The sequence below is a fragment of the Magallana gigas genome, chromosome 7 (assembly GCF_963853765.1).
Source record: "Magallana gigas chromosome 7, xbMagGiga1.1, whole genome shotgun sequence".
Lineage (NCBI taxonomy): Eukaryota > Metazoa > Mollusca > Bivalvia > Ostreida > Ostreidae > Magallana > Magallana gigas.
The window spans coordinates 9,888,678-9,960,766 of record NC_088859.1 but is presented as its reverse complement, the minus strand read 5'-3'; the positions used below and the strand labels follow the sequence as shown (position 1 = coordinate 9,960,766).

Below are 72,089 nucleotides of genomic sequence, written 5' to 3'. Positions count from 1 at the left end.
TATGTGACGACCGTCATAAACAGTCTTCAAGGGACAGCAATATTCGCAGCTTTTGTCTTAAACAAACGAGTTATAAGAATTCTGTGGAAAAGTTGTAAGTTATCAAGAAATGGAAACAGTGATACGGCCGTGGAAACAAATACAGATGATACAAAACTATAGTTTTCTTTCCTTATATTTGTTTTATTTTGATAAATTTTAATGCCTGATTATTTGTTTTTATTGAAAAAACAGTTTCAAATTTGCTTTAATTTTTTTATTTGAATTCATTACATGTACTTGAAGAATACAGGTGTGAAAATTTAAATAGATAGAAAAAGGGATTACATATATGTAAGGAATTGAAGTAATCTCTACCATGAATGTTAACTTATACAATTAAGAATTATCTAAATAATTCTTTATTCTTTCCTCAATTGCTGAAACATAATTTGGATATCTTTCTTTTGAATACTTGTTGTTGTTGTTGTTGATTCAACAAAAAGGTTGAAATTGTACGATACATTCTGTGGCTGTATACATGGATCATTCATGAGACAACTATTATATAATTGCATTGTATATTTGTACACATTAAACTGTTAGTTGATTTAAATCTCATGTATTATATACTTGCTTACTATAAAATTCCCTTAAACTGAAGATCAACTGATTGTTTTGATATTAAAAATGATCTGAGCATTTACCTTATTTTTTTGTATTGTTTTCTGTTTTTTTTTTATAAGGGTTTCTAGACTTTACTGTAGCATGTTGCAGTTTGATGTCAGTTGTTTCTGTTTTCATTTTTTTTAGTACTTATATATGATTTAGACATTCATTATTTTATCTTTGGTGTTTTAATTTGCTAAGATTTCTTTAAAAAGGTTCAGTAGTAGCTTTAAACTATATGCCAGGTACATGTATTAATTTTTTGTCTTTTGAAATCAATCTCTTTTCCACGTTTTTAATGGACCTTTAAATTATATAAATTGTTGATTTTGTTCGAAAGCAAGTATTTTTACAACCATGTTTTAAGCAGACATTTACAAACTAGTTTCTATTTCAATGCAAAGTTTCATAATCTTTGTCATAATCGGGGAAAAATAGGTATGGATTAAAATAACTATAAAACAGAAATCAATTTAAAAAGAGAAAATAGTATACAGTATCATTTATTTCCACAGTGTTGAATCCTAGGTTTTATATAACAGGGTATATTTATTTGCAAAACTGAATATTCGTTTCTTTTTAGGGTTGATAGTTTGGTTTTGGTCGTTATTTTTGCTGTCAAACATATTAAAAAGTTAAACAGTTCTCTTGATCATACATTTAATATGATACATGACAATTTGAAAGTAAAATTAGTATCGTATGGCCAGTGATTTTGGCAAATCCCTCGCATAAGATTTCTAAAATGTCAATATTTGTTTCTTGTCATTTAATTGATTTTAGACAAGGTGTACATTTTATATGAATACGCATATACGCATTTCAATTATTTGTTTAGCATCTTCCCAACTCCTTTATTCATCATTTTAGACAAAGGATTCGTGTTTCAACCTTCAATTTTGTTGATTAGGCAAGCGTTACATAATTATAGATACTTATACATGATAAAAAAAGATCACTCGCTGTGGCCTTCAACTCGACGTTTACGTATATCGACGACGAATTATCAATTAACAATTGTTACTTCCATTCTTACATCGACTCGATATATCCAAGTGAACTTGATACAAAAGATACCACAAAGTATAGGACATCTGTTTCCTATTTTGATATGTACTAGTAAAAGACATTAATGGTAACATACCAAGAAAACTTTATAATAAACGTTATGACTACAAATTTTCTATCGTCAACCTTTCTTAATTATGTAGCAATAAACCTTCATCACCAGCATTTGGAGGTTTTGTCTCCCAATTGATTCGATACATAAGCTAGGTTATGCTCTACGTTAAAGAACAATTTCTAAAACGAAGAAAGCTTAACTGACAAACAAGTTGTTAAAAAAAGATTATCAACAATCTCGATTGACTACATCATTTCGTAAGATTTATGGTCAATACAGCGACCTTATCAGCAAATATAATCTTCCGTTAAGGCGTATACTGACGTTTTTCATACTTATTGTGTGGTCATTACTAATCACCGCATTGTCTACGGATTTTCCCGTTTTCCCGATTACAACAAAGAGCATACGACGGTTGTGACCGATCAGCAGAGAATATCTACTCCTCCATGCCACCTGATCATACCCCTCATTCTGGTAGAGGCCCGTGTTTGCTTTGCTTTTGTTTTGTATTTTTACTGTGGACTTTTGATTAACACTGTTCGTTATCGCCTCATTTCATAGTTTATATCCTTTCAAAGTTGATCAAAAGACAACGCATTTAAAATGTATCTTTATGTATTTTTTCTGCTGCTGCAATTTAATTAAAATTAGATACTTAATTTCTTATTGATGTCAAAATTTGAATGAGAAATATCCGAGAGGTGCGCAGCTTATTATGTAACTAAGTGCCATTGTAGCTTTTGAATTTATATAGGAAACATCTGAAACGATGTATGGTGGCACTTTTTAAAAAAATGTTTCTTAAATTACGTAACCAAATATTCTTTTTGGATTTTTTCTTATGCAATGATCATTATTTATTAATATTAAATTATTGGGGTTTCTTGTGAAGAAACATTAACATAGCATAAAACAATAATATTTTAATGGTAATCGATCCTCAGTCACTTTGAACCTCAATTCATTGACTTAGTTTCTTCTATTGTTTCCCGGGATTAGCTATGTTACTTGATCATTCACAGTGTTTGAGAGCAAAAACAGATGAACTTAATAACGGAAATGCTTTTGAGAAATTATTATTTTATATTATAATCATGTAAATTATTCTTGTGAGATATTTCAATATCAGACAAGTAGCTAAATGGTTTATTAACTTGCCGAAGGAATAATCTATATTAGCATTTCAGAATTAAAAAACCCATCAAATTAGGGCAATGTAATTTAAAGGAAATTAATCCTATGTGTTCCCGTACTTTAGGATTGACTTTATAACCCAACAAGTAAAAATTGCAGTGTCATATTGATCGATGATTGGTTTTTAGCTTATTAAATTTGTCACTTTCATAAAGAGTTTTCATAGATTTTATTTTTCAATTAAGTAAACAATACATAATCATCTTGATTGGCACTGATCCATTAAGATAAAAAGCTTACTTTTTTATCATAAATCAAAGATAATTTTTTTTATCAGAAGAGAAAGGTATGTTACTTATTTATTATACAAAATTTCTTTTTCCTTATTTTCAAATTCTATTTGTCCCTTGGCATGTAATTAGCTTGTTTGAAAACCAACAATCAATTCATAGTGGTCCAAGTGATGTAGGCCTTTTTTCAAACAAAATATTTCGTTCCTAAAATAAACTTTTTTTTTGTTTTTAAATCTTCGATAATTTCAAAACAGTTTTATAACACTGTAATTGTTGACCAACTTTTATTCGCGTGCGACTCATTTTTGCGATGTTCACGAGAGCCTCGTCTTCGCAAAGAATTGTCGCAGCAATGGTGCATTTATCGTATGGTTGTTGTTAAAACACATTAATAGATAAGGTTTGGTCGCAAAAGTTAGTCGCCGTAAATCAAATTATCTTAAGTAAAACGCAAAGTAAAGTTGTCGCGATTAAAAGTTGGTTTACAGTAATTAGATATGTGTAGATATGTTGGTCCAATTTTTTTCTACCAACAGCAATATGTAGCCAACCTTACAACCATAAGCCAACGTTGGGCAAACGTAAGCTTGCTATCTGTACAACACCATATTATTATGTAGAATAACTAATAACGGTGTGATACATTCACTGTGACTTGAGAATTGATGGCATCTTTTTTGTTTTTTAATGTGTAATGATTTATTTTCATGTTAAATTTCATTAAGACACAAGTGATCACAGATGAAGCATAATAGTTGGATGTACGGTAGGTTTTTCTTGGTACTTACTGGTACATATGCATTTATAAACATGTGAAAATATATTTTTGATTGTGATAGTGGGTTTGCTTGAATTTTATAAAACACCCCTTAGAACACCCAAACTTATTAATGTTTACGCAGAAGAATAAAACGTTTTATAACCCAAGATGGGGGTATTAAGTAAAAGCAACTATATTTGAAAAAAGAAATTCCGAAGAAATTCCATATATTCTTGCACATTTGAATTAACCTATTTTGTTTATACAAATATAGCATACGAGGGGCGTTCAATTAATAATGTCACTAATCAGATTGCAAAAAATACAAGGTTCAATCGACCTTTGAATTTCTAGTCGCGCATGATTTGGTTCATATTTTATTTATGACCACTTTTCAACATCAATACTCTTTTGAGAAGCTAATGTATGACCCCTACTCGAGACACTCTATGAAAATATGACTGGTAAGTCATCATCCAATAAAGCTGATATTTGAGGCTACATAAAAGCATATATCAGACAGATTTTTTTAGAAGAATTGTGTGATTGTATAGAAACAAGTGTATGTCATTAAGACAATTCTACAGGTGGGTCAGGATATTTAAAAAATGGCCAAACAGACTTTAAGGATAATTTACGTCCGGGAGAACCTCGTGCGGCTTCTTTGTATGCAATACTTGCAAAAATAACAAATAAATGATGGTCGAATAACCATTAAACAAATAGCAAATTTAGTAGGCATTTCATCGATTTACAATTAAAAAAAACACTTTGGCCTTGGAAAAGTTAATGCAAGAGGGATACCTTATCTATTAATTGCGGGTTGAAATGTGTTAAAAACTACTTAAAATCTTAAAAAAGGCAATGGACAACGTTTATCGGAAATTGTTACAGGCGATGAAACATGGATATATTATTTTAAACCTCAAAGGAAAATTGATAACAAGATGTGATTGACTAAAAAGGCCCTGTTATAGCAAAACGATGCCAAAGTACAAAGAAAGTATTATACGCAATTTTCTTTCACAGTGATGGCCCTGTGTTCAAGTTACCAGTCCAAAAGGACGATCAAGTACCGGATATATTATGTGCTGAAGAAAATGAGGAAAAATACAAAAGGAAGAGTCCAAAGTCTTGAATTCGCAATATTTGACTACTCCATGACAATGCCCAAAATTGTGAGATCATTTTTGGAAAAAAGAAAACGTTCATGCTTTGCCTTTCCCATTATAACATTGTTAAATCAATTACTTAGATTAATTAAATACTTTGGATTCAAACCAACCTCTGGGGTTTACGTTTTCCGCTATTAACTCGGACATTAACGTTAATTGGTTTAATTAAATCAATCAGACGTGAAGTTGACAGTCGAATGAATACTCAAAACAATCGGCAACACTTTTAAAACTGTATGAAATACAGTTGCTGTTTCTTTTATGGTTTCATTTGAAGTGTTATTTGTAGTTCTAGATTTTGATTTCTTAGTTTTTGTTTAAGGTAATTATTTCTTGTGAAGAAGGGACCAATGAAAATATGGCAATTTGATACAATTTGATATTCAATTTGCTGGCATAATATTTATATATAAAATCCGACACTTTATTGATGATGATGATAATGAACTCTTTTTTATTTTTTATTTAGAATCAGTGCAGAAACTTGACCTTTCATCCTGGGAAGTATCTTCGTAATGGAACATGTCAAGCACTCTTCACAATTACTAAAAACTTGGGATATTTTCTGACATTAGACTTCAAAGGAAATGGTTCTTCGCTGTTACCCGTCCACAATCTTCTGCTTATCATATCAAAAGAATTCAAACAGGCAGTAATTTTCAAGCTTCAAATAAGTTCAAACTCGATCGAATATTTGGTAGTACAAATAAACCAGCCATGCTTAAAAAAGACTGAAATTCTATTTTCTCAAGAGTTTTCAGGATGCATTGCCGTAGGAATGTTTATCGAACAAGCTGTAGAAAGAGTCGATTTTGAAAAGCAGCTGATTGCTATTGCAACACAGTTGGTGATATCTAAAATAGACACTTATTATCTCCATGTGTCATTTTCTATGCGTTTAGAACGCTTTCATTTTAACCCGTATAAAATATATCAAGCCGAATATTTCTCCCGATGTACATTACAAGAACGCGTTAATAACAAGGTAGTAGAAAATAGACAAACATATAGAACTGTTCGAGTATCCAAACGTTTGACTTGCATTCAGGTTTTATTAAAGTTTGATGAATACCATATAGATAAACAGTCAGGGAAACTAGCTTTGTTTGGTCTGGACAATATATATCATAATGACTTGTTTGATATTCTTCCTGATGGACCAGCAAGGATTTGTGCTAAAGACTTTAACATTGGCACAAACACAATCACATTTTCGTCTTATAAACAAGAGCAAGTTACCCTTTGGAAAATAACGTTAATTCTTAATGTCATTTCCATTTTTTGTTTAATCATTTCATTCCTAATTTATGTATTAAAAAAAGAATTAAGAACAACGCTTTCATTGGCTTTTACATTAATTTTATTTATGTTGAGTAAATTTGGTTCATCACAAAAAGTGGCATGTGTTGGAATTGGTATAGCTCTACATTATTTTTGGTTAGTGTCGTTTTCATCAATGACGGCGAGTTCCTTTCATATGTTTAGGATTTTTAAATTTTCGCGGATATATACCAGCAATGGCTTTAATAATATATTCAGAGTATATATAGCGTTCATCACTATTTTCCCATTCGTTGCAGTCGTTTTTAACGTTGTAATATCATGCCGACTTTCTGGCAATGGTGAAATTTGGTATGGAAATACGATGTGCTTTATCGAGAAAACTTATTCTCGACTAGCGTCGTTCATTATACCTGTTGGTATTATGTGCCTCTGCAGTCTGTGTTTCTTTGTTAGTACTATTATTTCCATAAAACGTGTTCCAAAAGTTCCGGAAAACCAATCTGTTAGGAACGAATTTGTGATATCTTGTCGCTTATTCACAATAACTGGGATAACATGGGTTCTTCAGATTATCGACGGTTTTCTCCCGTTTACAACGTTCTCCTATATCTCCTCAATAATCAACAGTCTGCAAGGAACTGCTATATTTATAGTGTTTGTCTTAAACAAACGTATCATAAATTGTAACTGTTCAACCCGTAAAGATTCCTACAACAAAAATTCAGCTAAAAGAGAGTCAACAGAGAAATCTAATTCAAGTAATACTAGGTTATGATATTTTAAAATCTTCGCCTTCTCTGTGTAAGCATATAAAATGATTCTTCGTAAATAATGCATAAATTATTTTTTATACAAGATATGCTTTCTTGCGTAGGCATTTAAAAATAACAACATGCCAAATGAATAATTTCCAATGTGATTGTATTAATTTAAGCGCGAAATAAACAAGCACGTAAAATGCGAGGATAATCGCTCGTTTAAGATATTTCTTACTTTTAGGCTATGATTGCTAAAATAAGCCTAGAATTGTATGCTTTAATGAAAAAAATATAATGTAGTTTTATTCATTTATTTATTTTTTTGACATTTAATAAAAACTTGACTTACATGGGGATATGTATATTTTAAAAATATTCTTTGATTGAAGGAAGGATATCAATAATAATTGCATGTTTTAAACAGTATAATCGATAGGCTGCCACAGAAAAAGAGTTTTATATTAATAAGTATGTACCTGGGCAGTTCGACAACTGTTCTGAGTGATTAAAAAGGCATTGTCCTGTTCTTGTATACATACTTTTAAAACAAAATGACATGTAGGACTTCATATTTATTGCTTTTACATGTTTTGGCAAAAAATTTGGTCAATTTCGGAATCAAGCCAGTTCAAGAAATGTTTACATTCTTATCTTTAAAAGCACAAGATGACCGCACATCCCCCGTAAACACTGTGCACAACGTAAAGCTAAACACGCGACAACAACGCGAATTGAATTGCTGTAGAATAACGATAAGACTGAAAATTACCGAGTCGTATCGAATACAACAAACACTTTCAAAAACAATTGAAAGATAAATATTTCTATTAAATAGGAAATTAGTATAATTTGCAATTAGAAATTCGATTCTTCTTTTATGAAAATTGATAAATGAGAAATACACTACATGTATAACCTCAATGTGAATGTCCACGGAAAGTCAGGTTGTTGTTTATATTTGCTAAAAAACATTCGTCAAGATTATGTTTATCGTTTGTTAATGTGAAAAATAGTCATTTGTGATATATGTAATACGTTTGTCATTCACACAATACCCTCTCTTTTGTCTGATTTAAATAGAATAATAGCCGCACGAACTAATAATAGTCGTTTGGGGAAAACATTAACGCTGACAGTAGTTACAGTGAAGAAGATATGTTTCTGATTGCTTACATACTTTGTTTATGTTCGTTTGACCCCTCCTATAAAATCATAACAGTAACTCGTAAGTAACAGGAATAGGAATGGTCATTTATTCAAGACATATCAGAATTAATGACAGACAATGAAAATATACACAATCAATAAAAAGACTGGAAACAGAAATATTATGCAATGAAAACACAAGGTAGGTGCCAACCTTAGACTAGAAGACATACATTTTACAAAAGAAGACCCAGAGTAAACAAAGTACATTTAACTAACAAATGTCCCCGAGTCTGGGTTGTAAAATTGTATAATCAAAAAACATATTGTAGATGTAAACTTATGTACAGTTACAACCAAAAATGACAATATGGGGCGTTATCTGCCACCGTAACAAGGGAGCATGATGGCATCAGTGTAAAAAGACAAAACCACCCATGCTGGCTTGTTACCGCCCCAATACAGCACCACCGGTACCAAAACAAAGAAAAAACAGACGAGGACGAGATATACAATGACCGTATCAAAAACAAGTACCATTGAAAAAATGGTGAACATATAAATTATGCAAAAGAAAAATATCAAATACATGTAAATCGCTAAGTGCAAAGAGGTTAAATATGAAAAATGTTATACATTTATCACATTTTAAAATTGTTCAAAGTAACACATAAACTGCCATGAGGTATGGCATATTCAAACCTATTTTCTTAAGCCCATGACTCAAGAAAAAACTACACAGTTTGTTTGTGTTACAATATAATGCAAACTTAGAGCCCCTGCTTCTACGCAACCATATTATTGAAGAGGTTCATCTTAAGCCACTGTCTTAAGGTAAATTTGTTTAATCTTCCAGTAATTTTGGCAAAAACTAATGTAGGTTAACAGATGGAATGCGGATGTACTTCTTAAAAGCCCTGGACTTCCATCGGCCCATATTTTGAATTTGGATTTCCGTGTAGCCTGTTGCAGCTGCTGACGTTGCTGCGCCTATTCTGAAGCTGTGCGCCGGATAGTTTGAAAGGTTCAAATTGCTAAATTTGAGAGCTAATTAAAGTGGTGAAGTAAAATATTGGCGTAGAACCGGTGTGTTATTCCAAAGGAAAATAGGGGGGGGGGACTCTGGGGAGTGATGTTTTCTAAGGTTAAGGAAATCAGTTAGTGCTTGCTATGGACATAGTAAAGGATTTTTGATGTTTTGGGTTAGATGAATTGTTGTAAAGTTTGATTTAGAATGTTTGAAATGGGGAATTGCAATGTCCACAAATCCTAAACCATTTGCATCAATGCCCTTAGAAACATGTTTTGCTAAAAGATAATGGTGGGTCTTGCTGTTACACTTAAACGAACAAATTATCTCGTAAAGGCGTTCTTAAGATGTCAATCCTTAATACGAATGAAAATCTAAAGGGTCAGTTCTTATCAAATGGTGGCTATAGACACTTTTTATCTCACCTTTTAATAGAATAACGGTGTAACGAAGAATTTTGACCCCGGTTGAAAATTGACCCGGGGGTCATTTTTCCACGTTGAATAATGAGACGAAAGGTGTTGAATAAAGACCCTAATCCGTTGAAAATTGACCCGCATCGTGGAATTTTGATTATGAAACCGGTTCAAAATTCAACAGCAATGAAGCACAAAATAACGAATCAATATTATAACTTGAGTTTATTAAATTAAAAATTATCAGTTCAGTTTATACATATTTATTCTATATTTTTATATGTTGCAACGGGGGGGGGGGGGGGGGGGGTTAAAATGAGACTTTATTAATGAATATTTTTTAATTTACATATTATCCCTTTAAATATGTTATAACTATTTTTTTCATAATATACTTTTCGCGTATAATTGCTGTTTTGTGTGATATCTATATATTTCTTAAAAAATATATGTTTTTTAAGAATATTTGTATATGTCACAGGAATATTATTTTAGTTAATTAGTATTCATATTTGCGTTCACTTATTTCAACATTTCATGTTTTCATTTCCCATTGTTCATTTGTTTACATTAACACCGCTTCATTCATTCATACAATCATTCATAGTATGATAGTAGTACGAGAGGTCACGTGGGTACGTTTGGCGGGTGGATCAGTGAATGAATGGGTGTGTTAGACTGGTTTTTCGGGTTTAAGTGAGTGAGTGTGCATGTCCGTTTGCATTATCGAATTTTAAGCACGAACTTTGATTTAAGGAGGCCGATTTGGGTTTTTTGCGGAAAAACTACAATAGCATAACTCTTTGTTTTTTAACCATATGTAATTTAAACCAACTTTAGTTTATTTGCGAAGGTTCATGAAAATCGACTGTCTGGTTCTTTTTAGGGACCATCTCAAAATAGAGGTACATTTACTATAGGAATATATAGGAAACTGTCATTTCCGCACATCAAAGCAGTTTTAAAAAATACTACAATAGCTTTTTTCTCAAATTGTTATATATGATTAGCAATATCATTTCCTACCTTATATGTAAAAAACACAAAATTCTACCGTCTGGTTTTTAGTGGGGGCCATCTCAAAATATTAAAATGCACCAAATTTTGCTATATATTTGGATCATCACGAATGATGATTGGTACAATGGATTCATTCCAAAAATGAGGAAAATGTCCTCGAGGATAGCATCATTCTGTAGATAAAATTTCAACAGCGTACAATATTTCCTTTTCCTTTAAGTTATTTCTTATTATGTACTCCTACAAAGCTTCATTTTATCATAACGTCATAAAAGCGCAATGGCAATGCTCCCCTACCGCACAACGTAAAAATCGTGTTAAAAATAAAAATTTCCTTTAAAAATCTAAATATTTTTATCTGTATTTTGTTTATTGTGTTCAATTTGATAAATGATATCGAAAATAAATCATAAGAAGTATAAATTAACTGTATTATATTAGAATGCGCAAAAACATGCGCAATGCAAACTAAAGTCGGCCTCCTTAATATCACGACGCCACAAAAGACGTTATTTTAATCGAATATGTGTAATTTAAATATTATTTAACTAAAGATAAATTTAATGAGTGAATGTAGAGAATGAGAGTGTTTTAGTAATATTATAATTGTATATGATTATAGATCACCTAGCTGTACTTGAGGAAACCATTTATGCGATATACAAATACAACAATAAATATTCAGCTCATTTCCACAAAAGGCCTTGGAGATCCTAATTGTTCCCAAATGTAGCCCAGAAGATTATATATCAGCTACCCCTTGACATATACATAATTACACGTTAAAATATTCAATGTAGTTAAACTCCTTTTTTTGAATTCGCTGGAGAAGTGTACAAATGTAAATATTTTAAAAATTACAATACATCATATTGTTTAATTTTGGTTTTAGTTCACTCAGTAAATTGAAACTTTGTATTGTTCATTGTAGATTTTCTGGGTGTGTGCAAAATTTAGAGTATGTCATATTGAGATTTTTGTGTTTGCACCCACTCAGTTTGTTAAAGCTATACACGCTATAATTTACGTCAATTTTGAATGACAGTGAAAACGCATGTGTTTGTCTACTTATAAAAGTTATCCTTAATCTGTAAATTACAATGGTGAATTCCATCTCGTTACAAAGATATAGATTTTTAATTGTTTATTTTCCTGCCAGGAAAATATACCTTTTCATGAATATTGATGAAGGAAGAGCGAAACCGACCTCATTGCGCATGTCCGCGGAGAACTAGGTGATCGTTATTGTTTGCCTAATTAAATATCCAACTTGATTTTTAATATGCTTAACAGTAGTTAATTTGAAATACATACATGTATAATGAGTAAAATACGTTTTGTCATTCACGATACCCTTACTTCTGCATTAACACTTATAGGATCTATAAATAGCACATAGGGGAAAAACACAGGTCTACGTCATTTTTTTAAAGGAAGTATTCATATCTACTCACAGGCTTGTATTTTTTTCTTTTGTTTGTACTCGTATATCGGACAAATTTATGCTTTACTGAAAATATCCTTTCCTTTGTGATACTATCACAATTATGAAGATGTTGACCCTTCACCAGTTGTGGTATGATAGACTAAATTTAGCTGTCGATATCACGTGATAGATTGATATTCACAAGGAGGCATTACTTTCCTGGCAGGAAAATAAATATTTTTTATTGTTTAATATTTGATATATTTGTTACGTGATCGAATTGAGCATTATAATTAACAGCATAAAGGTAACTTTTATTAGTAATCAAACACATAGATTTTCCCCTTTATTCAAAATTGACGCAAATTATAGCGTGTATAGCTTTAAAACTGTGATTATCTGAATTTTGTATTCACACCTATCCAGCCAATAACAGTGTACAAAATGAAGATATGCTAACATGTACTCTTTCATGAACAATGCTGTAGTAACTATATCTTGAAAGCCATTTTTTTTTTAATTTTATTTGTTACGTAGTTACCAGGGTAACTAAATATCATCAAATCGCTGATTTTTTTAGGCATGGAATCTGTAGCAAGTTAGCAATCCAATTTTTGTACAGGATGACAATAAAATAATTTTGCTTTAATAGTTTCTAAATTGCTTTGATTACAAAAATTTATCATAAATACTAACAGTAATTGTTTTCGTCAATAAATAGGTAAATTGCATTTTTTGAATAGAAATATGTAGTAGTAGATCATACAGTAGCGTTGGAGTAGATGGTTGACCATCCTATCACAGCCACCTACATTATTTATTCAATTTAAACGTGTTTTATTGAACGGAATGTTCAAATTATTGAATGGATTGGATAAGAGTCATAGCCTAAGTAAACTCTTTCAAACATATAAAGTCAAAAAGAAATTATCTATAGTCATAAGAATAGGGGGTACTTGTATATTAAATAATTATCTGAATATTTATCCTATATGATTGTATGACATATTGTTGGTAGACATGTTGACTCACACCTACATTAATAAACCTATCACCTTCATTTATACTTGCAGGGATACAAACATAAGAATGACATTTTCATGATCCAGCCCATTTGAAAAGAACAGTTAATAAAAGGGGACTATATATTAAGTAAATACACATGTATAATACTTAAATAGGTTTAAACCGTGTAACCTAAGAGAATCAAAAACGCTTTGGAGCTCTAATATAAATATAAACATGGGAAACAATTTTACAATTTCATCTATATGAAAAATCAGAACTACCATAAAGTATATAGTTCATATAAAAAGGAACACTAATGTCAATAAGCTGTTTAAAAAGTTCGTCTCTTTGTTGAGTATATCTTGGATATCCAGGGGGGAAAAAGTCACATTTCCTTCAGATTCAGACCTACACTATAAACATCGACCCCCATCAGTTTAAAAAATCCTTAAAGTAAGCTTTACTAGCTTTATTCCGTAATTGACGTAAAATAATATTTCCTATTGCCTTAACTGAAATTTTTGTTAGCTTTAGGTATATTTTGTTTTTTAAGCTTTGACTTAAAGAAAGATAAAGTTGATGAAATTTTCTTTCCTGCATGAAGATTATTCCATAATTTACATGTAGACGGTGCCAAGCTATTGTAATAAGTATATAGTGGTAGATAGTAAAAAAGCTCATTCGACCTAAGATTATATGTATGTTCAGCTAGAAAATATGATTGAATTCAATCTAACATATCTTGTGGGGCTAAACCATTTATAATCTTGGATAATATAATTTGTTTATGTTTATCCCTTCGAGATTGTAAGGTTTCCAATTTATGCTCACAATATAAAATGATTTTAGAAGAATTAACTCTGATCCCTGTCACTGTCCTTGTTGCTTCAATTTGTACATGTTTAAGCAATTCGGATTTTCCTTGATACAGCTACATCACCATATTCCAGTCTAGGTCTGATAAAAGCCGAATTTTAACAAGTGTTTATATATCAATTGTATGCTTGAGTAATCTTAATATATTCAACTGTTTGCATGCCTTTTCATCTATACCATTAATATAATTAGATCAACAATCCTCCGACTGAATATTTAGAATCAAACCTACATTTTAAAAAAAATTGAAAACATTTTTGCTGTATGCTATGTTTTTAATTTTGAGGAAATATATTACGTCAGTTGCCTGTGTTTCTAATTTACTGGTAATTAATTGAATTGGAAACTCAAAATGATAGAAATTAATTGCATTTTATAAAAAGAACAATGACTCTGCATATGCAGTAAATTGGATGGTGCTTCAATAAAGTTAATCCGACAAGTTTATGAAAAATTATTGTTAAGTTTATATGTATAATACAGTATACATAAAAAGGGTAAAAATATGACAACCATTCATTAATTTTTTTGTCAGAGATGCTGACTTCTTCAAATTAAGCATAGGTATCTGACATTATATCCTTTTGTCTTGATATAAATATATTTACCCTTTACTCAATAAAACAGTATTGAGGTTATATTTTCAATTATTAGAAAATAAAACGCCAGGTGCCTGTCGAATAGAGCTCTGTTGAATTGCCTTAAAAGTGACAATAGCGGGCAATACATTTGTTAGATATATTTATCAGAGATTATGACAAGTTGAAACTTAAAATTCTGTCACATGAGGGAATAAAAACCATGTCATCTATGTCAAAAAGTATTCTAGCCCTACTCGCCTGTTCCATTCCGAAGCAAACGGTCATCTTCTTAGCTTTATTTACATAGTATAGTAATAATAAATGGATATCATATTTTCAGTCTCAAAATTAAATAATTAATTGGACCTATCAACCTAAAAGAAATTAGCCCGTCCGCATATGTATCGGACAGTATGAACATCTTAAAACTAAAACTTTCAAATATGTGCATGATGGTACATTTAAACCGTATAGAGTAAGTTCCAGTTCAGATAAAAACTCTGAGGTTGGGGTCAATTCTCAACAGGATCAATTTTCAACGTGTCGATGTCATCAGAGTTTAGAAAAAATCTTTCTCATACCGTTGAAAAATGACCCCGGGTATAAATTTCACGATTTTGGTCTCAATTTTCAACGTTGAAAAATGACCCCCCTGGGTCAATATTCAACGTTGAAAAATGACCCCGGGTCAATTTTCAACCCGGGTCAATATTCTTCGTTACAACGGCAATCAATGTTTACAAAATAAGGAATGATCAATGCGCATGCGCATGGGAAAATACCCTAAGACACGTATTGACATCTAAAAATAAACGCACTACAAACACCATACACCATTTATATACGTACATATAAATGTGTTTTTTGTCGTGTGTTGTTCCTATTTGTATGCATAATAAATTTATTACGAAAGAAATTGTATCATTTTCCGTTTGACAAAATATAGCAATTATGAAGGTTTTGGTCATCCATCCATTTGTCCATACTTAATTGTCTAAAAGTTGCTGTCAATGTCACATGATAGGTTGATAGGTTTGTAGAAGGTATTACTTTCCTGTCATGAAAATGATTCTTTGTAGTAATTTATATCTTGGAAACCCTGTCCAATTCAGCATTGTAATTTACAACAAAAAGGAATCCTTTGTACATAGATAAAAAATAAATGTTTGAACTTTGAAGCGTCATTCATAATTGACGCAAATTATAGCGTGCATTGTTTTTATGTTACAAAATTATAGTTTTCGTCGTGTAGTCGGTATTTTATGTTTTTGATAATTGATATAAACGAATGTATTAACATTTTTAAATTCATATTTATTTCATATATCTAAAACGTAAGATTTGTTGTATATGTTTAACCTGAAAAACAGTTATTGCATTCATTGTACATGTATCTATATTTTGAATCCGCGTAACTCTCATATCTGATATGTTTTATAATCATTTTTGTGTTTGTAATAATATACATAGGAAAGCATTTTGGACAAAGACTGACTTATTCATACCTATAATTATAATATATCCTCTGGCCCCTTTATCATGAACATTCTAATTCAGTCAAAATAAAAATTCTTACGTGTTGATATATAAAGTGTTAATTGTTAATCTGCAGAATCGGGGTATATTTTAGCTTATGATTTGCGCAGCATTGTTAAGGCGCCCCGATGCTAAAATACGGCTGGAAAACGATATTATTTGAATCATGGCAAAAATAATTTTACCGGGAGTATTTCTTTAAATCTATGTTACATTTATTGACATCGATGTTAAACATTATATTTGATGCATTTTTGTGACGTCATATGTACTTCGTAATCACGTGACAGGCGAATCCTAATATTGCAAATGATCTAGTTAAAACGCATCGGCGCAGGTGATTAATGACATTAAATCATACATATTTTTAAGAAAAATCCTTTGTTAAGTCATAAACTTTGAAGTTCTTGCTTGGGAAAGAAATAGATATTTCGTTTATAGAAGATATTGTTGAAACATTCCACAAAATCATCAAAATAATGCACATTTTTACTAATCAAATGCGATTTACAAAAAATTGGGGTAAATCCGTAGGTTTCCGCAGCACGATTCACATTGGTACTTATATTCTCTACCAATTTTACGTAAAATATTCTAAAATTGTGTTGATCTTTCACCTGCGCCAAGCTGGTTTTACATGCATTAAAATTTCTTCATTCAGTTGTTTACACGTAGCAGGGAGAGTCTCCAAATCACAAGTTTATAAATAGTCTTTTACCTAAAACGAAGCTTTAAAACTGCCGATTATTTGATACTGGTTTTTAATATGAATGAATTCTGTACGTCTAGAATTAACTGCAGCATCTATATAAAGGAAACATGCGGTATTATACTGGTTTGATATAATCCACTTTTAACGTTAAGATACATTCCCTGAGAACTATCGACAGGAATGCAGATCGTGACGTCAAAGTTAATTATGACGTCATATCGTATGAAGTACAGACAAGTGACTTTCTACATATCGCATCGGGATTTTGTCGATGTCATTTAAAAGAGAAAGGTAGTTCTAAGATTGATAACTGTCAAATTCTTGCCACATTGGTTTCCTTGTTTGTCTGTCTGTCTGTCCATCCGTCCGTCTGTCTGTCTGAAAAGTCGTTATATTAATATACTCGTTACTTAGAAAAAAACACTTTTCAGTGTTATAGGATTTAACTAACAGAATATACAAAAATTCAATTCCAAATATAATCTTTATATAATAAAATTGGTTATGCATTACTAAGGCTGACCCGATATTCTACAAAATGAGCGTTATTTATTGATTAGATGAGTAAATGCTTTAATAGCAATGTAAGGGCAGGAGTTCTTAAATTCTTTATTGTGTTGGCTGAATAACACTACTAACAACTTGTTATCACAGGACATAAAATAATCACGGTATTGCAAATGAAGTTATTGTCCGATGATAGTACACCGAATTAGTTGACATGTACAGTAACTTGTTTAGGCCTAGTCTATAGGGTTTTGTATAATTTTCATGTTATTATGAATGAATGCATTTCAAAAAGGTGAAATATGTTGTATCAATTTGAAACTTAGATCATCTCACGGTATTGTGCTCTCTTCTTTAAAAAAATCTCTCTTTAAATTAGTTTGTCTTGTTGAACTCACTAACTGTTGTACTGTAATATATTCACCCCGCATAGTTTATTTTAGAGAGAGAGAGAGAGAGAGAGAGAGAGAGAGAGAGAGAGAGAGAGAGAGAGAGAGAGAGGGGGGTGTTTGTATCTTAATTGTGCGGCTTTGTTATGTTTTCCTTGACAATTACTATGAATTATGTATTTGACGCAAACGTCTATGTACTTTATTGGTTGGTATAAACTAAAGGTTAGAGCAGTGTTAGTTGGGCATATTGTATGCACGTCCGTCTCCTGCTGTTGTTTGTCTTCAACAAAAAAGAAACAGTGAATAAGTTATTGGATCACTTTTGTTATTTCCTGTTTGTCGATTTATTTTGTCTAGACGATGAAATAAATACTATAGTCAACACTTCCGTAATCTAGTCAGCGAAATGTTTTTAAACATCAAAATTATTTAAAGGTATATGTCTTTGCACACATATTGGTTGGCAATAAATTGTTGTAATATTATCTCTCTCATAAAAATAAGTCGTCAATCATGCGGTTCGTATAAACCAATTTAACATCCAATCCAATGTAACGAAGAATAAAAAAACTACTTAGAGTATTTACTAGTACCTACATGTTTTATAACGATCAATGAGTATTTTTGTGCGAGAAATGAACAATTGAAATTTCTGATAATACATTGTCTGTTTGTTTAGTTACTGCCATATATTGGTTTTAACAGTTAGATGAGAACTTTTTTGGTCATCATCGGTCAGTAAATTTTAAATAAGAGTCATTACATGTATTTGTAACTGTATCACTTAGGTTCCATAATGTCCAAGTGTTGATTTAAATTGATTTGTAATGTGCTTGCATTTCTTTTGCCAACACAGTCTTGATATTCTCTTTGTTAAAAGACCAAAACAGCAATGTCCCTGTATTGCGTAGGCCATGCAAATGCAATCTGTCGCTAAAACACCAATCAAAAACTGGAAATCTTGAATAACTTAACTGCATGTACTGCGTAATGTATTTGTTTACAAATGATTTATCACCCTGATTTTAAGTTTTACTTTGATTACCCCCTCCCCAGCCTCAACCCCCCCCCCTAAAAAAAAACCCACCTAAAAACAACAACAAACAAGGCATGAGCTTTTTAATCATTGCCTGTAATTGGACAACTTAAAGTCAATATTACTTATTAGGTTTGGTACTGACTGTTTAAAGAAATTTGTGGGGTCGGTAAAGTCCATAGAAGGCGAGGCGGAGCCGAGCCTTCTATGGACTTTACCGACCCCACAAATTTCTTTAAACAGTCAGTAACAAACCTAATAAGTGTTTTGTTTTGTCGAGGACCTAAAGTTTGATATGTAAACAAACGTTTGTGTAGAAAATCAGTTCAAATAACGTTACGTCCGCCATGTTGCGCTATAAATTTTGACGCTTGCCTTTTAAAGAAATTTGTAAGGCAGCCACGTGACGCGTTTCGTCCAATGACGTCGTGACATTCTAGTCCGAGGCAAAACAAATATTGATTAACCAGTCGAACTACTTTGATAAAGCCCTGTCAGTGTAACTTAAAAAATGGAAATGTAATTTGAAAATATTTCAACTGCAACTGCTTTAATAATAGATGTAGAACATTCCATGGTTTCATAATAATGATTCTTATTGGTTTAAAAATTTGCAATTTATCTTTTCCTGGTAAGTTTATAACCTCATAGCACATGATGAGATAATCATCTAAATTTTTCTTCGAGGTGACGGATTTTGCGATCTAGGAAAAAGGTATGCAATTTAAGAATATAAGCAATGTATCTCACTGAACAAAAATAAGAAGACTGAAATATTTTTACAAGTTTCAAAAGAAAATTGTTATTCAAGTTTTTTTTGCATTTGTTAATTTTATAGTTTAGGATAATAAGGAATTATCTTTTAATTTCTTATATTTTACAATGAATTTCTTGCAAATAAAAACATTCTGATTGTATAAAGATCGATAATACGTAAAGGTTAAAACAAAAAATGGTGACATACTTGTCACACTATAAAGTATGAAAGCCTTCATAAAAGTCAAACAGTAAAACTCATAATCGTTAACATTGATATGAAGGCCCATCGTCATGGTAACCAAGGTTCAAGATAGAAAAATAATAAATAAATGCTTTGTTAATAATTGGCGAAACAGACTAGGCATGCTCGTATCGTTCATAGTGGCTGAGTTAAAAATTTGCTGTGTTTTTTTAGTTCTCAAAAACTAACTACAATACCTAATAATAGTTACTTACAATACAATTTAGGCTGTTTTTAAAACTTACGTCTACATAATAAACATTAATATCTCAATTAAGACTGGTAACCAAACAAAATTGATTTTTCAGTTTTCCTTTGTTTTTACTTTGATAAGCAACGAGTGCCAGTTTCAATATATGATATGTTATAAAGATTTCATACGAAGTAATACAATTTTAAGTAAATCGCTTTCAATTAGTAAAAATGTGCTTTATTTTGATGATTTGGCGAAGTCTTTTTACAATATCTTTAATAAACGAAATATATTTTTCAAGCCCAGCCAAGAACTTCAAAGTATATGACATAACAATGGATTTTTCTTAAAAATATTTTTAATTTAATGTCATTAATCACCTGCACCGATGCGATTTAATTGATTAATGTGCAATGTTAGGATACGCACGTCACGTGACAACGAAGTATATATGACGTCACAAAAAGCATAAAAAATAATGATTATTAATGTCAATATATATTATTAAGATTTAAAGAAATACTCCCGGTCAAAATATATTTTCGTTGATTAAAAAATATCTTTTTTCAGTCGTATTTTAGCTCCGGGACACCTTAACATTGCTGCAAAGTGCAGATATCACAAAGAATCGGTGTTTAAAAAATCACACCATTGCCAGCAGGGAAGTTCTCTAGGCCTCTTGTTTTTTTTTTCATCATTATTCATCACAAAACATACATATTTTGATACTCGTATCGTATAAATATATCTTCTGTGAAATAAGCATAGTTTTATATACATGAAAAAAAAATACTATTGTATATAAATCTATTATACAATGATTATAATAATAAGTATTCATCATGTTCATGTACACTTCATGTACTGTTTTGAAATTATAGAAAGTTTCCAACATTTTTATAAAAATCGTTTTTAGCCGGGCTCTGCTGTAAGCAGAGTCCTGGCTCTAGGCAGGCAAATCGCCAATGTTACTATAAATAGCACAACTTCAAAAGTAAACAAAAAACCAAACAGCGTCAAAGTAAAAGCTTCCGCTATACAAAATAGTTACACAAAGAGCCACGCTTTGTCAAATGTGCTGGCATTTTGTTTTTATTTTTTAAAATTCGAGAGAATTGTCTATCGTTTTTAGTTTTCTTATTAATAACGTGCTTTAAAAACAAGACTATGCATATTGGACACATATAATGCGCATGAATTGTTATGAACTACTTTGCTGCGCGTTGAAGAAATAGGGATTGAATATATAACGCTTGTTGCAAAATTCAAGGCAGCAACTGTTAAACTTTTTTTCTACTAGACAGACATACTTTTGTTTATAGCCGCTTACAAAATTTGGTCGCTCTCTGACGCTTTGCCGACATTAAAAGCATGAGAGAGAGAGAGAGAGAGAGAGAGAGAGAGAGAGAGAGATTTTCAGCTTTAGTACACAATATGCATAAAGACACACCAAAAGAGCCCGGCTTTCAGTACTTCAGTACTTTGATTACTTTTACCAATACTGGTGATAATTACATTCTGGAGAAAAAAGAGTATTTTTAAGCTTGTGCCTTAGGTCTTGCTCACACAGGCCTTTTGATAATTTGTTTTATATCATGATTTTTTTAAAGACCATGAGACATCCATAAAAAACAATACCTAAACTGTAATCATTTATTGGTATTTTTTCAGACTTACCAAGGGAAAAATGAAGCATCCTACCTTTGTGATTTTCATCTATTTTTCTATCATTACACGATGTTTAAATTCATTGTCACCACCAATAAATTTTACAAACCTAATGATGCATCAGCTGACCATGTGTGGACCGGCGGGCTTTTGCAATACTTTTTTAGGAAACCTAGATTTGAATATTTCAAAGAGTCACAAACTATGTCCTGATTGCTTTTGTGACAATTTGTGTTTGGGGAGAGGAGATTGCTGTCCAGACAAATACTTTGCTTTAAGTGGCTTAGTCTGTAATAACGTGACCTTTGTAAATGCCACGCGAGATGAAAGTCGAGATCAGAGATCATTCTTTCTCATGATTAAGGAATGTCCTCACGAAACTGAACGAGTAATAGCAGAAAAGTGTGAACAGTCATATGACAGTCTTAGTAAACTTAAGTATCCACCAGTGACAAGCAGCATAACTAATCTAACATATGCTAATAGATTTTGTGCACAGTGCAATAATGAAACATCCTACCAGTCCTGGAATATAGATATTCATTGTCAAGAATTTCTAGATATCAATTTTTTGTCTTCATTCAAAGAAATTGTTGATAATGGAATCAAAAATAAATGTGTCATGCAGTTTGCATCACTTAAGAATAAAAATGCATTTGGCTGCTACTACCTACAGGGGCATCATTTTGATTCGTGTAACAAGACCGGATTCTGGAAAACAGGAGATACCGATGTTTTGCATGCGTGCGAATCACTCTATTTTAATAACGATACTTTATTCAAAAACTCATTTTGTAGGATGTGCAATCCAACTTTTTACAAAGGAAACGTAATATCACAATGTAATGTTACCGGACGGTGGAATTTGTTTGATAAAAAAATCAAAGATGCCTGCTCCCATTTTGAATTGAATGAGGGAACTTTACCATTTAAAAATATTTTTTGCAGAATTTGCAATACACCTGAAACCCTTGAGAATACCTTTATGGATGCATCTGCAGAAATTAGCACGAAAGTTCTTTATAATTCATATAACACCACCGTTTACTATTTATTTATAAAAATGAACAAATTCTTTAAAGAACATTACAATTTTGTAAAAAATACTATTCCTAAATTCAAACACAGGTTGAAAAGAAAATCCTTTAGTTATTTAAAAATGAATATAACAGACTTAATATATAAGTCGCTTTCTCTAAAAAAGTATGTCAGAGTATGCAAAAATTATAGGATTCCACAAAGATTTTTTTACCTTTTCCTTCCTTGCACCTGTGAACCTTCGTGTTTTCAGCATGGAGATTGTTGTGAAGATTTTGCATTAAAATACCCAACAAAATGCATACATTCAAAACAATTGGCGGGGAATAAGTTTAAGGATAGTATCCCTGATGTTGAATACCTTGTGACTAACGGATGTTACATGCAATTCAGATACCCAATGTTTATGGAGAAATTATGTCAACAAGGAGGAAATAACATACTTTCTTCTCATCCCGTATATGATGTGAATACAGGTATATCGTACTTCAATATGTTTTGCTATCTGTGTAATAAATCGCCCGGTCGACGTAGCTTTGAATCATTCAAACCATGGGACATTGAAGTGTATTGTGAACAATTCATTGACTATAGAAACTTTTTAACGGTAAAACAGTTACTCAAAACGATCATTGAAACCCGCTGCAATGTGACGTATTTGCCACGTTCATTTACGGATGGTACTAATAAGCATCATACAGCCTTATGTAATAACAGAAACGTTGGATACACAGAAAGATGTAATTCTACCGGGAAATGGCTGGTGAAAGATCCTGGAATTCAATATGCTTGTGAAAACGTTTCAGCAGGGGCATTAATGAGATTCTATCCAGAGTCTGATAAGTTCAGATGTTATAAAAACCATTTTTGTGCCTTATGCAATCCAGAAATAACTAATGAAAGCGACATTATTTCTTCATGTAGGGACGCTATAAATTTGTCTTTGCTTGAAAGACGTGACGTTTCTGGTTGTCAGTTTTTCCCTCAAATCAACTTTTATTCGCCGTACAAGAATTTATTTTGTAAACATTGCAATCATCAATTTGACCGGCGACCTAATTGTAATTATTCATTTCTTAAAGCCATAGAAACGTTTGTTCCAAAGAGTCAGGAATTTTATCCGATCTACAGGAATTTATTTACGTATTCAGAATATGATGATAAAATACCCCAAAGCAAATCACCAGAATGTAAATCAACACAAGCATACATCTCAAAAGTGGTAAGTTTGATATCATATATTCGTCCAGCATTAAATCAATGCTACTGAATGTGCATAAATCTTTATATTTTTGTTCTCATTTAGAATCAGTGCAGAAATTTGACCTGTTATCCAGGGAAGTATCTCCGTAATGGAACATGTCAAGCACTCTTCACAGTTACAAAAAACTTGGGATATTTTATGACAACAGACTTCCAAGGATATGTTTCCTCTCTGTTACCTGTTTACGATCTGTTGGTTATCATATCAGAAGAAATCAAACGAGCAATACTGTCTACGCATCAGATCGATTCAGATTCGATAGAATATTTGTTTGTTCAAATAGACCAGCCTTGCTTTAAGAGGAATCAAATCTTATATTCTCCACAGTTTTCAGGGAGCATTGCTGTAGGTATTTTTATAAAACACGCTGTAAAGAGAATTGATATTGAGATGCTGTTGATCGCTTTTACAACTAAGATGGCGATTTCGGGAAATGGAACTTTTAATCTTCATCTTTCGCTCAAAATGCGTATGAATCAATTACCTTATAACCCATTTAAGATATATCTATCCGAATATTTTTCTCGATGTACTTTACCAGAATTTCCGAAATATCAAATAGTACAAAATAGGCAGAAATATAAAACTGTTCGAATATCCAAACTGTTAACTTGCGTTCAAGTCCCACTTGAATTTGGCGAATATCGTTTAGATAATCAATCGAGAAAACTTTTGGTAATTGGGGAAAATATGCTTTTCAGTTATGACTTGTTCGAAATTCTACCCGATGGATCAGCAAGAATTTGCATTGAAGACTTCAACGTTGGAAATGAAACAGGTGCATCTTCTTCAGATGAACAAAATCAAGATGCCATTCTTTCAGAAATTACGCTTATCCTAAACGTTACTTCAATTATGTGTTTATTGATTTCGTTTCTAATTTATGTTTTTAAAAAAGATTTGAGAACAATACCCGGAAAAATAAACATGATCCTGATACTCTCGCTGATTCTAACTCTTACAATTTTTCAGTTGAGTAAATTTGGTTCATCACAAAAGGTGGCATGTGTTGGGATTGGTATAGCTCTACATTATTTTTGGTTAATGTCGTTTTCATCAATGACGGTGAGTTCGTTTCATATGTACAGAATTTTTCAATTTTCTAACATAAATACAAACGCTGGCTCAAATGATATTTTTAGAGTATATATAGCTTTTATCACTCTTTTACCGTGCGTGGTAGTTGTTCTAAACATTATTATATCGTGGCAGGTGTCTGACACTGGTATTATAGGGTACGGAAATAAGATGTGCTTCATCGACAATACTTACTCACGATTAGCCTCATTCATTATACCTGTTGGTATTATGTGCCTCTCAAGTTTATTTTTCTTTGTTAGAACCATTATTTCCATAAAACGTGTTCCCAATGTTCCGGGAAATCAATCTGTTAGAAATGAGTTTGGAATATTTTGTCGATTATTCACAATAACTGGGATAACATGGGTTCTTCAGATTATCGACGGTTTCCTCCCATTTACAACGTTCTCCTATATCTCCTCAATAATCAACAGTCTGCAAGGAACTGCTATATTTATAGCGTTTTTCTTAAACAAACGAATCATAAATTGTAAATTCACAGTCTCAAAAGACTCGCACAACACACCACCAGCTAAAAGAGAATCAACAGAAGAATCTACTACAAATGATACCAGGTTATGATATTTCAAAATGTTCTCTGAGGAAGCATATAAAATGATTCTTCAAAGATGATAAATAAATATTTTTTTTTACAATATCTGCTTTCATGCGTAGGCGTTTAAAAATGATAAAACAACATGCCAGGTGACTCTGAAAATTGTTCAATATATTTAATGATTAAGGAATCATTATTTGAGTATTATGAGGGAATAATTTGGTCGGGCGTGGTCAAATCCAATAAAGCCCGAAGGGCTTTATAATAGATTGCACGGCATGGACGTCCTATGTCTTTCCCCTAGACCTCCAAAGAGTTTGGTCACCATGGTACATATGTTACCCTCACATTCATAGAAAATTGGCTGTCCCTTATGAATAACATTCTAATCGACTAATTTACGAAATGTTGTCACTTTTTTACAGATTATTGATGAAATAAATAAAAGATTGAGATAAATGTCAACAATAAAATGCTTTCTTTGTTGCCACATTTTGGCAATGATGAGAGCTAGAATACCTGTATAAAGTACCAAAAAACATACCTGTGGAAAAGGATAATTTTGAAATATTATCTTGATAAAGAGAGGATATTAGGGTTTTTTGAAGATAGTAATTCGAAGTATTTTAATGTAGTTTTTGTTTTAATTCTTTTGTACGTTGTTTTCATCATTCATTTATGTGACGTATTCTGTGTAGACTCTGTATTTGTGATTGGCTAATAAAAAGAATAAAATCGAAGGCTGATTCATTCATAGTTGTTACTTATTAATATAGTTCACTCATATATTTATATGATGAAATAACTATGATCTTTCTTGTCCTTAACAAAAGAGGTGAAAAAACGTTTTAAATTATTTAAAGTACTTGTAAAATAAATTAGAAACACCCATTTATTTTTCTTTACTTTCACAAATCAAGGGAGAAATGACAAATTATTCAAAATAGTATATACCCATCAATGTTTCTTTCTTGGTACTATTAATTTTACAGAACTTGATCTGACTTTACAAATCACTCTGGTGTTAATCCATAATGCTCCTTTCCGAAACTGATGACGTATTTCACAATAAAGTTCTGTTATTTTTGCTTTTTGACAGAATGGTATAACATACACATCATCATAACAGTAACTTGATTCAAAAGCCAGATCATTATATATATATATATATATTTGTTATATTCAGTAGTATATTCTCACTATATAACTCTATATAGACGAATAGTCAATAATTGTAATATTAGCTCGTCCGAAAAATATTGACCGGTCAATATTTTTTTCATATTGACCGGCTAGGAATAATATCTAGAGAACATTCCCTCTATTTCAAATAATCGCCTCTGATTTGTTGATTTGTAAACGATGAAGTAAATAATTCTTCGCTACACCAAAACAAGGTGACGTCATAATAGACAGTCAGTCAAGGCAAGTAAACAACAGACGCGCAATGCGACGGTTTGCTATCATAACGGATGTAAGGATTTGCGAATAACTGTGAAGTAAAATCAGGTAGAACATCTGTATATTAATTCTTTCAGTCGGGAAAATTATGGCGATCTTTTTTCAATTGCTTTCTTAATTTTGGTTTGTTTCTTCATATAACAAAAAAAATGTTGACTGTGTTTTCGGGCAACATTGATAATATTAGCCCCCTTGGGACTAAAATATTGCCCTCCGCTTCGCGTCGGGCAATATTTCGTCCCTCGGGGGCTAATATAATCAATGTTGCCCTCAACCCCAGTCAATATTTGTATAATATTAGTAGGATCTATTTATTGGACTTGTCATTTACTATGTATTATTACTTTTTTATATTTTACCTTTTAATGGGACTTTGACAAAATCAGAGATGAAAATTATATGTTCTATGTTTGAAGTAGTTTACTTGTGCATTCTGAATGAATGATCAAATTTTGAATGTTAGAAATCAAGTTACAAGTGAGATACAAAGGTAATTACTCCTTGTAATGCAAACAAATTCCCAAGTCTTATATTTGTTTACAAACAGTGTAGGGAACTACACATGATTTTGTTCGACATAATGACTCATGGCAAGCAAGAAAAACTGATTCATTTTGTTCACAATAAGTTTATCAACAACAAAAAACACCATTTTTAAAACTTAAACATGTACCATTACAACACATAACAGCAATAACAAAACATGACCTTTTCTAACGATACAAAGACTTTCAAATTGTGCAACAGCTTGTAACTCGATATTTAACTTTCAAATTTTGAGGAAGCATTTACGATACCCACATTTAACATTTTAGACATTAAAATGGAAAATTATAGAATTTGAAATTTTTTAAATTAAATAATGTCTAATTACCTTTTTAAAAAATGTGGAAAATGAAAAACTAGATGAAATGAACTAGACCATTTTTCAGAATCAAATTCCTGCAAGAAATATTTAAAAAAAGAAATATGGTACACATTTGTATAGCGTAAAACATACTTACGTGTATTTTTTTGATTTTTGAATGAAAATGGAAAATAAATTTTAACGCAATTAAACCAACTACGTGTAAAACCAAAACTTTACTGCATTTTGAGAAAATTCTACTTACCTTTACGTTCTATTCAAAAATAATAAAATTTAGATAAATATTATAAAAGGGTATATAACCTATACGTTATATTTTAATATATGATCAAAGGTCCCGCCATGTTTTTATTTGATGGGGGTACCAATCAGCCTGCTAAGCTAGAAATAGAATGGGCCAATAGTTATATAGCTACTCTTTTATTCTGGTGTGGGGGGGGGGGAGTACATCAGGCACCGTGAATTATATACAACACAGGCATATATTGCAAAGATAATGTGCACATTTTTTAATAGCTAAAGACACGTTTTTGTGTAGATTGCAACAGGCATTGCAAGCATTTGAGGGATTCAAGTGTCAACGTGTCACTTACACTTGGACTTACATCTATTATTACAAAATATTTATGTAAATTTCTCTAATCATTGTGTAATTTTTATATATCTTAAATGATACAGCATAGTAAATGACACTTTGTAGACAACACTTAGTGTGCTCACCTGAATGGACAGTCACGTGATATGTGTTGATAATTCTCCCGAATGGAGGTTTTAAACAACTTTTAATACGTACGGGCATACCCATTTTTTTTTTACTAAATTATACTTATTTAGTACATTCTACAAAGTGCTGCTGCTTTGTATTGAGTTTATTTTTTATTAGAATAAAAAGAAATGAGCTCCCTTTCAAATTGATATGAGTTTTGCTTTTTACGTATATATCAATTCATTCTATAGATTTCATCAAAGCAGCAGTACGTTTTAATAGATTAGACATTCTCTTAACTTATTTTTAAAAAAATTAAAATTATCTGTTGAGTGTAGACCCTTGTAAAATGCGGATTAAGATAGGGATCCCTATGTTAAACACATTAAACTTGTACATGAAACACTGTAGAAAAAAGTAATACACTCTCTAAATAAAAGGACATGCTGTATCAAAACAAGAATAATAAATATGATATTTACATCAATATGAGCTGCATTTTTTTAGAATTTTATTTTGCTAAAACAAAACCTGCTAGTATAAGTCTGTATATAACTTAAACTTTTATGATAAATAAGATTTTACTTACGTACATACTTACATACTTACGTCGACTCGATAAATCCCAGTGAACATGAAATAAAAGATACCACAGAGCCTGCGTCATCTGTTTCATATTTGGATAGTCTTGTTTTGTCAACTTGTTTGTCAGTAGCTTGCTTCGTCTTGGAAACTTTTTATACGAAGAGCATGCCCTTGCGTATCGAATCAAATTCAACATAAACGTTGCAGCTCTCAATGCTTTATTGGTATGATAATAGTTTAAAGATTGTGCTATATTTATGAAATGCATTTTTCCATGTTAAAAAATTGATTGATCCGCCTCCCTCTCAACGTAAAATGCGTCAAAATTTAGAGTATGACGTCACATCGACAAGTATTTTTAATGTAGTTAAAAATGTTTGTATCAATGGCAATCCAAAATTAGTTCATGTTTAGCATTTTTGATAAATTGTGGTTTGTGTGAAATTACAGTTAATTTTTCCCGTACTTTCTGATTGGCGCAACCACAAATTCGACCTTAGCAGTGCTGCGTAAGTGTTGGGTCTTAGATTAGTTGCTCATAGACTTTTGAAGGTATTCGCTATTTTATTTTCACACCTAGTATAGTTTTTTGGTATTTGGTATGCTGTTGGTCACATTTTATTATAACGTATTTGATTTCCTTCTATTTCATTTCTATTGTGGCAAGATTTTCTAAGTAACAAAATTTCCATATCTTATGTTCACACTTAATTGGGCCCACTGTTTGGAGATTGCCCTTGTGATGGCACAGCCAATGATTTGGCATAGTCTCATTGTGTTTATTTGCCTCACCAGTAGTGCACAACCGTTTCCTATTTGACTTTGTATTTGCATTTTAATCTGTATTATTTGATCTTGCAGGTCCATGTTAGCATCCCTTCGCAGGGCGCATCATTCTTGCTTGTATTGAATGGGTATGACCAACAAGGCAATTAATTGATTCATGACTCTCTTATTGTAAGAAGCCGTTGCCTATATCGACAATAGAATCAGTATAAGCTTATGTTTGTATTGTTGTTTTCATTACTCCTATGCTAATCGTCTTTGGTAAATGAAATGTCGAATAAAGCAATTATGTTTAATGGGTAATTATCTTCCGTGTCAGTTCTGCATCAGAGTGTTATAGATTGACTACAAATTTTTGAAACATTTTCTTCACGACATATCTACGTGTCAATTCAGACATGTTTTTAAATTGTTTATTTATACGCTTAAAGTATATCCAACATTATCATTTCATTATGATCAAAAAATGAACTATCAAATTTGGGCAAGTCAGTTCAGAGGCAATCAATCCTTATTTGTTTAATCGTCCTCTTGTAAATTGACTTTCAAATAATGCAAATATTGGATAATTAAACTCATTGGTGATGAGGTGACCTGTTTTTCAGACTTTTCACTTTCATGAAAAATGTAAATACTTAACTTCATTTTGCAAAAATAAACAGTGCATAATTACCCTAGTTTGTACAGGTATATTTAGTTCAAGAAAATGTTTTGAGTCACAGAGTGAAATTGAACGCCTGTCACCTGTAAAAAAGGGTAGGTTTTTTTATTATCCTTATCCCTACTTGTTATTTATATATTTTTATATTTTTATTAGGTGTTAAGTTAGTTTCCACATTTGCACTGGATCTTTATTAATCATTCAAGTTCAATATCAGTTTTAAATAAATCTAGTTCATTTTTGTGTTATTCAATAAAGTACACGTTTTATAACCAAGATATCTCTCTTTCAAGGTACGAATTGAACATGTTCACGTTAGTGACTGTGTTAAATGAAATGATATATTATCAAATCATTAAAGATCTCTATAGTTATATACCTTAGCTGATACTTAAAAAAAAGTTACCTAGGTTTTTATAAATAGTATTTGGAATATCCACCATTGGAACACTAAAATCAGAATATCTACCATTAAACAAAGTCCACAATTATCGTATTGCTTGCTCACAACTTTCTTATATCACCTTTACGTAGTATTGAAGAATATGTAATTCTGGAAAACAGCATGTTGGGAATTTGGAATATGGTGATTTGTTGTTAAGAAAAAAAAACAAAAAAAAACCCACTATTCTGTTTACTGAAAATGAATAAATTAACGCGGTTATATCAATCTAAACATTTTCTTTTAGTCGATGTGTTTTAGAAATCGCTTCACAACCGCTCTAAAACATAAAATTTTCATCCATACCCTCATTATAGAGTTTTGAAAAGGTTATATTGATTATACTTTTTTACAGCTTAGACATATTTAATGAGTAACGTAAATGTCCGTTAATCATTAATGAACCATACAAAACTCATTGGTTTATTATGTTTTAATGACCTCGGAGAATTATTTCAAACACAATAATCAACCAAAAGAAAAAAACGCCCTAACTGCTAGTTAATGGAGAACATGTGGTGTTGACGATGGCATCCCTCACCTTCCGCGGAAAAATGACTATTTAGTAGATCTGCCCCCACGGAAAGCCGGCTATATAGTGGTTTTCCCCCTTTTTATAGCCAGATTACCCCCACGGAAAACCTACTATATAGTAGATTTTCCCCTGTTAAATACATTCCGGTCATAATTATTGCGGACCATTCGTGGCAATAGTTTGCAATATCTGAGATGATATTCATTTGATCAGCCAAAATTTAGAGTAATAAATGCATTTATTAATACATATTAGCATAAAACAAAGGTTTTTTTTCCAGAAAGCACGTTTTATCACGTTTCTGTATCATCACACTTTATTTCACCCTTTGGAACACCTTTGCTTCTTTTATTCTGATTTCGAAATACCACGGATATTTTTGTTTTCATCGATGCCTATACACAGTGATGACTATGACGTTATAACAAGGACATATTCTTATAGAAGACATCACAGTGCGTTTAAGCGACAAAATGCGTCTGTTTTGATATCGGAGAATTAAGATAAAGCTGAATTAAGTTTTTCATATGAAAAATATAAATGAGTTTAATAAAACTATTATGATCACAACAATACTTGGCAAAATCTGTATCAAACTTGAATCAACTCTCAACCAATATCAGCCGCTGGTCATTGTTCCTCATGCTAATTTTCGAGTCCCGGGTAGATATTTTAAATAGATTTTTTCTCGTAATAACGAGATAATTAACTCGTAATTACGGGAAAAGATCTCGTTATTACGAATTAATTATCTCGTTATTACGAAAAAAAATCTCGTTTTTACGGGATAAAAATATTGTGGCCCTCTTCGTCTTTCGTACAAACGGGAGACCGGGTGCAATGATTTGACGAGAAACTAATTCTTTTACTTCTCTTGATGGGGTTCTAAATCAAATGAAATTACAGATTAATTGTGAAATGCATTTCAAACTAGAAAACTCATTACATTTCATATACTGAGAAAGGTATTTTGTTTTAATTTTTTCAACATAAAAAATTTCAGATATAAAGCATCACTTGAAACTAAATGTGCGCATGTGCGGAGGTTCGGTTTGGTTTGGTTGAAGCTCTTCGAAAAAAAATGTAAATTTTCACAAATTTCACCAAGGTGTGATAAAAGGTGATGGTAAAAAAGACACAAACTTCATATGTATAAGTAAGTTGAACCAAAAATTCTCTAAAAAATTAGCAAATATTTAAAGAAATGAGATAGTGTACTTGAAAGAGACCATGTCTTTGTCTACGGACTGACCACTACTCATTGTTCAGTCGTCGGTCATTGGAATCGTACATTACCAAATTTATACTATATGTGTAATAAAAATATTTCAGACATTCACATAGAGGTTTAGAAGTTTTTGACATTATATCAATCTTGGATGTTAATAAGGCTATTGGCCCTGATAATATAAGTCATAGAATGTTGAAATATGCAAAAATTTCCATTTCAGAACCATTATTTATGCTTTTTAACAAATCGCTTGTAGAAAACTCATTTCCGAATGATTAAATAATAGCCCATGTATTACCGCTCTTTAAAAAAAGTATCCATCTGTTGCAAATAACTACAAACTGGTGTCCCTGCTAAGCTGCGTTAGCAAAATTATAGAATTTTTTTTTTTTATAAACATGTTCACAATTTTGTTCACGAAAAATAATTTATTCTATAAATACCAGGCAGGTTTTTTGCCTGGCCATTCAACGGTGTTTCAGCTATAAGAAACATATCATACCATTATCAAAAGTAAAGAAGATTGGAAAATGTGTTGTATATCTTTTGTGATTTGTCGAAAGCTTGTGACAGGGTGTGACACGAAGCTTTACTTTTAAACTTCAAACGTATGGTATAAGTGGACATCTTTTAAAATGGTTTAACAGCTATTTAAGTAATAGAACACAAAAAGTCGTGTACAAAAACAAGTTGTCAACAGCCTTATGTATCAATGCTGGTGCTCCTCAAGGGTCAGTATTAGGACCACTATTGTTTCTTATTTACATTATTGATGTAGCAAGGAATATGATATCATTCTGTAGACTTTATGCTGATGATAATATTCATTACAGCATTGTGATTATATATTAAAAAACATTGAAATTGTATTAAACCATGATCTGAAAATTCTCAGCGACTGGTCTGACCAGTGGTTACTGAAATTTAATACGTCCAAAACAAAAGCTGGTTTTTTTTTTTTACAAAGAAAGAAACATGTAGAAGAATTTCCAATGCTATTTTTTCAAGGGTGTCAACTGGAGTATGTTTCAACCCACACACATCTTGGATTACTTTTTTCTAACGTATTAAGTTGGTCTCAATACAGTTGCCTCCGGGTATAACTAGATGCTGGGGACATATAACCGATACTCGTTTTATCCGAGGTTGGCATTTCCCAAGGTGACACGTGATCGTTGTTCTTTACATTTCAAATGACTTTTATAAACAAGTGATAATTAAATAAATACGTATAATTTATTCCAACTTTGTTGAAAAGTACCATACTTACAGAGTATTCATGTAAATGACCATGAATAATTACATGTACAATCTTAAACACGTGTTACTTTCACTTCAAGAGAGACAAAAACTGTGTGATTGTCCGTTCCTTTTTTTTTTAAATTCTCTGGTAAGTTTCAATAACGTCAATCGGTTTTAATTTTGTAAAAACACGTATGTGGAATCTTCGATGTCTGTTTTTTTTTTGCATGAAAAAGGTTTCAAAATCGTTAGCGCATTTAATGTTTTTTTTGTAAAAACTCTCGAGTTTTTGCCGACACACCGATATCATCGCCACCTTTGTCGGTGTCTGTCTCGTCTTCATCTTTAATTTCACTCCGAATTTAACTAACTTAGTATCTCTGTCGAAATTTAATACCATAACCAGGTAATCAACACTTGCATGGAAGTCCCAATGTCAGTATCGGTATTTTTAGAGTCACGCGCTTTTCTCTACAAATCCGCTAACTCTTCCAAGCTTCCTAAATCTTTTTTTTTAAATTGTACTAAATGTACTCGAAGTTTATCCATAGTCCTTTGCAATTTCACTTTTAATTTTTCATTCATTGTTAACTATTTCTAAATAAGTCCTATTGTTTCTAGCGAAATCACTTTCCTTTGCCGGGAGTACTTTGTTATATCCGATAGCGTTTACAACTAACGGGCAAAAATTATATCTAAATAAGTCCTATTGTTTCTAGCGAAATTGTTTCCTTTTCTTTTACTTCGAAGCCATGACTGTGAACATTGCAATAAAAACAACTCATTGTTATTTCTGGATACCTATAATCTATTGTCCTGTGTATAGATACCTACATGGCCATACCGTTAGTTACCTGGAACCAACGTGTGTAATCAAGCGTGCAGCGAGTACCTCGTTATATCCGATAGCGCGTACAACTAACGTGCAGAATTTTTTACCTCGTAATATACGGAGTCTCGTTATAAACGATCTCGTTGTATCCAGTATTTTTAAAAAGGAAATAATAAAGAAATAATTTTGGACCACACAATCATCTCGTTGTAAGCGGTACCTCGTTATATCCGAGCTCGTTATACCTGGAGGCCACTGTATATTGATAATATAGTAAATAGTGCATATAAAAAATTAGGACTTTTGAAAAAAAACTAAAGTTTACTCTAGGTAGAACAAATTTATCAAAAATGTTTATCACATTTATGAGACCAATTCTTGAATATGCTTTCTAAGTATGGGACGGTTGTAATATGTTTGACATGGAGAGATAAAAAAAAGTTCAAATAAGTGCTGCAAGGATAGTTAGTGGGTTACCCATTTTAGAATCTACAAAATCTCTACTAAGAAACTGGCTAGGAACACATCGTTGTATTTGTATGCTACCTCCAGAACTGGTCCTGAATATCCCCTGCAGATCTCCATTGTCTACCTGCTATTTGGAAAGTAGACAGTGGAGATCTACCGGAGATCGCTAGATCTCCATACTGCAAACGAGCAAATTAGGATTACTTTTGCAGCTCTCCAATCGACCAAACGAATGGACGTAATAATGCTAAATTAATAACCATGTTTACAATTCATACAAATCAAGAACCTAAGTACTTGAGCAACATAATTCCTCCTGTAACAAAAAATGTTTCAAAATATCACACGAGAAATAGCGAAAATTATATTGTTCCAATCAGCAGACTAGAACTTTATAAGAAAAAATCTGTACCTGACACTATTCGGAAATGGAATTTTCTCTATTTAGAAGTTAGGGAAGGAACGTCTCTTAATATATTTAAGAAAAATCTTGGTGAAAGTATTCCTCAACTTCCAAAATAGTTTCATTCGGTAAACGCACTATTAATATTTTGCATACCAAACTGAGACACTGTTGTATTTTGAATTATGATCTGTACAGAAGAAACATTATTGAATCACCTAATTGTGGTCAAAAGGAGGATGTTTTTCTTTTTTTCCTGTTTGCAAGAATTATGTAAATGCTAGAGACAATTTATTTGAACTACTTTTGAATAGGATTGATGAAACAATCTTTATTAATTCACATTTGCTTCTTTGGGGTAGTGACAATTTGTCTCATAAAACAAACTGCTTTATTTTTTCAAAACTTTTTCAAAAAGTCTGGAAGATTTCTTGTTTTTGCTCTTTTATACTGTATATAAACACTATTTATTATTTATTTGCAAATAGTTTGTAAATGCATATTTATGAATATTACTATTATAAAGTCAATAACAATAAGTAACATGTAATATCAAAATCATAATTGTGTATAATGTACATATTATCATTAGGAGAGAAAGACAAACAATGTAAGGACTTGTTTCGAATCCTCTTGTGTAATTACACAATAAAATATGTTCAAATCATCACTTGAAAGTATATGTACATGTATTACAAGGTATATAAAGACAAGAATACATTCTGTGGTTTCATTAATATTCAAGGGTATCAATTTTCATGGATAAAGTGAAAATCACAGTTTCAGGGATACGTAAATTCGTGACCAATGACCCTATCAATACAAAATATTAAAATAAATCATAGTTCAATGAACATTTTATTTTGTGGATCAACTTAATAACGAAATACACGAAAATTGGTATTTAATGAATATTGATGAAACCACAGTACATGACAATGTCCTAAAAAACATATACTGCATAAAGGTCCTTTTTACGTTGAATTTGAATTTTAAGTTTTGTGGAAAACACGACAGTCCAACAGTGGTTAAAATTAAATCTTTCTTTTAAATATAAATTTTAAATACTGTTTTAAATAGAGTATACAGGTTTTTTTTCGAATGAACAATCTCCGAGAAACATTTGAACGTGCGCATTATTTTTGTTTACTTATTTCCTTTTACAGAAATAAAAAAAAATGCAATTCGTACATTTTAAGAAAATTGGAAGAAAAAGAGACTCTTTTTATTTCGAGGATTAAACCTGTGTCACTTAATGAGTAACAATTAATCAAGTCAGCCGGATCGTCACTTGTTAGCATATGAGTGTATATCTTGTCAAATTATGTTATTTATCAGATAATTGCCTAAAGAAGTTCCAACAATCTGTTGAAATTCCCATGGGTACCAATTATGCCCTATTGTAAGCAGATCTATTTTTGTATTCTTATGAAGCAGAATTTATTCAAAAACTTGTACGTGAAAAAATAAATCACTCGCAGTAAAACTTGTACGTGAAAAAATAAATAACTCGCCTTCAACTCAACATTTATATTTAGGTATGTCGACGACGTATTTTCAATTAACAATTGTTATTTCCATACTTACATCGACTCGATATATCCCAGTGAACTTGAAATAAAAGATACCGCAGAGTCTGCGTTATCTGTTTCACATTTGGATACTTTACTGGAAATGAACATTGATGGTAGCCTAACAACAAAACTTTATGATAAACGCGAAGACTTCAATTTTTCTATGGTCAACTTTCCTTACTTATGTAGCAATATACCTTCATCACCTGCATATGGTGTATTTGTCTCTCAGTTGATTCGATACGCAAGGGCATGTTCTTCGGCTGAACAGTTTCTAAGGCGAAGCAAGCTACTGAGTACTAAGTTCTATGGTCGATACAACAACCATGTCAGCAAATACAATCTTCCACTGCGTCGCATGCTGACTGACGTTTTCCATACTAATTGTTAGACCATAATTAATCACCTAATTGTCAACGGACTTTTCTGGTCCCCCCCCCCGATTACGACAAAGAGCGCACGGCAGATGTGACCGGTTATCAGAGGATGCTCATTCCTCCTAGGCACCTAATCCTACCTCTATCTATTTGGAGGTCCGTGTTGCTCTGCTTTGAATTTGTATTTCGTTCAATAAATATTAATGATAAAATTTGAATCAAAAACGTGAGGGAGAAAACCCTACTATGGGGAAACCTACTATATAGTTGCATTCCCCAAGGGGGAAAGGCTAGTATATTGCAGGTTTTCCGGGGGGAAGCTACTGCGGGGGAAAAGCTCCTATACAGCACCGGTTATGTATTAAACAAAAACCTTATGACATTTGTGAGTGTTGAAAGAAAAGTTTAAATAATATGGTGCATATTTTTTAATCTTGTGCAAAAATTACTTTCCTCGGAGTGAGCTATGTGCAAAAAAACTGCTGCAATTTTGAGATTTCACTTGATCAATTCTTCATTTGCCAAAATTGTCTTCTTTCCTGACTCGTAATAACAAAATCGTTTTGATATTTCTTGCGTGTTGTCTATACATAAATAAATATTTCCGAACTGAAACAAAATGAACGAAATTTGATATATTTCTGGTCAACTTAAGGTCATTTCGAAGATACAATTGAACAAGTTTGATAAAGATTGAAACAGTTTCGAAAATATATTAAGCCTTTTATAATTGCTTCTGTATCATTATTTTATCTACATGTATACATGTATCTGTTTTCTTTTAGTTACATAATTCATTAGAGGCAAGTAATCTGTGAAATAGCACTATAGTTGGATGCCTTAACATGTTCAGTCACGTGGGTGGGTGGGTGGTTAAGTGTGTTTGCTTGCATTTGCAAACTGACATTTTAACAAAGTATTATCGATACAGTAAATTGAAATCAGACAAATCTTGAAAATTCGATCTATTTATTATTATAGGCTTTTGTGAATAACCTTCTAAATCAAGTGGTAATTTTTTTGCAAGTGTAGTCGTCACCCTGATTGAACAACATACTAATTTGCATTGACACTAAAAAACTGTTAATACTAAGTAAAGACATCCCTCTAAAACCTTATAATCAAACAATGTTTTGTGCGTAAATTATACATCTGTCGATAACTTAATTAGCATTTAATCATTCATAATAGATAAATTATCGAACTATAGCAATCACTTTTGATTAAAAACTATTTCCTTTTATGACCGTTTGAATTGATTTCATTATACAAATTAATAAAAAGAAATAATATGATACAAATCGTAAGTGAAGCATTATTCAGTAGGGAAAGTCAGTTTTATTGAATTTTTAAGCTAGCTCATGTTTTCAAACAGGCTTTTAGGATTTCAATGAACGGAATTAAACAATCGTGATGCATATTAAATGCAGATACTAATTATCAGTTGTGTGCAATGCTTGCGATATATTTCAGCAATCAATCCATGTGCTTTAAAAATGAATAATTGTAACTGTAACTTTAGTTAGTTTATCACTTTCATTGGCATTGTTATGTTCATAAAAATATTTCATTGTCGTTTACATTGATAATTGATAATTGTCAGACGACTGGTATTTGATAATACGAGTTGAGTATTTTTGTTGTTGCTTTGTTTAAGAACACTAGACTTTGACCCGTGCGTGCATGGGTTAACACTGTACATGATATAGGACATTTACGAAATAGATACAGCGACACACCGTATTGTTGACATTTACATAACCAAGCTTTATAAAAGCCTACAATAATGCTATTAATTAATATTAAATTAATTGCTTAGTTAGAATAATCGAAGTGTGTCGCGGGACAAGCCCTCGCCAGATTTAAAATATCGCCCATGTACTAGTATTGTAGCAGAAAATTCCAGAATTGCTCCGAAACGATTTTGGAGAAAATTAATAAAGTTGAATTAAAAATAACTGTCAAATTATTCATAAACCATTTTAAGACTGTAAATACTTTTCATCTGAACATTTTTTTCTATTATTGAAGAATTCAACACTTTTCAACGTTTTTAAATCGCTTCAATTAACACACGATGTTGACATTCAAAACTCTCGAGATTTCTCGTAGTAAATGCACTGTGTTAGAGTTATCTCCCGTATTTTCTTTGATGAACAGATTAGATCGTAAATTTCCAATGAAAATTTACACATATTTGTATTATCGTTTCTGAGCTTATCCATGCAAATGTGATATTTGTGAAACATAAACTAACAAGCCTCCCGGGATTAAGCGTGAGTGTAATGCGCATGATTGTAAAATCCAAAATATCTGGATGGTTTCCGGAATTTTTTGACTTTTTTAATTATTATTATTAATTAGCGAGGCTTGATTGAAAAAAATAAAAACAAATTGGTAATCTTCAAGTACAATAATGCTTAAAATATGTAAAACAAACGACAGTACTCTTTTTTAAAATACATATGTATTGGTATTAAAGGCAAAAAATTCAAGTGTATTATTTAATATAGTAGAATAGATAATTTCAAACTTACATGTGTTAACATTAAATAATTGAAACATGTCTTTAATCAAAATATCTTATTTACGTTTCAGACCATTTAATGCAGAAGATGAATCGCCATATGATAGTATTTTGCATATACTTTTTTACCAATATTAGACTTGTTAACTCACAGTCTATCAATTTTACAAATCTACTGTTGCATCATCTCACGATGTGTGGACCAGAAAATGTTTGTAACATTACTCAGTTCAGTTATAGAACACCAGAGTTTAAGATATCAAAAAGTCACAAATTGTGTCCCAATTGCTTCTGTGACAATTCGTGTTTTGGTAGAGGAGATTGCTGTCCAGACAAATACTTTGCACACAGTGATCTAGTATGTAATAATGTTACCTTCGTTAACGCCACGCAAGATGAAAGTCGAGAACAGAGATCGTCATTTCTCTTGATTAAAAAATGTCCTGATGGAACAGAACAACCCATCAAAGAAAAGTGTGAAAAAGAGGCAAATAGTATTGATAAACTAAAGTATCCTCCAGTGACTAGCATTTTAACAAATCTAACGTATGCTAATAGAATATGTGCTCAATGCAATCACGAACCATCGTATCAGTTCTGGAATCTGGACATTTATTGCCGAGTGTTTTTAGATATCAACTTTTTATCTTCATTCAAAGAAGTTGTTGATCATGGAATAGAACACGCATGTGTCATGCAGTTTGCACCACACGATGACAAGCCTGCATATAACTGCTATCATCTACAGGGGTTTCATTTTGATTCGTGTAACAAGACCGGATTCTGGAAGAAAAAAGACAATGACGTGTTATATGCTTGCGAATCAATGTATGTCAATAATGATACCTTGTTTAAAAACCCGTTTTGTAGAATGTGTAATCCCACATTCTTCGAAGGAGACATAATAACACAATGCAATGTTACCGGAATGTGGAACGTCTTTGATAAAAATATCAAGCAAGCTTGCTCTCGTTTTGGATTCAATGAAGGTACTTTCCCATTCAAAAATATATTTTGTCGAATTTGCAATGCTCCTGATAACTTTAAGTACAACTATGTTGACGCATCTGCAAAAATCAGCACAAAGGTTTTTTTAACATTTAATAAAAAGGATTTATACCATATGTCGATAATAATTAACAATTTTAGTAAAGAGTATTTCAAATTAGTGACTAACAAAATTCCTAAATCCGAACACCGAATGAAGCAGAAAACGCCTGGTATTATTCTTAACAATAACCAAACACTCAATGTCACAGAATTGATATATAAATCTTTCTCATTCAAGAAATATGTCAAAGTATGCAACAGCCATGGTATTCCAAAAAACCTTTCAAATCTATTCATTTCCTGTACTTGTAACCCTTCGTGCTTTCATCATAATGATTGTTGTGAAGATTTTGCATTACAATATCCAGCAGAATGTATTCATTCAAAACAACTGGCTGGAGAGCATTTTAAAAGGACCAAACCAGATGTGGAATACACGGTCACGAATGGTTGTTACATGCAATTTCAGTATCCAATGTATATGGAGAAATTATGTCAAGACGGAGCAGAGGGAAGTGACATATTTTCTTCTTATCCAATACGTGATATTACCACTGGTATATCATACCTCAACATGTATTGTTATTTATGTAATACATCGCCTCAAAGACCTGTGTTTGATTTGGGTAAACCATGGAACATCGAATTGTACTGTAAAAAATACATTGACCACAGGAACTTTATTACGATAAAGCAATTAGTCGTAACACTCAAAGATACTAACTGCAATATTACATATTTACCAATTTCATCTCCAAAGGGTAAAGGTCACCAAAGTGTCCCTCTATGTCACAGAGAACAAGTACGTTATAATAAGTGCAATTTAACTGGGAAATGGCTAATTAAGGATCCCCAAATAATATATGCTTGTGAAAATGTTTCGTCTAGGGCTTTTAGGATGATCTATGCCATGCACAGGCCATGTAAACTTCATAAAAATCAGTTCTGTGCATTATGCAACCCAGAAATGATAGAAAATATCACGATAAGTAAGTGCAATGCCTCTGGAAAACTGTCTTTCTACGATCATCGAGATGAAATTGGTTGCCAGTTTTTCCCTCAAATTGCATTCTATTCGCCGTATAAGAATATATTTTGCAAACATTGCAATAACAGGACGGATAGAGTGGATTGTTCGGGTGGGCTAAGCGACGGTTATTACTCAATAACGTCAAAACGATTTAAGTGGACTCCAATCTTTAGGAATTTGTTCTTGTATTCTGAACTTCGTGATGATTTTCTGGAGAATGAATCTCATAAATGTAAATCAACGGAATCATACATGAGGAATTTGGTGAGCTTTTCTTGTTATTAAAATAATTCATCAGACCAATAAACGTTAAGTCCAATAGTCTTGCGACATTTTATATGTATACATTTTTCTGGGGTTTTTTTGTAGGAAGACTGTAGGAACTTGACCTGTTTTCCTGGAAAGTTTCTCCGTAATGGATCATGCCCAGCACTTTTTACAGTAACCAAAAACCTAGGATATGTTCTGACATCAGATTTTCAAGGAAACTTGTCTTCTCTATTACCTGTTCAGGATCTACTGGGCATCATATCGGCAGATATTAAACAAACAATACTGTCAAGGCTTCAGATAGAATCAAATTCGATAGAGTATTTGTTTGTTCAAATAGACCATCCTTGCTTTAAAACAAATCAAATGTTATCTTCTGAAAAATTTTCAGGGAACATAGCTGTAGGTATATTTATCAAACAGGCTGTAGAACGAGTTGATATTGAGAGGCGGTTATTTGCAATTACAACTAAGATGGTGATATCTAGAAGAGAAGTACATTCTAAATTTGATCTCTACTTGTCTCTCACTATGAGCACAAAACAATTATATTTTAACCCATATAAAATATATCTAGCCGACTATTTCTTACGTTGTACTCTACCGCCGTTTGTGAAATATCAGGTAGTGGCAAATAGACAAAAATATAGAACTGTTCGAACATCTAAACTATTGACTTGCGTTCAAGTTCCACTTTATTTTGACGAATATCGTGTAGATCAACAGTTAGGAAAATTAGTGGTGTATGGCATGAACAAAATATTTGATTCCAATTTGTTTGAACTTTTACCTGATGGATCAGCAAGGGTTTGCGCTGAAGACTTCAACGCTGGAACTGACACAGTCACGTATTTTTTAGAAGAACGTAAACGAGATTTTCTTTTGTCAACAATAACGCTTATCCTTGATGCGATTTCCATTCTGTGTTTAATGATTTCATTTCTAATTTATGTGTTTAAAAAAGATTTGAGAACAATACCCGGAAAAATTAACATGATACTGATACTCTCGCTGGCTCTTACACTTATTATTTTTCAGCTAAGTGAATTTGGTTCTTTACAAAAAAGGGCATGTGTTGGGTTTGGTATAGTTCTTCATTATTTTTGGTTAGTGTCATTTTTAACAATGTCGGTAAGTTCGTTTCACATGTACAGAAGTTTTCAATTTTCCAACACAAATTCAAGATATCATTTGAATAACATCCAAGCATATATAGTTTTTATCACATTTTTACCATGCATGATAATAGCATTAAATATTCTTATATCATGGATAGTCTCAGGCAATGGCGATGTTGGATATGGAAATAGGATGTGCTTTATCGACAATCCTTATTCACGATTAGCCTCATTCATTATACCTCTTGGTGTTATGTGTATCTGCAGTTTATCTTTCTTTGTCAAAACAATTATTTCCATAAGAAATGTTCCAAAAGTTCCGGGAAATCAATCTGTTAGGAATGAATTTGTAATATTTTGTCGCTTATTCACAATAACGGGGATAACATGGTCTCTTCAGATCATCGACGGTTTTCTCCCTTTTTCAACGTTCTCGTATATCTCCTCAATAATCAACAGTATGCAAGGAATTGCAATATTTGTAGCTTTTTTCTTAAACAAACGAGTCATTGATTGCAAATGCATGGCCCAGAATGACTCGCACAACAAACCGCTGTCAAAAGGAGAGTCAACAGTGGACTCGAATACGGATGTTACAAGATTATGAAATTATGTTTAAAAGTGTTGATCTCTTGTGTAGACTTATTATATGGTTTTACGTGCATTCTGAATGGATTACTGTTAAACAATTTTTGCTTTTTCAAAATGATATTATACATGTTGTATAAATATTCTGATTAATTTTCTAATATATTCTTCTATAAAAGTGAGCAATTAATAAACACGTTATGTGCGAAACAATCAGTAGCTAACTAAAGCCCTCGCTTATTTTTAATTTAATTTTTCTATAATGTTTACAATTAGCAAGGATAAACAATAAATGTTACAATGAAACCTCTGTCTTAAGTTTTATTCTCATTAGGGAAGCAAAAATGACCATTAGATCTACCATAATTTATAACATATGATTTGTTAAGCTATAAAATATTATTTAATAAAGAAATTATCCATGTATTTTATCTTTGAAATGTTGGGTTTTTCCCTTAGTGTTCATAAAGAGTTCTTCTCTTCTAAAGGAGACAAACATAGTCTTAAAATGGCTACGACAATCGAGCCTTCTTAATAGTTTTTGATAGGCTTTAGGTTGAATGTTTAAATAAAAATATATATTATCACAAGATTAATGTAAACTAAAATTATTCACAAGCCGTTACATTGTAACGAACACCCAGTAAAGCTGAAAAAAAAGAAATAAATTAAAAAAAAAAGATATCATTAAACACTCTTCTGACCCTGGCACAATTGTAGTTGTCCTCAAGTTCTGTAGTCGGGATTTTAAATTCTAGCAATTTGGAGCAAAGCTGTTTTAAATAATTAGGACAATTTATCTTAATTTGAAATGGACATTAGGTTTAACTTAGAATAAATTAATGTATTTTTGTGTGGATGCTTTTGTATAATGTTGTCAACTTTCCTTTTTGTGATTATGTCTGTATGGATTTTGTAGCTGATAATTTTTTTTTAAAAATTGCTAATAAATAAAAGAATAAAATCAAATGCTATTTTTTTTCCTCTTACTTATCCATATTTTTACCAATAAAGTTATTTTAAAAATAAGGGATGTCAATAGATTCTAGACTCTGATATGTCATGGCAATAATTGATTAGAGGTTTCTTAGTCGTTTTTTTTATTGAAAATTCAAATTTAAAATTGACAATTAAAATATTGTCAGGAAGCCCATGGGCCACATCGCTCCCCTGAGCAACAATAGGCATTATAAAACCAGCTTAATGGAGTCATAATACAAATATCTGGACAAGGAAGTATAACACGATCCTGTATGAATAAAAATTCATATTTTCCCCTTGGATATTCTTATGTTTGTAACCAAGTCCGATCCCTTTTTAACAGGATAATTTTAAAGTTATATCACATGCTAAGCATTCAGTTTGCAACAAGACATTAAACAATTGTTTATATATGGGATATAAACCTACTTCAAACGCTGAACCCCTTGCAAGGCCAAAGAATCGTTCAGGGACCCAAGTATAAGCAATTTTAAAGAATCAGCAATTTGTTATAATGCTTGCATATACTAGTATGTAAAACTATATATTATAACATTTCAGTTTTTGTTAGATAAAATCCTTCGTAACAAATGTGGCCCCACTCTACTCCCTCAGGTTTTGATTTTAACGATTTTGAATCAACACTACCTAAGGTTGCTTTCACGAGAGTTACAGCTTTTCTATGCAAATGGATTTTAGAAGATTTTTTACAGTTTTTTCTCTCTATATTCCTCTGTAAAATTTGCCCCCCCCCCCGTGACTTAATCCTTCCCCCAAAATCACGATTAAAACAAACATTAATCTACCCAGTCTTTACCAGAGGATGCCTCCACACAAGTTTAAGCTTGTTTTACCACTCTGTTTTGATGGGAAAATGTCAAAGTCTTTTCTCTATATTTTTCAATGTAACCCCCCCACACACACCACCACCTTGTGGTTCCATACAGATTTTCTTGCTGATTTGTTTCTGAGAAGATTTTTGAAAATTTTTCAAAATCTTCCAATAATTCCTAATTATCTCCACTTGAAAAAGGGGCATGGTCCTTTGATTTTACATTTGAACCCCCTTTGCCTAAGGTGGTATCTGTCAGGCTTGTGAAAAGTTTACAGAGAGACAGGCAGAAAGAGGGACGGACGAAAGACAAAATGGGATCAGAAAAAGTTTTCAGCTCGGGTGAGCTAAAAACATTTTCCTTAACTCAGCAGCTTTTGGAATCTAAATGAGATACTGTTATATTAAAATATAAAAATATCAATTTTTTTTCATTTTATCAAATAAAAAAAATGCTGATAGCTATTAATTATACACCAACAAAAAAAAAACAAAACAAAACATTCATATTCTTCTTGCTTCATCGTTAATGCGTTGATAAAGCACAGGTAAAATCCAGGTCAAGTCTTGGATTATTAGCAAACTATAATTGCTATCACGTCACAAATCAAACCTATTGTTCTAAATCCAATGTCAAATGCGCTCTTAACGGGAACACAAGAAATATCTCAAGATGAATGTTTTTATAATTATTAGATTCTGATCGTTTGTTAGGCATGGGACAATGACTTAATAACATGAAACAGTCTACGTTTGTTTTGCCTTTAATGATATTTAGCTCGATTATTTGTAAGCTTCACTAGAAAAAGAAAAACCCTGGACATTTGCTACCGGATATATGAACTACATAAGGTACATATAATTTTATTATTTTTTTGTTTTACCTTTTTTTCTTCAAGTATAAGGTATATGTGACAAAATCTTTAGTATTTTATTTGTAAAAGACACATAGTTTTAAATACATGTAACTTTAGTTCTATATTATTGCTTGATTAATGTTCGTCTTCTCAGAAAAAAATGAAATCTCTTATAATAAATATTTTTTTTCGATTATTTGGTAGATGGAGTTAAAGAAAATCAATTGTATTTAATTAATATAAAATACAAAAAAAAATTAGAAAAATGGTTGTATATTTTCTTTAATTGTAAAGGAGGATTCTAGTGATGTTCCTTTCTATCATCACCGAGCAACAAAAAAGAATTACATTCATTGAATGAATAATTATTATAAAATATCAATCATTATCGAACTCCCTGTAAATCAATATCGCCCCTCTCTGAAACTGATGAACAAATGGTAAGAAACCAACAGAAGAATAGATCCTAATTATTATAAAACAATTTAATTAATAGTGTAATTATTTTGTGCGTAAATGTCAAAAATGCATACAAGTAATCAATGGAATATTTTTAACATATTGCCACTCAACTGCAAAGGGATTAATTCCTTTGAAATTAAAAAGAAGAAATTATACATATGGTTAAATGATATTGATGCAGATATGATATTATTACACGAAACGCGTTTTCTATCTTTATGTTTTTAGAGGTCCGTGTTGCTCTGCTTTGAGTTTGTATTTCGTTTTATGGATTTTTGAGATGGTTGACAGTTTGTTATTGTCATTTTCCATTTTATTGTAAAGCATTAATTTAAGTATAATACACGATGGTTTGGAAACTCGGTGCACATTTTTTCTGATTCGCCATTTAGTAGAGGCACCTCTATTTTGTTTAAGAAAAATAGGGGAACAAAAATTCTTGATACTCATAGATCATGTGATGTGATGGAAGGATTTTTTTTTTTTACCAATTTTCATGTTAAAAGCAATATGAACTGTATTTTTTTTAGAATTTTATTTTGCTGCAAAAACCTGCTAGTATGATAAGTTTGCATATAATTTCAACTTTTATGATAAATAAGATTTGAAAAAATCATTACTTTTTGTCAAAGGAAATATTTCTCTTCCAAGGAATATATTGCAACTCAATTTTTGTACAGGACGACAATAATTTGATTTCACTCCAAAGAAGGCTTCATAACGGCCTTTTCCACAAAAATATGGCTAACAGAAAATTAAAAATCATGATATTTTTGTCATCTTAGTACAAAAGAACATTTTCTTAGAAAAATGCAGCTCATATTGTTTTAAATACAAAACACGATGTTTTCAAAACTGGTTTAAGAAATATGAAAAGATATTGTTGACGAAAATGGGTTAAAACCACTGGAATTTGTATCGAATATATTAACCCAAAAGAACTATTTTATTTGTGAATATTTTTTAATGAAAAACGTATATCATAAATTAAAAAAAACCCAGTTTGACCTAAGTCTGGCTTAACACACAATTGTCATTCATGGACCGCAGTTCCTATTTCATGGGAAAATATATAAATCAATAGGTGATAAAAAATGTAAATTTAACCATAAAATTTTTAGAGATCAAAAATTTGAAAAGCCATACTACATCAAGAAAATACTGAAGGAATTTAATTTTGAAGAATTAGAATGGATAAAAGCATTAATTTTATTCAAACAAAGTTTAAATATGTTTGTGGGGTAAAATAAATAATGATATTGAAAAACCAGGAGACATAATTTTGAACGTGAATATGTCCACAAATATGTTTTACTTAGCCCTGAAAAATTCAAAATTCAGTAATTTTAACATAGATAATTATGTTTAGGCTTTTATTTGAGAAGCTGTAATGTTATTTTTAACATATGATTCATAAAGTATCACAATCTTGATATGAAGTATTTTATGTTGAATATGCATAGATCTACTGGATGTCTAGTCTTTATGTATCTTCTTTTTTCACGTGTATTTTCAAATTATCAATTAATTTCATATTCCATGATACTTGGGGGTTTCTGACCCTCCAGTGAATCTGCTATAGGGAAAACCAAGGACTCTGTAGGATCTGTTATGATATCCCCTGTGACAGCAAAGGAATTAGGCAAATATATGTATATTAGATTATATGTACGTCATTATCAAATACAAAAGTTCAATGATAAAAATGTCCATCATGTTATATCTGTTTAAATAAGATAGTCTTTTTGGTTACATATGTGTACTTATATATTTTCTATATTATGTATTTCAAATATACTTAGACTGTGATACATCATACATACATTATATATCTTTCTTTTTGTACTATTGCTATTATTATAAATACATTGAATGTTTCATCCTGGGAAATGATGTAGAAAAACTTTTACTTCTCAGTATTAGGTTGGAGCTTAGTCAGGGCCCCATCCCTGACAGCTACCATTAAGATTAGAGTAGGGTAAACTATTTGTTATAGTTATAGGTCTGGGAAAATAAAATTGAAAAAAAAATTCTATGTTCTGTCTCTGGAAATGTTCTTCTCGTTTTGTTGATGGTTCTTATGTTTGTCTCAATATATGTTTGATTCACAGATGAAGGGGAGGTGATCTTTACATTCTATTTCTTTCCAGAGGTAGTCTTCATTTAAATAGACAGATAAACACTTGTCGGGTTTGGAGTGTTGCGGCTCTCCCGACTTCCAGTTACCGACGCACGGCCCGCCTGTACTATAGTGGTAACCTGTTCCAATGAATTGACCATTCACCCAAGCTTTAAATCTACCTATATTTGATTAAAGAAAGAATGAAATCTAAGATTGCACAGGATTTCAATTGGACAAAAAATATATATAAAGAATATTTAGTTAAGGCTTAGATAAAAAGAAAGTACAATTAAAGTAAGGGTTAATTTCTGATAGTGAGAAATTGTAAAATGTTTGTCATTTGTTTCATTTCATCGGTTAATACATGAATTAGGAATTCTTAGTTTAAAAAACTTTCAAGCCATTTAATATATGTGTATGACTTCTGAAATTTAGATATATGAAATAGTCTTCAAATAATATTTCAATATTTTATATTTAAAAAAAAAGGTTAGACCTTTATATGTGCATCATAAAATTAATAATACGTATTCTTATTGGGTATCACCAAAATGGAAAATAAAATTATTTTAAAAAGTTTATTTAGACCCATCTTTAGTTTTTGACAGCTTCTGTAGAGAAGTTATTTAGATGTACCTATTTTTTCTCTAAAATCTAACATTAATATATCCATACATTTTAACTCACCTGACATGGACATTTGCATCAGAGCCGATCGCACCCTATGTCTCTTCAAGGCCGTTTCAAGCACCAACAACTGCCCATTCCGTGATCTTGACTGACAGGTGGCCGTGGCTTCAGCATACGTCAATTCCCCGCCGGGAAAGATTTGCCAACATAAGCCTATTGGTCTTCCTGATCCGTCAACTTCTTCAATGAATCCCGCTTTGCAAGATTCTACAAGCAAGACCATCGTAACTAAGGTATGTCGATCAAACTGCGTTATAGAAGCCGAGCGTTACGCCCGAACAGGTAAGGTGCCCGGATCCCATAATTATATAAAATTATAAATTATAAGCATTATAACATACACATGTATGAATGGAGCAAAGCTTTATTTATTCATTCGTTTAAAACTTAGCATATTTCAAAGAAATTTCTTGTCTGGTTTTAGTTTTAAGAAATTGTTAATATGAAAAAAGAACCTATATGCTGATTTACCTTTACAATACCCTGTGATGGGAGACCACGTTCCGTCGACCCTACATTCGGTAGAAATATTACCAACTGGCTCAAAATTAGATTTACAAGAGTGTGTAAAGACGGTTCCATAAGCTTGGCTAATACCACTTGTGGATATGGCATTCAGCAATGGCGGAGCCGGACTACATTCTAAAATACAAAACAACAGCAGTAAAAAATTGTATGAAGTTCTCTTATTTATTAGCATTTCAAGTTTTGAAACCATTTCCTCTTGTTCGTGTCTTAATGCACTCACGTAGGCATTGTCCAACATCCGTCCACACCCTAGTCATTAAACAGGTTGACGTGGTGGGGCCGTATTCACCGTAATTGTTGTCACACGAGTAGACTGCTACTGAACCAAACAACCTCCCTCTTGAGAAGTTTTTCACTTTACCGTTTCCAAGGTTTGGTGGTTCTCCACAATCTGGCAGAGTAGTTAATTTAATCAAAGTACTGACGGGAGTTGATTTTATCGATTATCATTTATTTTAAAATCAACTTATCTTGCATGGCAATTAGTTTCTAGTCTGTATTTGAATTACGGTTTTTTTTAATATGAATGTTTAGACTTTTCTGACAAGAATTTCGAGAAACCCCATATGAATCATATTGTGTTATATTTAAAGATAGATTTTAAAATATGTATTAGTAATCGAAACAATTCTAAAAATTTTATGGATCCAAGCACTATTGATATCGAATTCTCGTCTCGTTCAGCCAGACGTTCGGCTGTCTCCGTTAATCTTCGACAAGCAAGAGAGCCTCATTGCTTAATTGTCGGAGATTTACGAAGACAGCCGAACGTTTGGTTGATCGAACGAGACTATATTAAACTCTGGCGTAGGAATACATGAGACTACAAAAATATCTAACTTGTTCGTAATATATAAATTCTTACTATTTCTAAAGTGTTCATAGATAAGTTTCCTTGAAAAATAATGCTTCAGCATACATTACATCGAATTTTTCTATTATTTTTAAGAACTAAGTCTTGTCAGCGGTGGTGATTTGTGCTTAGGTCCAAACACTGTTTCACTTTCGGTTTGCCAGAGTAACTGCATAGGAGAGTTGATTAAAATCAACTCCCAAAAATCAACAACAAAAAAAGTTTTAATCGCACTTAAAGTTACATGTAATGCCGGTTAAAGATATAATTCATCCTTTTAAAATAACGTCTTACTGGTATGTATACAGGTAGCCTTTCCTTTTGTAAAATTAACACATTTGTGGTTGGAAGGACAGGCCACATCGCAGTAATTCACACAGTCCTGTGAAAGTAAAGAAAAATTATCGAATTAATGAGTTTACGTCAAGGCTCATATGTTACCGGCATCAGAGTCGATTTTTTTTTTTACTTCCTCGATAGCCAAAAGTTTTCGGTCCACTCCGCTCCTCAGAAACGTTTGTGAGGAGAGGAGCGGATCAAAAACCTTTGAATTGGTGAGATGTTTATTTTTAATCCGTTCTACTTTGTTTTCATGCGAAGAATTTACTATCCGACAGAAAATGTTGAGCGTAGTGCATTTAACCAGGAAAAAAAAATTCTGCTTGACACATGTCCAAAAAAAAAAAAATAAAAAAAAATTGAAGTTTTGAAATCAATCAAGTTTTACTTTTGAATTAACATTCAGAACGCTGTGTCCGATAATTATGCGATTGCGAAGGTGGCATTTTTGCACCCGCTTGCCTTTAGACACAGTTTCGTAAAAATCCATATTTACTAACAGATACTAGTAGATCATTGTCTACAGAGTATATAACCAATTTTGTTGTGCCTCACCTGACAGGTGAGATATATTTGTATATTTACCTTTAAAAATAATATCTCATAGGAAAACATTAATTCCCATTGGAGTAAATAACTTTTCTACAGAAAATATTGAAAATCATCTAGGATTTTCTAAAAATCCTAAAAATTAAATTTCAATTTCAATTCTTTATTCACTCAAGACCAGTTCACTGATAGTTGAGGTTCAAAATCAGTATACAAATGTACACAAACACAGTCAACTTCCTATAGGAGAAACATTTTCCCGCAGAAATTTGATTCAAACGGGTAGTCTTCCTATACCTATCGGATTTTAAAATCCTGGAGGAGTTTTTGTTCAAATCCTATCTTAATTTATTTTCCTTTCATATATTTCCAAATATTCTGTAGAAAAATTGTTTCTTCTATGAGAAAAAATTATTTTCCTAGAGGAATCCATTTCTACATTAATAACAAAGGTGGTTATATATTCCTTAAGCATTTGTCGATCATATAGTACATATATTTGAATGTTTCGATACATGCAGTTTAGACGGGTGCAAAAATGAATGCACCTTTGCACTGGCATAATTATCCGGCACAGTGTTATTGACACTGTTAGATTATAATGCGTTGAGTTTTTTCGTTCGTTGGACATCCGTTAACATTACCTTATAAGTAAACCGTGACTCTGGCATTACATCCACAGCGAATTGACGCTTTTTCGGTTCTCAGTAAGTGTAATCAATATTTCGTCTAATTAAAGAAGGATAACTAACGAATATAGTTGAAAAGTAATTGGCATACAAGAGTGTGTTTACTAACCATGTAGCATTTGGTTTAATGAGGGTTGTTAAAATCAGCATAACGTATTAAAACTCTACATATTTGTTTGTTTTCTCTTTTTGCATGTTTACATACCGAGGTAATTGAAAAACAAAAAAAATAAATTATAAATTTTTAGAATCTCTTGCACTTTAAAGTCAAGATCTAGTCAATGATTCCAGGGTGCCTTTTTTTGGTGCTAGAACCTTAATGACGTCATAATTGATTTGAAGAATCTTTTTCCCGTACTTTAGGCTTTGAAGGAATTATGTAGAAAATTAAACAATTTCTTGAGATTCTATGTTAAATCATGGAAAAATTAATTCCGAAATATGAAGGAAATAAAGAACAAATTTCGGAGTTTTGTTCATTTTTGACAAATAAAATATATCTAGATTGCCTCTCCAAAATGGAATTAAACAAGCTCTTGACTTCCTCTTTAAATGATGTCAAAATGAATATAGTCATTTATAGGGATCAAATAAGAAGTGTATGTGTGGCTTTTTAGACGGGGTCACGTGACCCCGTCTATTGGTTTACTGTCAGCCGAAGTCTCAAACCGGAAGGCACACGTAGAACACATGAATTGAGTCTACGCGTAAGAAAATAGTGCAGACAGTTTTCATGCAATTCAGTAAATATGTATTGTAAAAACACACATTAAATCTTTTTTAAGTCCTCTGTGTATAAACAAAATTCTATTTAGAAAATAAACAAATAGTTTTATTGATCAAAATATTCTTGCTCGGGTTCAAATGTGGAATGTGTTACGTAAATGAATGCACAACGCCGTTGACGATTCAGTTGGTGTACGATCTCATTAATCAATAGAAGAGGTTGATGGTAGAATCGAAATTAAAGTTCCCAAACGCAATGTGCCATTTTTGAAAAGTTGTGAATTTTATTTTGACAAACTTTCACCTTAATACTACCAAACTTCATGCGCAAGCCGAAATTAAAATCGGGACGGGTTATACACAGATGTTTTACAAATTAAATAAGGTGTTTCATTGGCTTCCAGTCTACTTGCGGTATGACTGCTGTTCGTCTCGAAAGGAATTTTGTACAAAGAAAATAAAAACAAGTCTGAATTTGCCTTTTCGGTCGTTGGCTCTTTAGTTGATTAAACTGAATTTAAATTTTAAACAATGCATTGTAAGCAAAATCTATAATAGGCTATACATTTTGGAAGACTTATACATCATATAATATATACATTCTTATCGATTGAAGAACCAAGTTAAATGTTAATGTTTTCCAGCTTAGTTGGAATCAGGCTTGGGGTGAATTACATGGTAAAATAATGCATTACATTACCATTACTTCATGAATTAGGGCATTAAATTACCATTCCCATTACTAAATTTTCTTGAAGTAATGCATTTCATTACCATTACATGAGTATAGTAATCCATTACCATTTATTTGTGAAAAGTCAATAAGTTTTAAAAAAGTAATTTTAAAACTAAATAAAGAGTTTTTGTAAATATTTCATAAATAAAACATGCTTAAAATATTTACAGGATCATGTTCATGTTCTCAATCAGGTTCAAATTTAATGACTTATACAAGATTGCTGTTGCACTTGTAGTTTTCAAAGTAAGGTTGGTCCCGTAACATTTACACGCTAAAGGCAGAGTTGACAATCTCTGTTATTTATGTCTCTGATTTTCGGAGTATGATTTTTAATGAAAGGAACGGTTGTATCGTAATTCGTGTAGGTGATGCACGAGTTTACACAAAAAAGTAGTAAGAGGCGAACGGATTTATTTTTACCTATTAATTTTGCATGAATCGCAAATGAAGAAAATCGTGTCAGATAAGTCGGTCTTAAAAATCAAAATGGCGACCGTGACAAATCTTTTTATTGTCAAAGTTCTTGGAATCTTTTTGTAAAAAAAAATATTTCTAACGTCAGGTGCCGGTGTTTGTTATCGGCATACAAATGTTCACTTTGTTTGTTAATTCAGCAGTTTTAGAGTTTTCGGGGTTTTCATAAAACTTTTATTACGGATATCGGCCGACTTGTGGATTTTCTCTTGGATCACAAAATTTAATAAATCTAATGATTAAAATTATCTACTTTGATATAGTTGCTTGATTTTCCCGGTTAGTAGTAATTTTTAAATTTTTTCCTTGGGGTCTTATTTTACATAATATATTACATTGTGTCAATTTTCTACAATTATGAAGGCCGGGATTGAGTAAAATTTAGACAAAGTATCAGACAACTGCAAAAAAGCCGAATTAACATAGATTGTATAACAACTAATTCAAACTCATAAATTTTGGAAGTTTATTCGAGGAAATCCAGGATAATTTCAAATTCAAACTTTCAAGACCCCGTCTTTCAGTACTCTCAGTACTTTGATCTTAATATTTAATGTGATCATCACTATTTAACATTCTCGGATCATCATTTAATGTTTACATTAACTTATTACTTATTTCAGTGCATATATTTCCTACCTTTGAAGCGGTTTGAAGTTGGCTTTTGGTCGCATACATATATTTGTGTTGAGTGTCATCAACAATATTGGCATCCTCTGTGTTCAATTCACACACCATTTGTTCTGTGTTGAAGTTTACAGACAGACAGTCGGTGAATGCTATACACTCCGCTGCACACGTGTTGATTCCAATGGCGGGAATTTGAGCCAACGTCTTGGAAACCACCATTTTGTTTCTCTGGTAGAGTTCGTTTACCGTTACACTAGCACCTAGTGCGACCCTTGTAGTGAATAAATAAAAAAGAAACGAGATGCTATTACACATGGTCATTTTGCCTGAATTGTACATGTTCAACATTTCATAAATGATTTAAAATTTTTCGGTGATAACCAGCGTCGTATCTTGTTGAAGTCGTGTTTAAATATACATGTACATGTATTCACGCAATTCATTATAAAGTACTAAAATATTAATCAATAGTTTCGATCTTAAGATGCATATGTATATATGCAAACAAATTCTTAATGAAAGGCTGTGTAAACTGTGACACGGTGTATTTCGCTTTAATTGTCCGATTTAATTAAACTCCTTTATTTACACTTTTGGACAAATATTTTTATTAATTATGTACTAAGAATATTATTTATTCTACATGTACAGTTATGGTGTTGTCTCTAAAGCAGTTTTAAAATTATCAATGACTGTCAATAAGTATTGATATTGCAGTATGTACTTAGTCAGATATTAAAATCTAAAATTTGTTAACAAATCGTTATTGATCAGCGTTTGAATATATATAGATTGGGGGCGGGGTAGTAATTAAAAAGTGCTGCTGTCTCAACAAAATCTATAGAATGATTTAAACACGTTTTCAAGATACTTTCTGTAGGCCAGAAATGTAAATCTCAGCTTGCGTTTATTTCGATTAGATTAACGAAGACAAATTATAATTTAAGCAGCAGTTCCTGTAGTTTATAGATCATACTAAATATATTAAAGCTGACATGAATTCATAAAAGCATTTGATCGCCATATTAGTTTCGATCGCTCCTCTACTGCTACTGGGGTATATATACCGGTATATAAAGTCACGGTCGGTTGCTTTCCGATCGAAACATTCAGGTTGCACGGACTTCTAAATGCATTAACTACACATTGTAGTAAAATGTTTGTAATGAAGAATATAAAAGAAGACAACAATAAATAAATAAAAAATATATTTATTCTTTTAAAAAAAAAGATAATTCAACGTATCCGTATTATTTTGCACAGAAAGTGCTGCCTTACTTCGCATGCACATCGAACACGTGTGTCGTTCATACATAGTGCATATCGTTTGCATCTTTTTAAAAACCCCGGCGGCACTACATCCAACACAGTAGCTAAATGATAGTAAATCCAAAGTAAATAAGTAACATCATTTTCATCGGTTGCTACCAACGCTCCATTTCTAAAATCCATGCGATCATTGATCTTGCTCGATCTGCCACAGTGTGTGGTTTGCGCATGTGCGATGCTAGAACATGCACGGTCTACAATTATCGAGGATTTTTGAAGAATCTAGGCCTGTCTGTCTGTCTTGTTTCGTCGTTCATTGATTTTCCTTGCCAGTGCAGTGGTTGTCATATTATTTTTGTTCAAAACGCGTTTCTACAATGAAATACCTGAATGCGGCGAAGTATGAATAGTGCTCTCGGCCTTATATAGGGGGTGTGTAGCGATAAGCAGAACAATAGAAATCGACAACTAATATGGTGGTAGTCGGAGATAAAAGGGAAATAATGCGTATTTATGAATTCATGTCCGCTTTAATGCATATGCAGTTATTTCTTAATTTTTCGTTGAATACATATTTTCGTGGATTTACTTATAGCTGTTGAGTTGATCCACAAAATATGATGTTCATTAAACTGCACTTTCTAATAAAACTTTGTATTATTTAATGGAATCGTTGTCCACAAAGTTGATTGTCATTGAAACTGATATTTCTACTATATTCACAAAGTTTTTTGCTGATGAACATTGATGAATCTATACAGTAAGCATTTAAAATTCTGATTCAAATAATCAAGGGAGTCAGAATGTCATATTAAAACATCTAGCGATTGTGATTCTCTCTATTCCTTACGGAAATTAATTGTGATTCATACATGTACCTGACAGGACTGAAATCTACACGCTCCGTTTATCAATTGGACGAAACCTACAGCAACGTAAGAAAAATCACGGACTGCACGAAATAATCCTGATTATGTCAGACTCAAATTCCCATAGGAGACAATTTCGCTGTTTCTTTTAGCTAACGCACTGATGATCATTAACAGTAATTTATTTAATTTAAAGCTGAACACCGCTCGTAAATAGGAACCGTCACACAGGTACCTGGTATATAAACCCTTCGATTTCGTTACACCCGATTGCACATCTGAAACTCGTGGCCGACGTGTAGTGTTCCTTTCGTTGTCTTTGGATTTTTATGCATTTAATTGTTATTTATGTGCACATTATGTCTGTAAATAATGCAATGACCAGTTCATTTGATGTTAGTACTCTCCTGGTTTGAAAAAAGTGCGTAAAACTTGACAATTTCATCGCGACTGAGTAACATGGCGAGGCAAGATGTACGTCCACACAGGTGAGACCTCTACAGCGATATACTTTGAACTGTTAAGAGGTCTTTGGCTTATATAGGGGTGTAGGAAGAGCGGTGCTGAAAGAGAAATATGGCGGACAGTGCCTATTTACGAGCGGTGTTCAGCTTTAACTTACTTATTTTTTACAACCTTTACAACCTGAGTCAGAAAAGAAAATATTTTATCGTTTAATAAACGTGACAATGCATAAAGAGTTTTTTTACCTTGCACCAAACTGTACATTGAAAACTTATATATTCTATATCGTATAATAGTCTAAAAAATATTTTATTGTAATAGATAATACAGTACGTAAATTTACTTTTCTTATATATTTAGTCTGCCCAGTTAGGCGAGGCATGAGTTTAGTTTAGAAAAGAAAAAGTATGAGATGCGTATCAAAAGGAGAATTGCAAGAATATTAGTTAAGGACGCTTGGTGGTGAACAAATTAACCATGCATCATATGTACCAAAAACTTTCAGATATGATTTGTTTCAGAGTTGTGGTCAATTACTTTGAAAAGTAATTAATTACTTTCAAATACATTGACAATTTTATCAATTACTTGCAATTACAATTACATTGATTTTTTAAAATGTAATTAATTACTCTCAATTACTTTGATAAATGTAATTAATTACATTTCAAATACTTTAGTTTTATTTTTTTAAATCTTGAGAACATATACATATATTAACGACATTAAGATATACAGGGCTATATGTACGGTTATTTTTTTTAAGGTTGTATAGTTCAGTTCAGATCAGATTTCTTGAAAATTTTCTTTAACATTAAATTCATTAAGTACCATTGATTTCATTTTTGGTTCTGAATAATATTTTTTCTATAGTGAATTAATTTTTATTCACATATTAAAACTATGTTTATTGAGAAAGTACAACTTTTGGCAGTACAGCATATCAGTATATAAATAATAATTGCTATAATTCACAAGAATGAGATATGTTGATTCCCTTGAGTTTAAAATCCGTTTAGTTCAGTCTAAAATCAATTGAGGTTCTTGGGTATCGGAGGAGTTCACACCTCCACAAAATTAGATCTTTACCTATTGCTCTGGGCAGTGTGTCATACTGTATAAACATACGAAACATTATGGGACATTTAATTATTGTATAAACAAAAGTCCATTCCAAACATGTATAAAATCTATTTATCATTATAAGACACCTTAATTATATCTTAAACTTGGAGAAAAGTAATTGAGATGTAATCGAAAAGTAATTGAAAACACACAATATTTTTGGAATGTATCTAAATACATTCAGTTACTTGTAATTGAAGACAGACTCAATTACCAATTACTTTCAATTACTTTGAAAAATGTAATTAATTACACTCAATTACAAATACTTTTTTCAATCCCTGATTTGTTTACCTATAAACTTTAATTTTGAAGAGAAAATATTAATAGATTTTACATTTTAAATTTGAGTATTTTACTAGATTTTTAAACAGATCGAGCTCTTCTTCTAAAGGAGATCAAGACAGTCTAAAAATGACCCGGACCATCGAGCCCTTTTAATCATTGAATCTTTTAGTTGTGGTAATATTAATAAATTTGCAATTAATTGTCACCATGACCGAGCATCTGATCAGTAACAACAACAATACAATATACAATAAAAAATTAATATAAAAAAATTACAAATATACAAAAAAGTCGGCAATATACGACGCGAGACGGTCCTTAGGCTCTAATCCTCCTGTCTCCGCCCATCACCATGCTACCCTGAATCATTGTTCATTGTGTCCACCGTGTCAACCAGTTCACCACTTCACCTGCTCCAGGTAATCAACTTCCGGAAACTCTTCCGGTCGTCCACCATAGGCAGTCAGTCACCATCACCTCTCAGGCCAATACAAAGAGCCTCGTCCATGCATAGAATGTGACTAACCCGGCCCAGGAACCTTTAATAATATTGCTTACATATGTACAATTTATCAATGACTCTAACCGGTCTCCCTATAATACATTTAAACAGAGTGAACTCTCGACACTTAGATAATTATATGTTTTCACACCGTAGCAAACGGCAAAGGTAGTTAAACTACACTATATACTAAATATCTAAACAAAAACTATTAGACTATGATGCACAAATATTGCGATATATACGTGGCATACACGTGGCACTGTTAAACATACAACGCTAAGGTAACATTCACGTGGCAACTCTTGTCCGCTATTTGTAGTAATATAAAGTAGCACTTATAAGCTTTAAGATTTACAAAAAATGAAAATGAAATGAATAAAGCTAACTTACCCCATGCATCTGGAGATTTATTTACCAGGCAATTACAATACTAAATATATATACGTGGCTAGATCCTTGTGGGGAAATCGTGGGCTAGAGATGTCCAGAACTGCAAAATGCAAACCTTATAAAGCCCTAACAATGCGGGTAGAATGACCCAGGATGAGTCTATTACATGTATGCTGACCAATGCCAAACTGAAAACATGAGGCTCCATACGGGATAAAAATAAAATGTCTATCAAAACACTGGGGTTCAGTACGGGATAAATCCACTACATATAAAAACACCACAGCAATTACAAGGAATTGATTGTGACATCAATAAACAAGTGAAAAATAGTGGTGTCTTCGAGCTTACCACACGAACTCAGTAAACTATTGAAAATATCATGTACAACGAAATATATCACTATTAATTTCAGTACACAAGTACATGTATGACGAAGTCTAGTACGTTTGAATAATATTCAAAAATCTTTCACCATAAATAAAAAAAAATCAGGTCTTGTTCTACTGGTAATGACCTTTCGGTTACTTGTCTAACGCCCATGACCACTGAGTCATGTGCTTCACTAATTTAATCGTACAATTGCTGAAAATAATATTTATATAGGTAATAAGGAATCATTCTTTGAAAATTATGAAGTGATGCTCAGCAGCTCGTTAGTACGTATCACTATGCGTGATCTAGAGACAGCCCGAGACTAATCCCAGGGTGTCCCACAATATCTGCTACCATTTACACCTTGAATAACTTTTAATTACATTTATCTAACAAAAAGTCAAATGCATTTTTATCAATGTATATGGTGTAAATTTTAATAATATTCGTAAGTTTTTGACAAGTTTGGCCTTGTTTATAAAATCACAACAAATGAGAGTGCTAATGTGATAGTGGGTTGTCCCAAGAATTAAACAAGTCCACTTGAGGGTTCTTCGATCATTTATTCGGATACATGGATAGGATTAAAGGATTTAAACCCTGTAATATAATTCATAGATATCAGCATAAAAAGGATCAATGTTTACAATAAGTTTCAGCATAAAAATATACAACCATATTCAAATATATATTCATGAAATACATTAATAATGCTCAGAGTTCACTAATCAAACTATTTGTAAAGAAGGATAACTCTGATTAAAATGCATCATAAATTCAGTGTCAAGAAGAGTTACTGCCCTTGAACACAATTTACAAAAATATAGAAATATGCTCTACATCTTTATCAATATCAATATTTAATTAAATAAAAACATATACTTTCAATGTAACTCCTTTGTAGATTACATTTTATCAAGATACATAAAATAAATATAAAAATATAACTTTGCAACGATCACCTGTTTATGGAACAAGGTTTCATGCACAATCCTGCAGATTACTCTGACAATGGTAGTCTCTAACTACAAGTATTAAATATATAATGGTAACAATAACTAACCTTTCACATATATTAGAAATGAGATACTATAGCTTAGATATCAAAACTATGAATTACTGGGATAATTTATGAAATACATTCTTTCATAAATAAGGTATTATAACCTCAAAAAGTAGAATTAGCCAAATGTACCAATTAACAGAAAATATCATTATTATCTATTAAATTATTTATTAAAGTTCAAGAATACCAAAAAATAGAACACTTACTATAACTGACTGCTTCAAATATGTTAATGAAATAAATATATAAGTGAAATCGTCTCTTGAAGAAATTAGGTCTTACTCCTAAGAATACTAGCCTTGGTCTGTCACAAAGGCTACTCAGTTAAAGCGGGAAAAATTATAGAAACATACTATTGGCTAAGTAAACCACCTGATCCTGTCCACATGTATGTAAGTGACCATACAGGTGAAATGACTTAGGGCTATAAAATATCAGAAGCCACTAGAAAAGGTAATTAAGTAATGATTACTTGATAGATGCATAAAAGACAGGGAGTTATAGGGATAGTAGCTAGTCCGTTTCTAAATATGTACATGTAAAATATGGAATATAGGATGATGATGATGATGATGTTGATGATGAAATATGAATAATATCATTATGCATGAATGTAATTATCATAAAATGCACCCTATTACACTTCAAACAACGTCCACCACGTCAAGTCGATAAGTAAAGCTATGCCTGACAGTCACTATACAGATCCCATCTTCTCACATTTTAAAAGATCTGGTGCTTGTTGAGTCGCTTTTTTCCCAGGGTGTTCTTTTTGCATAATTTTTACAACCATATCTGGAGTCTGTGTTTGATAATACAATTTTAAAACGGAAAATGCCTGCTCTCTCGTCCGATTTATCTTCATTGAAATTTAATTCAACCAAAGAAATGTGATGCAACTTTGTGACATCTTAAGTTAAATAAAAGCACATTTTTCTCCCTAACTTTTTTGTGAAAAATTAAAAGTTTTTACTTTTTATTTTGAGTCAAAATTAACAAGTTTTGGCCAAATATTATTTTATTTATAAGTATTTCAAATGGTAACAGATATTCTTGGACACGTACGTTGTATGTACATGCACATTGTACAATCTGTCATGTATATACAATGAGATCAATAATATACCTTGACTACAGGATAGAAGCATGCTGTGTACTACAATGCACTTTTAAAATTCACACACTTTGAAAAAAATTAAATTCAAAGTGGTATTATTTTTATGCTATCCGGAATCCTCTGTTCCGTGTTGACCGATTTTGCCCACAAAACCGGAGGTTGTGTTTTGACTTCTGCGCATGCGGCCAGGTACTTGGTAACGGATTGTCTGTGAAAGCCGAGAAGTATTTTGAAAACCAAAATCTCAAAGAAAGAAAGAAAATGGCAGAACAAGAGGAACAGAAAAAGGAACCCGACTCCAAGAGAGTTCACACATATCCATTAATCAGAGTAAGCATAATGGAACTGAAATTCTTGGCATTTTTAGAAATGCTAACGATTTATTTATGTTTGCATCAAACAAAACTTCCCACAATAGTTTTTAATTTAATTAAAATGATTGATTGTTTTTAATTGTTTGTCAGTTAAACTTATAGCAGCCTGTAATATATGCTTAAGACTAAGGGTCTTCAACCTCATTCGATGTTATTTTCTCTTTAACCTGCAAACATTCAAGGAATTTCGAGTTGTTAATTGTTAATGAACAAACTTACTGTGAGGGCAATGCAATAACTATTTCCAGAGACATTTACATTTGAATAGTTGCTAATAAGAGATATTTTGTCCCGATATTCAGTAAATGCGAGGCGGTAGTTTTGAATTAAGCAAGATATAGTCAAATTAAGCAAAAGCCTCTTGATCCCTGATCAAGCTTCTTTTTCTTGTTCTTGAGGTGCATAGATAGGCTCTTCATAGAGCATTAATGACCAAACTCAGCTTTCTCACATAGTGAGCGAATTCATAGTTAGGATTATTCTGTGGCATTATTTCTTGCTAAGTAATAACGTAGGAGAATTAGCCTATAAAGACAGTCAAAACCGGCCGGTGTACTCATCATGATATGATCACGCCAATAAGAATTTATTTGTTTGAGATGCAAAATTTTATTTTTTCTTAATATGGACAATTTCTTAACGAAAATAGAAACTTTTAGGGGGTGAAGATTAAGAGAATTCTAATGTGGCCAGTATATATATAGTTGCTGTGCCATGTACGTATACAGGGCTCATTAGTTGTAAAATTTGCAGATGAAGTTATAGCTGACAAACAAATTTTATGTTTCTTGCCAAGGTGTTATTTTTCTTGAAATGTGTTTTCCTGCATGCATCCATTTTTGCCAAGAAATTCTTGGCAAAAATGCATACATGCAGGAAAAAACTTATTATGTTTCCTTTGTTTCAAACATATATACACAAGTAAAGCAATCATTTAATGGACTTTATTTTAAGGACTGATATAATATAATACTAACAGTACTGAAGTTTTCAAGTCAACAATATTTGATCTTTATTCAACACTGTTTAGGACAAGTGACGTTGAAATTCGGACAAGTAAATGTCTTAGTCATTTTTCTGAATGGACAAGTAGGGGAAAAAGAAATGTAGAGCCCAGATTTAAATGAGCAACACAGGAAAATTAAATAGCAAAAAAAAATATAAAATAATATCAAAGTACTGAAGAACTGACGGAAGTTGATTTTGTCGATGTTTATTTATTTTAAAATCACTGATATATTATATTTTGCATGACCAGTACATGTAGTTTCTAATTTGAATTACGCACATTTTTATAATATGAATTTTTGGACTTTTTCGACAAAAATGTCGAGAAACCCCCATTTGAATCATGTTAAATAATATTTAAAGATAAAATTAATTCAATCAAACTATGTATCAGTAACAGAAACATTTCTCGAAAATTATATGGATCCATGCAATATTGAACTCTAGTCTCGTTCAACCAAACGCACGACTGACACCGTAAATCTCCGACAAGGCTTTACGAAGACAGCCAAGCGTCAAGTTGAACGAGACTATATTGAAGTCTGGCGTAGGAATACATATGACTACAAAATATATTTAAATTGTTCATACCATGTAAAATCTGACTATTTTCAAGGTATTTATAAATAAGTTTCCTTGAAAAACAATGCTTTAGCATACATTACATCGAATTTATCAATTATTTTCAAGAACTAAGTCTTGTCAGCAGCAGTGATTTGTGCTAAGGTCCAAACACTGTTTCACTTTCGGTTTGTCTGAGTAACTGCATAGGAGAGTTGATTAAAATCAACTACCAAAAATCATTGTTTAAGTTGTCTAGAATGAAAAACCGATAGCTGCAGGTTTATTTGTCATATAGTTTTGCATAAAAAAAATACACAGAGGTATTATGAATATGCATGTTTGCAATGGAATATGTCTCATTTTGTCTCTGATGATTGTATATGCATCAGGAACTTGATATCTCAAACCTTTTGAGAGGAAATATAGATCCCCCATAAATGGGGCCATAATGAAATACTGCATTACAAGTTGTCAGATCTTGTGGTGTTGTTATGCTTTTGATATGTTTAGGTTCTTTTTAGTTTCTAAATCAAAAGCAAATAAGCATTAAATATTGTATGCTTATTACAGTTACTTATAAGTTTATGATTTAATTTACCTATGTCAGTATTATGCCAGCAATAGTGCTTATTGGTCAACTTATTTAATATACATACATGTTCTGGTATATATATAAATATAATATTTTTTAGCACTCTGACATGAATGATGAAATGAAAACAGAAGCCATGGAGTTGTGTGTTACAGCATGTGAAAAGTTTTCATCAAATAATGAGGTAAAGTATATAAATGTTGAAATTGTGATGCAACCTGATAGATATACAGTACCGATCAGACCCAACCTAACAGAAAGTAAACCACAACTAAACCCTGGGTTTACTTTCTGGGTATAGTCTGGGTTTAATTACTCTGGGTTTACTAGAGTGGACCCAGAGTAAACCCAAAGTAAACCAAGATTGGACACAGAGAGTACACCCTGTCAGAAATATATACCTCTGAAAGCAGACGCTAACTGTGTATTTGGAATATACAAGGGGCAGGAATTACAGGCAGTAGCTAGGATGGTAAGATAAAATACGGGTCTATTCCACACTTCAGTGCGTACAGTTAACCTCAATTACAATTCCCATGTAAACCCAGAGTAAACCCCAAATGGACCCAAATTTTCAAAAAGTAAACCCAGAGTAAACCCCAAAAGTAAACCCGGGGTTTAGTTGGGGTTTACTCTGGTGTTAGGTTGGGTCTGATCGGTACTGTATTTTAATTAATTACTGTATGAATGCAATATCATTTTCATTACACTGGTAGATTATTGGGATATAATAAATGATTTGAGTAGGCTATGCCTCAATATAAATTGAAGTACATGTAGATTTGATCACATGTATAACAGCTGCATGTTATATTTTAATTATGAAGCTTTTATGCTGTGTTAGCTCATCAACCATAACTGTTAACAGCGACAAATTTTTATTAATTAGAGTAAGGTACTAACGTGTTAGAAAAATTTTGTAAATCTATAATTTAAATTTCCATAAGAGAACATTTAGCTGTGTGGAAGTGATTACATATTTCTAAGATATAAAGAGAAAAAAAATTCTATTCTTCAGAGGATGATTTTTTTTTTTTCTAATTTCAGAATGCAGCTCGTATGATAAAGGAAACGATGGATAAAAAGTTTGGTGCTTCTTGGCATGCAGTTGTTGGAGAGGGCTATGGTTTCGAAATTACACATGAAGTGAAAAACTTACTTTATATGTTTTTTGGAGGAAATATGGCCATTATTGTATGGAAGTGTTCTTGAACAGCCTATTTCTTGATGTATTTATTCATCTTCATTTTGCTTTGTCAATGAGCTACATTCCTTTTGACATGCTAAGTTAACAGTGACAGAAGACATTGTGATAAATGGGAACAACCAAGTTTATACAAACTGTGCCGTACATCTCTGTACCCTTTATTTCCCTTTTTTCTTTTTACAGTTTTATTTTTAACAGTTTTGTTGCCTTAAAATCAGATACTGAATATTCATAGTCTTTCCTTCTTTTTATGTTTTGTATTGATTTAACAGTGCCAATTGAAATGTATTTAAGATGCATGAGCACATGTAAAATTTTATTCTTATTTCAGAGATCACAATTTCCTATATTATACATATTAGTGCATTGTATGTGTAAACGCCTTATGATAAAATTCTGGGATTTGATTTTAACAAATAGTGTATGTATGTACAAATGTACATGTACAGTTTACTTATGCAGGCCCTTGTCCAAAATATTTTATTCTAACATGTCTGTAAATATGTATAGGGAAAACAATAAATTGATTATTTAAAGTTTTAAGTCATGATTTGTCTTTCTTTATTACAAACTTGGTGGCTTTTGCATGTGTTAAACAGGTCTTCAATCTGCAGAATTAGAACAAATCGATAAGGAAATGAAATATAGTTCCATAGGAACATATATATTTCATTTGTACCCCTGGATGTTTATGTTTTATTCCTTCAGGTTCAAAAAGTAAAGATTATTTGTCTCTGTTGTATTATTAATTAATTTAATGGCATGAACATGTACATTGCCTAGATTAAAATTGCAATGCATAAATTTTGCACATAAATATGTACTTTGAGTTTTAAACTGGCCTGCAACATCTGAAGAAGTTTTGTCTCAATTAGTGGAAAGGGTTTGAAAATACTTCAAAATAGATATACATATATAAATGTTATACCAGTGACCAAGCCCATAAACATGTATAATGAATGAATTGCTAAATTTTTTGCCATTTTTGCAAATGTACCCAATTAAAATTGTTACATCCAAATGAATGAAACAATGACTGTCAAGCAATTAATTGCAATATATTTTCAGAAGTAATGAAGTTTTAATTTGGAATATTTTAATTTTTAATACATGACATTTGATTAAATATAATGGTTTGAAAGATGCAATGTTCTTTCAATATGTTTTTCATATTATAAAGATCATTGGCTCATTTCATATCTGATTTTTTTTTATTCAAGTTGTTATTTACATGACTGTACATGAAACTCACGATATGAGTAAAAAAAAAGTAAGGACATATTATCCAACATTTGTTTCCAGCTGGGTACTTGAAAATAAGAAATTACACAAAATGAAATCATTTGAATCGTCTTATAGGAATTTGAACAGGACACTGCTTAGTACTGTCACATTATTAGCAATTGATGAACAGTCTTTTCCAGTTAAATGTCAATCAGATGTGACTGTGAAAAGTGTTTATACATGATGTTATACATTAAGGAAGAATGTCACGATACAGCATTCTGTAGGGACCTCTTCATACTGGGCGGTGCTAGATCTAGTGGTGATTTCTCATCCTACAAATTAATTAAAAGTTAAAAGATGAACCACCGATTTACGGATTCATAATATTTATAGATACACTTATTTTTAATGAAATCAATTTAATAATCCAATATTAGATATGGCTTTATTTCATTAAACCCTGCATATAAACTCATGTAGCAGAAGGATATCAATTAAACCCTGGATATTAACTCTTGTGACTGAAATGTGCTAAACTCTGCATAATAAACTTGTATAACTAACTTTAATTTGTGTAACCTTATTTCAATTTCGTTATCTACAATTTAACTTAAAATAACAGCTGGTATTCAATCTTTCTTCTAACTTAAAAGTACTGTACCTTATTGAGAAGTTCTACTTTTGCTCCATGTTGTATTAAAAGCCTGGCTACTTCCAACCTCTCTTCTTCACAAGCTAAGTGTCTGAAATTAAGATATAATGTATACAGGGAAATATTTGCCCCCATTTAACTTTTGCCCCTTTCGCCCTCGTTTTCAGAGGGCTAATTTAAGAGTGGGAAAATTCTAAGTTACAAATAATATCTCTGTTAACACAACCACAACTGGGCGAATTTAAGACTGAGCGAAACCGATTGAAAGTGTAGAAGGGCAAAAATAACAAAGGGCGAAAATAACCTAGTATACAGTAGTGCATTAAGCCATTCTTATCTTTACAATACCAGGGTCTATTATGTTAAAAATTTGGGAATGAGGTTTTATAGCTATGTATGCATTATTTCCCTACTTTCTATTTTATAACATTTATGAACTGTTCATTTTATTTCCTTTGTTGTAATGGAAGTCAAGTGTACATATCATGATTTTGCAAATACATGTACATGTAAACAGACTGTAAAAAGTAAAGACACATACAGTGGTGTGTTTCCCTCCACGTCTCTGTGATTTACATCCACAATATACTGGAGAAGTAGTTTCACCATCTTGGCCAGCCCCTTCGAGGCTGCTCTGTGTAATGGTATATGTCCATACTGGTCAAAAACATTCACATCTGCACCATGTTCTAATAATTTTTCAGCAATCTGTAAAAGACCATATACCAGTACTTAATACAAATTATACTTTCACAAAATTAATTGTTTTTGCATTATAGTGTTTTACATTTATGAACATCTAATTCAATTACGTGTATTTAACAACACAAATTAGTTTTCTGACTTAACATTTCATGATTTTGAGTTTTAAATGACTATACATTAAACAAAATGAGTAACGCAGTTAAACTTAACAAAAAAGGTTTATAATTGGTAGATTAATGGTTGGAAATCAGTAAATCAAAGCCGGCCAGCATATCCTTTTCACCACAGGTATTTGTCAATTTGTGACATTATTTGAATCAAACTGATGTGAATGGAAGCTAGCAGACCAGCATAGGAAAAGAACTGCCTGTTGTAAATTCTGTACAAAATGCATGCAAGCTCAGAGCCACCTTACTAGCATACAATCACCTAAGTTTAGTAAGTAAAGTCAATTCCAAGTTGTTGATACAATCAACACTTTCTGTTGGAGAGAAAAGACTTCATTGGGTCTGTCTGAATGTATTTGCCAAAAAAAAAGAAAAAGACAAGAAATGCATGCAAACAGAGAAATTGAAAAGTTTGCTAACCGGTCAATGTCAGGTAGAGCTATTTAGTGAGGTGAGACTAAGCCTTTACACATTCATGGAGAGGTATCCGCTATCAAACTGCATTTTACCATAAATGATTGCCTGCATAATGGTAGGTATATATACCGTGGATGTTTATGTTTACCTGATACCTGTCTTTGGAGGCTGCATAATGAAGAGAGCACTGTCCTGTGTTGTTGACAGCATTCACCTGTGCCCCTTTAGCAAGGAGAAAGGAGACAACTTGCTCGTGTCCTGCTGAAGCAGCAATCATTAAAGGTGTCCAGTTTGACTGCAACACAGCATAGAAATTACATGTAAATAGAGTAAATCAAAAGATAATATATTACCAGAGTCACCACTCTATTAAACCCTCCCATATCTATAAATCATATACATGTACATGTATCTATGTGAACTACCTCATCTCGAGCATCCACAGGGACATTTAGGCCGAGGAGATAATCAACAACATCAACTTTCCCCGTTGATGATGCCCAATGCAATGGCATTCTGCATGTCTACAATAGACAAATAAACAAATAATATAATTCATGATCAAATTTCTTAACCTAGCTTTTGATAGCATGTGTTATATTGTATATCTCATTGACACTCAAATGTCTAATACTGACATGAAACCAATTCTCATTTAGTACCATTTCTGATCGCCAGCAGAGATATATGTAAGGGGGACGTACAGTAGCAGTTAGTAAATACATCCTGTCGCCCGTGCATTAATTGTTATGTCATTTTTCACATGAATATATAATTTACAGTGTTGATTGATAAAATGACATAAATGACATACATGTACTGTACCAGCATTAACAATGCATGAACGAGAAATGGTTTTTCGCAAGAATTGGTGGTATGCCTGCATCATGTGCATGTACTTTAACATGTTTCATATTCTCTCTCTCTCTCTCTCTCTCTCTCTCTCTCTCTCTCTCTCTCTCTCTCTCTCTCTCTTCAGAAAGCATATTCCTTTTCTTTACTATAACTGAGCAATACACTGCATGCACTAATGATATAGCTATGGGCTGATAGATGCATGCATGACAATGCACATTTGAAAACAACTCTTGTGGTAAAAAACGATGTCCGAAAAATTCGAAAAAATATAAGCATACAAACATACTTCATCAGTCTTTGTGGCAAGACTTCTATCTTCTTTGATTTTCATTTGCAACATCGGTAAATTTCCATCGTAGGCCATCTTGCAGACATCGTTTGGATCAGTGAGAGCCATGTTGCTTGTTTTAACATCGGGTTCAAACTACTATTTAGACAACAAAGAAGGATTCACTTTGAATGTATCAAATTTGTATTTTTGTTGTGTCAATATATCAATTAGATCTAGTAATGATAGCAGCCTACACAGTACAAATTCTAGAAGCACCCTGTAAAATTATTAATAGTATGCATCGGGATCGGAAATCAGATATTACAACTAAAAAGAAAAAATGTTTACCTACCTTTCAGCCCTTGCAGACTTGACTAAGACCGTCGACAGGTGATTATTTAAGATACAATCGCATCAGTTGGTGAATTGTAACATTCTTTACGTCTTTTCTTAAAATTAAAACATTATATTTCATAGATTACGCCTTCATCGTGTTCACTGATATGGAATATGGAGGACAACAAGCAAGATGTCTTGACAAAGTGATATGAAAGTTTAAGCTGGAATTTATGTCTCCACCTCTGCTTGTTTAAATTGAGAGTCTTACTGGTCAATTATGTCTCTCAGAGTCCATTTGCTTTTCAACCTTCCACAGTATCCCATTACTGGGATCTCAATATTCTTAATTTT

General features: G+C 31.9%; 6 protein-coding genes across 7 annotated transcripts in view; 4 read left to right on the top strand and 2 right to left on the bottom strand.

The window, feature by feature from the left end:
• The window catches only part of LOC117684312 (uncharacterized), a 5,349-nt gene extending 4,723 nt beyond the window's left edge, over nucleotides 1-626 (top strand). For both annotated transcript variants that reach the window (XM_034455912.2, XM_066065941.1), the window contains one exon: nucleotides 1-626. This exon is cut by the window's left edge and continues 1,446 nt beyond it. In XM_034455912.2, coding sequence (XP_034311803.2) covers nucleotides 1-162 — 162 coding nt within the window. In that variant the 3' untranslated portion in view covers nucleotides 163-626.
• Nucleotides 627-40,422: 39,796 nt separating this feature from the next.
• LOC136270326 (uncharacterized) lies at nucleotides 40,423-42,941 on the top strand. Its single transcript, XM_066067685.1, has 2 exons — nucleotides 40,423-42,705; nucleotides 42,815-42,941. The coding sequence occupies exons 1-2, from the start codon at nucleotides 40,441-40,443 to the stop codon at nucleotides 42,827-42,829; spliced, it is 2,280 nt and encodes a 759-aa protein (XP_065923757.1). The 5' UTR covers nucleotides 40,423-40,440; the 3' UTR covers nucleotides 42,830-42,941.
• A 136-nt stretch (nucleotides 42,942-43,077) lies between these two features.
• Nucleotides 43,078-45,587, top strand: LOC117684314 (G-protein coupled receptor Mth2-like). Its single transcript, XM_034455916.2, has one exon. It carries the CDS (start codon nucleotides 43,078-43,080, stop codon nucleotides 44,434-44,436), a length of 1,359 nt encoding a protein of 452 aa, XP_034311807.2. The 3' UTR covers nucleotides 44,437-45,587.
• A 2,872-nt stretch (nucleotides 45,588-48,459) lies between these two features.
• LOC105325997 (uncharacterized) lies at nucleotides 48,460-56,255 on the bottom strand. The gene is made up of 6 exons (XM_011425830.4): nucleotides 55,898-56,255; nucleotides 52,037-52,124; nucleotides 51,110-51,280; nucleotides 50,833-51,003; nucleotides 50,359-50,568; nucleotides 48,460-49,850 (listed from the first exon to the last, which is right to left on the bottom strand). Exons 1-6 carry the CDS (start codon nucleotides 56,234-56,236, stop codon nucleotides 49,639-49,641), a joined length of 1,191 nt encoding a protein of 396 aa, XP_011424132.4. The 5' UTR covers nucleotides 56,237-56,255; the 3' UTR covers nucleotides 48,460-49,638.
• Nucleotides 56,256-63,516: 7,261 nt separating this feature from the next.
• LOC117684315 (dynein axonemal light chain 4-like) lies at nucleotides 63,517-67,645 on the top strand. Its single transcript, XM_034455918.2, has 3 exons — nucleotides 63,517-63,687; nucleotides 65,996-66,079; nucleotides 66,943-67,645. Exons 1-3 carry the CDS (start codon nucleotides 63,619-63,621, stop codon nucleotides 67,105-67,107), a joined length of 318 nt encoding a protein of 105 aa, XP_034311809.1. The 5' UTR covers nucleotides 63,517-63,618; the 3' UTR covers nucleotides 67,108-67,645.
• Nucleotides 67,646-68,302: 657 nt separating this feature from the next.
• Nucleotides 68,303-71,888, bottom strand: LOC105343819 (26S proteasome non-ATPase regulatory subunit 10). The gene is made up of 7 exons (XM_011451315.4): nucleotides 71,752-71,888; nucleotides 71,415-71,555; nucleotides 70,696-70,794; nucleotides 70,419-70,565; nucleotides 69,523-69,689; nucleotides 68,991-69,072; nucleotides 68,303-68,661 (listed from the first exon to the last, which is right to left on the bottom strand). Exons 2-7 carry the CDS (start codon nucleotides 71,523-71,525, stop codon nucleotides 68,593-68,595), a joined length of 675 nt encoding a protein of 224 aa, XP_011449617.3. The 5' UTR covers nucleotides 71,526-71,555; nucleotides 71,752-71,888; the 3' UTR covers nucleotides 68,303-68,592.
• Nucleotides 71,889-72,089: the final 201 nt, after the last annotated feature.

Bases quoted from the DNA above. Each gene is read 5' to 3' on its own strand.
- LOC117684314 (XM_034455916.2), top strand. From the start codon at position 43,078: ATGTTATCTTCTGAAAAATTTTCAGGGAACATAGCTGTAGGTATATTT.
- LOC136270326 (XM_066067685.1), top strand. From the start codon at position 40,441: ATGCAGAAGATGAATCGCCATATGATAGTATTTTGCATATACTTTTTT.
- LOC117684315 (XM_034455918.2), top strand. From the start codon at position 63,619: ATGGCAGAACAAGAGGAACAGAAAAAGGAACCCGACTCCAAGAGAGTT. The intron at 63,688-65,995 runs GTAAGCATAATG...AATATTTTTTAG, and splicing joins ACACATATCCATTAATCAGA to CACTCTGACATGAATGATGA. The intron at 66,080-66,942 runs GTAAAGTATATA...TTCTAATTTCAG, and splicing joins AGTTTTCATCAAATAATGAG to AATGCAGCTCGTATGATAAA.
- LOC105325997 (XM_011425830.4), bottom strand. From the start codon at position 56,236: ATGTTGAACATGTACAATTCAGGCAAAATGACCATGTGTAATAGCATC. The intron at 52,125-55,897 runs GTAGGAAATATA...TTACTTTCACAG, and splicing joins AACTTCAAACCGCTTCAAAG to GACTGTGTGAATTACTGCGA. The intron at 49,851-50,358 runs GTGAGTTAAAAT...AATCAAATATAG, and splicing joins GATGCAAATGTCCATGTCAG to GTAGATTTAAAGCTTGGGTG.
- LOC105343819 (XM_011451315.4), bottom strand. From the start codon at position 71,525: ATGGCTCTCACTGATCCAAACGATGTCTGCAAGATGGCCTACGATGGA. The intron at 70,795-71,414 runs GTATGTTTGTAT...TGTCTATTGTAG, and splicing joins TTGCCACAAAGACTGATGAA to ACATGCAGAATGCCATTGCA. The intron at 70,566-70,695 runs GTAGTTCACATA...GCTGTGTTGCAG, and splicing joins CTGTGGATGCTCGAGATGAG to TCAAACTGGACACCTTTAAT.